This window comes from Triticum aestivum, chromosome 6B (genome assembly GCF_018294505.1).
Source record: "Triticum aestivum cultivar Chinese Spring chromosome 6B, IWGSC CS RefSeq v2.1, whole genome shotgun sequence".
Lineage (NCBI taxonomy): Eukaryota > Viridiplantae > Streptophyta > Magnoliopsida > Poales > Poaceae > Triticum > Triticum aestivum.
The window spans coordinates 522,837,229-522,909,317 of record NC_057810.1 but is presented as its reverse complement, the minus strand read 5'-3'; the positions used below and the strand labels follow the sequence as shown (position 1 = coordinate 522,909,317).

The window sequence follows — 72,089 nt, the reverse complement described above, 5'->3', positions numbered from 1 at the left end:
AGCGTATCTGGGGTCGGCTCGGTGGTTGCCTCCATCTTCTTGGAGCTCTCTGTCTCATAGGGATCAACCTCCCGCATCTGCTCCAATATCGGCAGATCTTTGCCTGGTTCTCCTTGGTCCATCATGAAATTGAAGAATGCTAGGAGACCACTGAAAGGAAAACACAATCGCAATGACAATGAAACAAAAAAGAGAGTGAGGATCGGTTACTGCTTTGCGAAAGTTCTTTTTTTTCTCTGGACGAAAATATACCAACATTACGGATCCGCTTACCTTCCCTTCGTTGGGAGAGAAGAAAAGTGGCAGATGCGAGTGTTGCCTTTCTTGAAGACGGTGAGGGAGAAGGGGACTCCGCGAAGAGTGAAATGATGGTTGCTTCGTTCGTCAAACTTAGACTGTGGGGAGGTGGGGTTTTGTGATACGACGGCTCGTTACTGCCGTGCTACGACCGGGGTGACTCTCTGCCTGCATACTGCCTTCTAATTTGGTGGATGGCATTTGGGCCCGCGCGCTGCATGGCCCGCATGTCGGTGAACAAAAGTATAACGGCATTCAGTAGAGGGAGACATTTCAATGACCTAGGAGGAGCCAGAAGCGGTAGAGTGTCTCCACTGTACTAGTAGTAATGGTTTTTCTGGGTAGCTGTAGATTGTCTCCACTGTACTAGTAGTAATTGTTTCTCTGGGCCCAAGACAAAACAGCCAATCCACACTAGTAAATAGTAAAATCAATTCAAAAGGCGCTACCCACACCAAGCACACCACCCCCCCCCCCCAAAAAAACCTTGGGTGCTCTTCTTCCTCCTCGCTCCCACCCACCTCACGTTAGCTCGCTCCACTCGTACCCCCAAATTCCTCACCTCACTCTTACAGAAAACCCCAGCTCCCCTTCTTCCTCACTCCTACAGAAAACCCCTAGCTCCCCTTCTTCTTCGCTCGCACTACAACTAGGCTCTTCATTCGTTACTCTGCTCAAATCCGTGTGCGCGACGCGACGCCCTCGAGGAAAATAGAGTCGGCTGACCCCAGTGCCAAGAAGATGAGGCTCCCGCCAGCGGCGACACCTATTGTAGATCCCACACCCGGCAGTGCAGGGAGAAGCAGCGACGCCGCCCCACCGGATCCTAGGAACCCGTAGAATCTCGGGTGGACCGCATCAGCGATCTCCCGGACACCGTCCTTGGGGAGATCATCTCGCTTCTCCCCACCAAGGATTGTTGCCGCACCCAAGTCCTCTCAATTCGGTGGTGCCCTCTATGGCGCGCCGTGCACCTTAATCTCGACTATCGTCAGCTATCTCTCTTCAATGATTTTGAAATCCCCAGAGCCATCATCTCCTCCCACCAGGGCTCCATTCAAAGCCTCTGCATCCTGTCATGCTACCTGAGCAAGCATACCATGCCCTGCATGGTGGACGCCTGGCTCCCCTGAATTCACAGAACTACAGCTGCTTGAGTTCTACTATTCCCCTGGAAATCACATACCACATACCGAACGCCATGAACTTGTGCCCTCAGCACCGATGTCCATCTCGCGGTTTTCCTCCTCTCTCCACACCGCCACCTTTGCGTTGTGCTACCTACCAGACAATCTGGTACTAAACCTTCGACTCCCATTTCTCAAGAAACTTTCACTTGTGCAGGTTCGTATCGGAGGCCTCATTGCACAACATCATCCACTCTAGTTGCCCTGCGCTGGAGTGCTTGGTGCTTGTTTTCACAGTTACAATCGGTTGTCTCAAAATAAAGTCGCCTATGTTGGGAACGTAGCAGAAATTCAAAATTTTCCTATGAGTCACCAAGATCTATCTATGGAGAAACTAGCAACGAGAGAGAGGAGAGTGCATCTACATACCCTTGTAGATCACTAAGCGGAAGAGTTCAAGAGAACGGGGTTGAAGGAGTCGTACTCGTCGTGATCCAAATCACCGGAGATCCTAGTGCCGAACGGACGGCACCTCCGCGTTCAACACACGTACAGCCCGGTGACGTCTCTCATGCCTTGATCCAGCAAGGAGAGAGGGAGAGGTTGAGGAAGACTCCATCCAGTAGCAGCACAACGGCCTGGTGGTGATGGAGGAGCGTGGTAATCCAGCAGGGCTTCGCCAAGCACCGCGGGAGAGGAGAAGGACTTGGGAGAGGGGGAGGGCTGCGCTGGAACTTGGGGTGCGGCTGCCCTCCCACCCCTCCACTATTTATAGGTGGGAGAGAGGGGGTCCGGCCCCCTTAGATCCCATCTAGGGTTGGGGGCGGCGGCCAAGGGGGGGAGGAGTGCCTCCCAAGTCAAGTGGAGGCCCTCCCCTTTAGGGTTTCCCCTCTCCCATGCGCATGGACCTTGGGGGGCTGGTGCCCCTGGCCCATTAAGGCTAGGGCGCCCCCTTACATCCCATGCTGCTGTATTGGACGTGGTGGAACATTTTCCGAACCTCCGGACCCCTCCGGAATCCTCCGGAACCTTCTGGAAGCTTCCCGGTACAATACCGAAAAAAACCAAACTTTTCCCGGAACCCGAACAACAACTTTCCATATATAAATCTTTACCTCCGGACCATTCCGAAACTTCTTGTGACGTCCGGGATCTCATCCGGGACTCCGAACAACATTCGATAACCACGTATATCTATTCCCTATAACCCTAGCGTCATCGAACCTTAAGTGTGTAGACCCTACGGGTTCGGGAACCATGCAGACATGACCGAGACGTTCTCTGGTCAATAACCAACAGCGGGATCTGGATACCCATGTTGGCTCCCACATGTTCCACGATGATCTCATCAGATGAACCATGATGTCGAGGAATCAATCAATCACGTATACAATTCCCTTTGTCTAGCGGTATTGTACTTGACCGAGATTCAATCATCGGTATCCCGATACCTTGTTCAATCTCATTACCGGCAAGTCTCTTTACTCGTTCTGTATCACATCATCCAGTGATTAAACCCTTGGTCACATTGTGCACATTATGATGATGTCCTACCGAGTGGGCCCATAGATACCTCTCCGTCAACCGGAGTGACAAATCTCAGTCTCGATTCGTGCCAACCCAACAGACACTTTCGGAGATACCTGTAGTGCACCTTTATAGCCACCCAGTTACGTTGTGACGTTTGGTACACCCAAAGCATTCCTACGGTATCCGGGAGTTGCACAATCTCATGGTCCAAGGAAATGATACTTGACATTAGAAAAGCTCTAGCATACGAACTACACGATCTTTGTGCTAGGCTTAGGATTGGGTCTTGTCCATCACATCATTCTCCTAATGATGTGATCCCGTTATCAACGACATCCAATGTCCATGGTCAGGAAACCGTAACATCTATTGATCAACGAGCTAGTCAACTAGAGGCTTACTGGGGACATGGTGTTGTCTATGTACCCACACATGTATCTGAGTTTCCTATCAATACAATTATAGCATGGATAATAAACGATTATCATGAACAAGGAAATATAATAATAATAACTAATTTATTATTGCCTCTAGGGCATATTTCCAACAGTCTCCCACTTGCACTAGAGTCAATAATCTAGTTCACATTGCCATATGATTAACACTGATAGGTCACATCGCCATGTGACCAACATCCAAAGAGTTTACTAGTGTCACTAAACTAGTTCACATCACCATGTGATTAAGACTCAATGAGTTCTGGGGTTTGATCATGTTTTTCTTGTGAGAGAGGTTTTAGTCAACGGGTCTGCAACATTCTGATCTGTATGTATTTTGCAAATCTCTAGGTCATATTGTAAATGTTGCTTCCATGCTCCACTTGGAGCTATTCCAAATGGTTGCTCCACTATACGTATCCGGTTTGCTACTCAGAGTCATTCGGATAGGTGTTAAAGCTTGCATCGACGTAACCATTTACGTCGAACTCTTTATCACCTCCATAATCGAGAAACATGTCCTTATTTACTCCAAGGACAATTTTGACCGATGTCCAATGATCCATTCCGGGATCATTCTTGTACCCCTTGACTGACTCATGGCAAGGCACACTTCCGGTGCGGTACACAGCATAGCATATTATAGAGCCTACGTCTGAAGCATAGGGGACGACCTTCGTCCTTTCTCTCTCTTCTGCCGTGGTCGAGCTTTAACTCTTAACTTCACACCTTACAACTCGGGCAAGAACTCCTTCTTTGACTAATCCATCTTGAACACCTTCAAGATCATGTCAAGGTATCTGCTCATTTGAAAATACCATTTAGCGGTTTTTGTTCTATCCTCATAGATCTTGATGCTCAATGTTCAAGCAGCTTAATCCAGGTTTTCTATTGAAAAACACCTTTCAAACAACCCTATATGCTTTCCAGAAATTCTACATCATTTCCGATCAACAATATGTCAACAACATATACTCATCAGAAATTCTATAGTGCTCCCACTCACTTCTTTGGAAATACAAGTTTCTCATAAACTTTGTATAAACCCAAAATCTTTGATTATCTCATCAAAGCGTACATTCCAACTCCGATATGCTTACTCCAGTCCTTAGAAGGATTGCTGGAGCTTTGCATACTTGTTAGCGTCTTTCAGGATTGACAAAACCTTCCGATTGTATTACATACAACCTTTCCTCAAGGATATTGTCGAGGAAACAATGTTTTGACATCCTATCTGCAAGATTTCATAAATCATGCAGTAATTGCTAATATAATTCCAACAGACTCTTAGCATCGCTACGAGTGAGAAAGTCTCATCGTTGTCAACTCCTTGAACTTGTCGGAAAACATCTTAACGAGAAGTCGAGCTTTCTTAATGGTGATACTTACCATCATTGTCTGTCTTACTCTTAAAATCCATCTGTACCCAACAGGCTTACGACCATCAAGTACTTCTTCCAAAGTCATGGATCCTCTCTCAAATTTTATGGCCTCGAGACATTCGTCGGAATACGGGCACACCATCGCTTCTCCATAGCCCGTAGGTTCATTATTGTCTAGCAACATGACCTCTAAGACAGGATTGCGTACCACTCTTAAGTAGTATGCGTCCTTGTCGACCTACGAGGTTCGGTAGTGACTTGATCTGAAGCATCATGATCACTATCATCAGCTTCCACTTCAATTGGTGTAGGTGCCACATGAACAACTTCCTGTGCCCTACTACACACTGGTTGAAGTGATGGTTCAATAACCTCATCAAGTCTCCATCATCCTCCCACTCAATTCTTTCGAGAGAAACTTTTCCTCGAGAAAGGACCCGTTTCTAGAAACAATTACTTTTGCTTCCGGATCTGAGATAGGAGGTATACCCAACTGTTTTTGGGTATCCTATGAAGATGCTTTTTATCCGCTTTGGGTTCGAGCTTATCAACCTGAAACTTTTTCACATAAGAGTCGCAGCCCCAAACTTTTAAGAAACGACAACTTAGGTTTCTCCAAACCATAGTTCAAACGGTGTCGTCTCAACGGAATTACGTGGTGCCCTATTAAAGTGAGTGCGGTTGTCTCTAATGCCTAACCCATGAACGATAGTGGTAATTCGATAAGAGACATCATGGTACGCACCATATCCAATAGGGTGCAACTATGATGTTCGGACACACCATCACACTATGGTGTTCCAGGCGGTATTAATTGTGAAACAATTTCCACAACATCTTAATTGCGTGCCAAAGCTCGTAACTCAGATACTCATCTCTATGATCATAACATAGACATTTTATCCTCTTGTCACAATGATCTTCAACTTCACTCTGAAATTACTTGAACCATTCAATAATTCAGACTTGTGTTTCATCAAGTAAATATACTCAACATCTACTCGAATCATCTGTGAAGTAAGAACATAACGATATTCACCGCATGCCTCAGTATTCATTGGACTGCACACATCAAAATGTGTTACTTCCAACAAGTTGCTACCTTGTTCCATCTTACTGAAAACGAGGCTTTTCAGTCATCTTGCCCAAGTGGTATGATTTGCATATCTCAAGTGATTCAAAATCAAGTGAGTCCAAATGACCCATCTGCATGGAGTTTCTTCATGCGTATACACCAATAGACATGGTTCACATGTCTCAAACTTTTCAAAAACGAGTGACTCCAAAGATCCATCAACATGGAGCTTCTTCATGCGTTTTACACCAATATGACTTACATGGCAGTGCCACAAGTAAGTGGTACTATCATTACTATCATCTTTTGGCATGAAAATGTGCATCACTACGATCGAGATTTAATAAACCATTCTTTTTAGGTGCAAGACCATTGAAGGTATTATTCAAATAAATAGAGTAACCATTATTCTCCTTAAATGAATAACCGTACTGTGATAGACATAATCCAATCATGTCTATGCTCAACGCTAACACCAAATCTCGATGGTAGAGGGAGTGTGCGATGCTTGATCACATCAACCTTGGAAACACTTCCAACACATATCGTCAGCTCACCTTTAGCTAGTCTCCGTTTATTCCGTAGCTTTTATTTCGAGTTACTAACACTTAGCAACCGAACCGGTATCTAATACCCTGGTGCTACTAGGAGTACTAGTAAAGTACACATTAACATAATGTATATCTAATATACTTCTATCGACCTTGCCAGCCTTCTCATCTACCAAGTATCTAGGGTAATTCTGCTCTAGTGGATGTTCCCCTTATTACAGAAGCACTTAGTATCGGGTTTGGGTTCAACCTTGGGTTTCTTCACTAGAGCAGCAGCTGATTTGCCGTTTCATGAAGTATCCCTTCTTGCCCTTGCCCTTCTTGAAACTAGTGGTCTCACTAACCATCAACAATTGATGCTCCTTCTTGATTTCTACTTTCGCGGTGTCGAACATCGCGAATAGCTCAAGGATCATCATATCTATCCCTGTTAAGTTATAGTTCATCACGAAGCTCTAGTAGCTTGGTGGCAATGTCTTTGGAGAAACATCACTATCTCATCTGGAAGATTAACTCCCACTCGATTCAAGTGATTGTCGTACCCAGACAATCTGAGTACAAGCTCAACGATTGAGATCTTCTCCCTCAGCTTGTAGGCTAGAAAACTCGTCGGAGGTCTCATACCTCTTGACGTGGGCACGAGCCTGAAATCCCAATTTCAGCTCTTGGAACATCTCATATGTTCTGCGACATTTCAAAAATGTCTTCGGTGCCTCAATTCTAAACCATTTAACATTACCGAACTATCATGTAGTCATCAAAACGTGTATGTCAGATGTTCGCAACATCCATAGACCACGTTCGAGGTCCAGCACACCGAGCGGTGCATTTAAGGACATAAGCCTTCTATTGTCCGCATAATTGCTACTGTCAACTTTCAACTATATTTTCTCTAGGAACATATCTAAAATAGTAGAACTAAAGCGTGAGCAATGACATAATTTGCAAAAAACCTTTTGACTATGTTCAGGATAATTAAGTTCATCTTATGAACTCCCACTTAGATAGACATCCCTCTAGTCATCTAAGTGATTACATGATCCGAGTCAACTAGGCCGTGTCCAATCATCACGTGAGACGGACTAGTCACCATCGGTGAACATCTTCATGTGGATCATATCTACTATATGACTCATGCTCGACCTTTTGGTTTCCTGTGTTCCGAGGCCATGTCTGTACATGCTAGGCTCGTCAAGTTAACCTAAGTGTTTTGCGTGTGTAAATCTGGCTTACACCCGTTGTATGTGAACGTTAGAATCTATCACACCCGATCATCACGTGGTGCTTCGAAACAACGAACTTTCGCAACGGTGCATAGTTAGGGGGAACAGTTTCTTGAAATTTTAATGAGGGATCATCTTATTTACTACCGTCATTCTAAGCAAATAAGATGCATAAACATGATAAACATCACATGCAATCAAAATAGTGACATGATATGGCCAATATCATTTTGCTCCTTTTGATCTCCATCTTCGGGGCTCCATGATCATCATCGTCACCGGCATGACACCATCATCTCCATCATCATGATCTCCATCATCGTGTCTCCATGAAGTTGTCTCGCCAACTCATTACTTCTACTACTATGGCTACCGGTTAGCAATAAAGTAAAGTAATTACATGGAGTTGTTCAATGACACGCAGGTCATACAATAAATAAAGACAACTCCTATGGCTCCTACCGGTTGTCATACTCATCGACATGCAAGTCGTGATTCCTATTACAAGAACATGATAAATCTCATACATCACATATCATTCATCACATTCTTTTTGGCCATATCACATCACATAGCATACCCTGCAAAAACAAGTTAGACGTCCTCTAATTGTTGTTAGCATGTTTTACGTGGCTGCTATGGGTTTCTAGCAAGAACGTTTCTTACCTATGCAAAAACCACAACATGATATGTCAATTGCTATTTACCCTTCATAAGGACCCTTTTCATCGAATCCAATCCGACTGAAGTGGGAGAGACTGGCACCCGCTAGCCACCTTATGCAACAAGTGCATGTCAGTCGGTGGAACATGTCTCACGTAAGTGTACGTGTAAGGTCGGCTCGGGCCGCTTCATCCCACAATGCCGCCGAATCAAGATTGGGCTAGTAACGGTAAGCATATTGAACAAAATCAACGCCCACAACTACTTTGTGTTCTACTCGTGCAAGAATCTACGCAATAGACCTAGCTCATGATGCCACTGTTGGGGAACGTAGCAGAAATTCAAAATTTTCCTACGAGTCACCAAGATCTATCTATGGAGAAACTAGCAATGAGAGAGAGGGTAGTGCATCTACATACCCTTGTAGATCTCTAAGCGGAAGCGTTCAAGAGAACGGGGTTGAAGGAGTCGTACTCGTCGTGATCCAAATCACCGGAGATCCTAGTGCCGAACGGACGGCACCTCTGCGTTCAACACACGTACAGCCCGGTGACGTCTCCCATGCCTTGATCCAGCAAGGAGAGAGGGAGAGGTTGACGAAGACTCCATCCAGAAGCAGCACAACAGCCTGGTGGTGATGGAGGAGTGTGGTAATCCAGCAGGGCTTCGCCAAGCACCGCGGGAGAGGAGAAGGACTTGGGAGAGGGGGAGGGCTGCGCCAGAACTTGGGGTGCGGCTGCCCTCCCACCCCTCCACTATTTATAGGTGGGAGAGGGGGGTCGGCCCCCTTAGATCCCATCTAGGGTTGGGGGCGGCGGTCAAGGGGGGAGGAGTGCCTTCCAAGTCAAGTGGAGGCCCTCCCCTTTAGGGTTTCCCCTCTCCCATGCGCATGGGCCTTGGGGGGCTGGTGCCCCTGGCCCATTAAGGCTAGGGCGCCCCCTTACAGCCCATGCTGCTGTATTGGACGTGGTGGAACATTTTCCAGACCTCTGGAATCCTCCGGAACCTTCTGGAAGCTTCCCGGTACAATACCGAAAAAAAACCAAACTTTTCCCGGAACCCGAACAACAACTTTCCATATATAAATCTTTACCTCCGGACCATTTTGGAACTTCTTGTGACGTCCGGGATCTCATCCGGGACTCCAAACAACATTCGTTAACCATGTATATCTATTCCCTATAACCCTAGCGTCATCGAACCTTAAGTGTGTAGACCCTACGGGTTCGGGAACCATGCAGACATGACCGAGACGTTCTCCGGTCAATAACCAACAGCGGGATCTGGATACCCATGTTGTCTTCCACATGTTCCACGATGATCTCATCAGATGAACCACGATGTCGAGGAATCAATCAATCACGTATACAATTCCCTTTGTCTAGCGGTATTGTACTTGCCCGTGTTTCGATCGTCGGTATCCCGATACCTTGTTCAATCTCGTTACCGGCAAGTCTCTTTACTCGTTCCGTAACACATCATCCCGTGATCAACCCCTTGGTCACATTGTGCACATTATGATGATGTCCTACCGAGTGGGCCCAGAGATACCTCTCCGTCAACCGCAGTGACAAATCCCAGTCTCGATTCGTGCCAACCCAACAGACACTTTCGGAGATACCTGTAGTGCACCTTTATAGCCACCCAGTTACGTTGTGACATTTGGTACACCCAAAGCATTCCTACGGTATCCGGGAGTTGCACAATCTCATGGTCCAAGGAAATGATACTTGACATTAGAAAAGCTCTAGCATACGAACTACACGATCTTTGTGCTAGGCTTAGGATTGGGTCTTGTCCATCACATCATTCTCCTAATGATGTGATCCCGTTATCAACGACATCCAATGTCCATGGTCAGGAAATCGTAACCATCTATTGATCAACGAGCTAGTCAACTAGAGTCTTACTAGGGACATGGTGTTGTCTATGTACCCACACATGTATCTGAGTTTCCTATCAATACAATTATAGCATGGATAATAAACGATTATCATGAACAAGGAAATAATAATAATAACTAATTTATTATTGCCTCTAGGGCATATTTCCAACAGCCAAACCTTGTAAGAATTGGAATTTCTTTTGACGGAAGGCAGCTCATCATCCAAGATGCCCCTTCACTTCAAAGGTTGATCCTTGATTCTAGTTATTCACCTTTGCAAATAACCGTCCTCTCTGCGCCTAAACTGGAGACCTTGGGTGTAATACATGATCTCTGTGCTCATTTCAATATGGTGTTTGGCTCCACAGTTCTTCAGGTACTTTATATTATCATCTACACTTGTAACCATAAGCTGCATTTTAAATTTCTGCGCATAATTTATATATCATCTTGGAGTACACATTTTGTACTAATATTATGTTCTATGCTCAATGAAGAGTTTCTCCACGAATGGCCTATCAATGGTGCTGGATTCTGTCAAGATCTTATATATCCAAATGAAGAGTTTTGATCTGAACAAGATTATTGGCTTGCTCCAATGCTTTCCATGTCTGGAGAAGTTGTATATAAAGGTGATAATTTCACACACATTGGAAGCCCGCATATAGTGTACTAGAATTAACCGTTCAGCTGTTGCTCTTTCAACACTCTTCTTTTAGACCTTAACTATTTTCAATCTTCATATCTATTTAGGCAACAGGATGGGGTAAGAAAGTTATAACCAATCGGTGGATTCGTGAGCATCAGGATTTTCTCACTTCTCATAAGATTCGATTGAAGAAAATAACGCTAGAACAATATGTAGCCAACCGTGCAAACACAAGATTTGTCACATTCTTCCTACTGAATGCGAGGTTACTATTGTCCATCAGGCTTAAGTTTATTAGCAGCATGGTTTTGACAGATGGGTATGTCGAAGAGCAAAAAAAGGAGTTTCAGGTGGGCAAAAGAGCTTCTGAATGTGCCGGTCTTCTATTTACAACATATTGTGGTCATAATCCAGTAAATTTTACGACCCAGGATGTTCATTCTATGGACCTGACCGATCCATTTAACTGTGACTGCCAAAAACAGTGCTGGAGTTAGATGTTGTTGCCCTTTTCAATCTGGGTTTTTTTGTAAACCTGATGAACAATTAACCCTCGTGTTTTTGTACAGTTTGTAAGCTGGAGTTAGATGTTCCTGCCCTTTTCAACTCGGCTATGACTGTCATATTTTCTTTGAAACAAGGTAAATGGCTTGCCATTTGTTTAATTTAGAGCGAAATATTGTAACAAATCCCAACCAAGGGGAATAACATCACTCTCGCCGGCTGCTTGAGCTCACTGTGCATTACAAAAGCCAAGTGATTAGCCCCCACCAGCACCCACAAACTTATTTCAAACTAGCACATCAAATGGGCTGTAATTTTCATAGGAAAGGTTGCATGATCGTGACAGATTTGGATTCTGAAATTTGGGACCGCGAGGAAATAGCCTATCCAAGGTGGTATCGACTTACTAGCCAGTCAACAAACGATTCTGCCTACCAGCCGTTGGATTGACATCCAACATCTGTCGTGTATCTTCTATCTCTTGTCTTCTTCTTCCTCCAGCCGCCCAAACCAAACCACCCCGTCGGCTCCGCCTGCTCCCGCCTCCCATGGCTGGCTATGCCTCCGCCATCCTACCGTATGTACCCTCCAACGTTGGCCAGCCCCTCCCTCTATTCCCCCACACGTCATGTTATTCTCTGGCGACGTTAGCCCCAACACGCACCCGCGCCCGAACCAGTCAACCCTTGTACTCCCCTCCGCCTGCGACTAGACCGGCGCATCTTCAACGGCTCCTGTTCGTTCCGTCCAAGGCATCGCCGTCGTCCTCCGCCTTGTGGCCTTGGTTCGCTCGCCATGCGCGGTGTGCCGCCCTCTTGTGTTGTCAACATCGTCAACAACCGAGAGGAACAAGGAGATGACTATACATGGAGAGGATGACTGTAGGGACCCACCAGCGTCATGGTAGTACGCAAGCAAGTGCCTCTATAGTACAAGCCCAAAAATATGGTTCCTCCTAATGGTTGGACATCTGGGGCTCACGCCATTGTCAACATAGTCAATAAACGAGAGAATTACACTACGAGCGGCTGACACCAGGGACCCAGCAAGTTGCGCAATTTTTTTTGAGGAACAAGCAGTTGTTATTTATACTAGTTTTAGCGACGGATCAGGGTAACGACGGGGCTGTGCGGGGGCTGTGGCCCGTCTAGCCAGGGTTTTATTTATGTTTACCACATCATGAGCCCAGTTGTGTTTTTTTCTTGCTGAAAATGGCTAGCCCAGTTCTAATTTTTTTAAAGAAATACCCAAACAAGGCCTACTTGCTTTATTGGCCCTGCTGGGCTGCAAATCTTTCAAGACGAGGAGTGTTTCATTCGGTTTGCCCAGAAATGGGTTGTACATTTTTAAAACACATCAAACCGGGAATTAGTTTCAATTTTTTTTCATTAGAAGATCTTAAATTCTATTGATTTTTATGCGTGGACAATTATTTGGATTGTATATTTATATAAATTATTTTTCAAAATAGTTTGGATGTGAATCGATATTTCTGGATTAAAAACAGTTGACTGCGCCGAAATATGCAAAATTTTGTATACTTTTTAACCGTGGCCACAATATGGGGTGTAATGCTAACAAAAAGAAGATGGGCTCCAGAAAAATTCTTAAGAATTAGCAAATGGGATGTACATTATTAGAAATAATGGCAGATGGGTTGTATGATGTTTTCCACATTTTTGAGGCTGACTTGTGCGCCTACTACAGGTTGACGCGTATGCTTTCATAAAAAAAGGTTGACGCACACGCAACGCCCTGTCAACTTAGTCAACACACGAGAGCAGTGACTGTTGGATGTCCATCCAACGACTGTCGTGCTTCTTCAATCTCTGCTCTTCATGCTCTAGCCGTTCAAACAAGCGCCAGTGGGACTGCCTGCTCCCTCCTCCCACGGCCGGCTATGCTGTCGCGCAGGCCTCACGGCCCCACCGTACTCCCATCGCTGGCCTAGCCATCCCTCTACTCACCCACACATGTTGTTATTCTCCGGCGACGGCAGACGAACCAGTAAACCCTCGCACTCCTCCGCGTGGGAAACAACTGCCGGCTATTCCCTGGCTCCGTGTCGTTCCCTTCCTAGGCCTCGCCGTCGTCCACCGCCCTGGTGCTCTCGGCGCGGCCTGGTCAACGTGGTCAATGAACGACATCCATCGGAAGTGGACTGTACGTGGAGAGGCTGACAACTGGGTCCACGGCCGCACGCAAGGAAATGCCTCCTTATTACGCGCAAAATAATGATTCCTCCACCTGACAGCTAGGACCCACAGGAAGGGCCTCTGTATTTTGCAAAAAAAAACGTTCCCCCCGCTGACAGGTCGGACCCACCAGCTATATCTTCGCATGCAAGGAAGTGCCTCCTTATTACGCCCAAAAAAATGAATACCCCCTGCTAGCTGGGACCCACCATATTGTTGGGCTGACTTGTGGGCCTACTAAGTTGACGGGGACGGAGGGCTTTGTCAACTTAGTCAATACTCCAGTGACCATATGATGTCCATCCAACGGCCATAGTGCTTCTTCAACCTCTGGTCTTCTTGCTCCAGCCGCCCAAAGCAGGGCCGGTCGTGCCGCTTGCTCCTGCCTCCCATGGCCCGGCTCCACGTCGTCCCCTTCCTAGGCCTCACTGTCGTCCACCGCCGTGGTGCTCTCGGCGCGGCATGGTCAATGTGGTCAATGACCGACTTCCATCGGAAGAGTACTGTACGTGGAGAGGCTGACAGCTGGGTCCACGTCAGCCGCAAGGAAGTGCCTCCTTATTACATGGAAAATAATTATTCCTCCACCTAACAGCGGGGACCCACTGGACGGGCCACCAGTATTTTGCAAAAAAAATCGTTTCCCCCTGACTATTGGGACCCACTGGACGGGCCACCGTATTTCGCAAAAAAAATGTTCCCCCCGCTGTCAGCTCGGACCCACCGGAAGTGCCTCCTTATTACGCACAAAAAAAGGAATACTCCCCCGGCTATCTGGGACCCACCTTGGTGGGAGGCTGACTTGTGGGCCTACTAAGTTGACGGGGACGAAGGCCTTTGTCAACTTAGTGAATATGAACGATTCTAGCTCTAGTGACCGTACGATGTCCATCCAACGGCCGTAGTGCTTCTTCAACCTCTGGTCTTCTCGCTCTAGCCGCCCAAAGCAGCGCCGGTTGTGCCGCATGCTCCTGCCTCCCGTGGCCGGCTATGCTGCCGCAGAGGCCTCACCGCCCCCCACTATTCCCACCGCTTGCCAGGCCCTACGGCGACGGCAGCCTCACATCGCAGCCGAACCAGTGAACCCTCGTAGTCCTCTCCGCGCGGGCTTCCACTGTCGTGTCGTCCCCTTCCTAGGCCTCGCCATCGTCCACCGCCGTGGTGCTCTCCGCGCGGTGTGGTCAACGTGGTCAAGGAACAACTTCCATCGGAAGAGTACTGTACGTGGAGAGGCTGACAACTGGGTCCACGGCCACAGCCCAGTTTTTTTGTCAGGCCTGTTGGGATGCAAATCATTCAAGACGAGGAGAGCTTTCATTCGGCTGGCCGAGAAAATGGCCCATCGGTAATGAGAAATGGGTTGTACATTTTTAAAACACATCAAACTGGCAATTAGTTTCAAATATATTTTTTCATTTCAAGATTTTAAATTACATTAATTTTTATGCATGGAGAATTTGTTGGATTTTATATTGATATACATTTATTTTTTAAATCAGTTTGAATGTGAGTCGAAATTTCGGGATTAAAAACTGTTCGGACCGCACCGAAATATGCAAAATTTCGTATAATTTTTTAACCGTGGCCACAATGTGCGCTGTAATGCTAACAAAAAAAATATGGGCTCCAAAAAAACCTTAAGAATTAGCAAATGGGCTGTAAATTATTAGAAATAATGGTAGATGGGCTATATGCTATTTTCCACAGATTTGAGGCTTTCCTAAAAAAAAGGTTGACGCACAAGCAGTGATTGTTGGATGTCCATCCAACGGCCATCGTGCTTCTTCAATCTGTGCTCTTCCTGCTCCAGCCGCTCAAACAAGCGCCGGGGGGACTACCTGCTCCCGCCTCCCCGCAGCCGGCTGTGCTGCCGCGCAGGCCTCACCGCCCCACTGTACTCCCATCGCTGGCCTAGCCATCTCTCTACTCACCCACACCTACTGTTATTCTTCGGCGACGGCAGACGAACCAGTAAACCCTCGTATAGTCGTACTCCCCTCCACGTGGGAAACAACTGCCGAGTCTTCCCTGCCTCCGTGTCGTCCCCTTCCTAGGCCCCGCCATCGTCCACCACCGTGGTGCTCTCGGCGCAGCGTGGTCAATGTGGTCAACGACCAACTTCCATCGGAAGAGTACTGTGCGTGGAGACGCTGACAGCTGGGTCCACGACCGCGGCAAGGAAGTGCCTCCTTATTACGCGCAAAATAATTATTCCTCCACTTGACAGCGGGGACCCACCGATGGGCCACCGAATTTCGCGAAAAAAATGTTCCCCCCCTGACTGCTGGGACCCACCAGCTACATCTTCGCACGCAAGGAAGTGCGTCCAGGCAAAAAAAAAACGATTCGTCCCCTGACTGCTGGGACCCACCAGCTACATCCTCACACGTAAGGAAGTGCGTCCGGGCAAAAAAAACGATTCGCCCCCTGACTACTGGGACCCACCAGCTACATCTTCGCAGGCAAGGAAGTGCCTGACATTCGGGACCCACCTGGTCGAAGCGTAAGTAGCGTTGTCATTCTGGTCGCGAACGTGTACGTACATACTGGTCGATGTAGAGGCGCGCACATGTCGTAGTAGAGGCGCGCACGTGTCGTAGTAGAGGCGCGCACGTAGCATGTACACGTACGTACAGCGGTGAGGGTGCAAGAAAGAAAATACGGCCACATACGTACATACGGGCAGGGTCTCGAACGCCTACTCGCGCATATGTACATGGCTGGGTCGGAACGGAGAAACAACATCGTCGTCGTGTTCATTGGGAACCAACCGGCTGGGTCGGAACAGAATGCGTGGTTGTGTTCATCGGGAGGGCTTGGACGGAACAGGCGATGGAAACAAGGCCTGGCGTACCGCACAATGGAGGAAACAGACCTCCTACGTTCGGAACGGGGTCCTGTTGATCGGGAGGGGTGTGGCGTACCGCAAAACGGAGGAAATGGACCTCCTACAGTCGAAATGGGGGGTCCTGTTGATCGGGAGGGGTGTGGCGTATCGCAAAACGGAAGAAATGGACCTCCTACGGTCGAAACAGGGCTCCTGTTGATCGGGAGGGATGTGGCATACCGCAAAACGGACGAAACGGACTTGTGTTGGAGCGCTACGGTCGAAACGGGGGTCCTGTTCATCGGGAGGGGTGTGGCGTATCGCAAAGCGGGACTCCACAGGATATTGTTCATCTCCACCGTCGACCTCCTCCAGCCTCCACGGGCTACCGTCGACCTCCTCGAGCCTCCACGGGCTCCTGTTCATCCAGCCTCCACCGCGTGCTACTCCACCGGCTACTGTTCAACCACCCCTCCATCGTCTACTGTTCATCCAGCCCTCCACCGTCTACTGTTCATCCAGCCCTCCACACCACGGGGTCCTGTTCAACCACCCCTCCACGGGCACCCCTCCACCGTCTACTTTTCATCTAGCCCTCCACACCACGGGGTCCTGTTCATCCAGAGGCAACGCCACCACTCACTGTTCATCCAACCCCCCCCCCCCCCGCGCGCGCGCAACGCTCACTGTTCATCCAATCGATCGGCTTCAGTTAGTAGCAGTAGCGAAGGAATCGCTCGATCGGGTTCAGTTAACAGCCATCGATCGATCGCTCGGGTTCAGTAACGCGTAGCCTGCAGTGCAATCGCTCGGGTTCAGTTAGAGCCCAACGCCTCGCTCGGGTTCAGTTAGAGCCAACGCCTCGCACACACGCGCGTATGTGTATGAGAGAAACGCGCATCGCTCGGCCCCCGACCTCCCACCGTAACCGGCAACTCCCTGAAATTTTCCTCCCCCTTGCTTCTACCATAGTTTTTTCCATCATGGACGGCCCAAAGAATGTCATGCAGCTGCGTCTCCGGCCCGCCCAGGATGAAAAGCCCATTTTCTGTCATGATTTTTGTCATAGAAGTAGGAGCCCGCCACATCTATGATGATATCGGGTTTTGTCACAATTATCGTCATAGAAGTGTCATATGTATGACAGAAAAAAAATCGTTCGGCCCAAGATGTCACGGATGTGTCTTTTTTTTGTAGTGCTACCTTCCATTGCATTGCTTCTAATTTGGTGAAATGTCTTCTGCTTAGTTTACACATCATAGTTTTGGTTATCTCTTCCTTCCTGTTTTTCGTACATATTACATCCTCCTATCATGTGGTTGTCTAACATCAAAGTTTAGTTCGTCTGCATCACGCATCAATTTGTTCTGAAGAACTAAATTGTTATTCGTTTTTCTTGTCGGCTTGACTTAACATGGCACAGAGAAAGATGAAGAAACACATAATGACAGGGAATGAGAAGCGGATGAATCATGCAGATTCTGCTGGTACTGATGGTGCAATAGAAGGTCAAAGTCCAGCGGAAAATTCTACAAACACGGCATCCCATGCTACATGAGCTGCAAAAAAAGCCAAACAGAAACAAATAGCTGCCACCAAACAAGCAGAGACAACCCTAGTTCTTGCAACACCTACCATAGTACTGCCAGCTGCACGAGTTACTCGTGCGTCAACTGAGCTAGCAGCACGTTCCCAAGCTCCCTTGCCACCTGACACTACTTCCCAAGCACTCTTGACACAAGACGAGTTGGCAAGATCAGATGAACCTTGTGAGCTTCAACAACAGGAAGGTAGTTGCTGGAGTCAAGTTACAGTTGCATGCTTCTTTATATGTAATCTCACAGTTTGATGTACACTAACACTTCCTATGTTCGTTGTTGTACTAACACCTAGGCGCAGGAGGAAACAAGCATCAGGGATAATGCTTGATAGGTTAACTAAATCTAGAGGAGGAAGAATGGAGATCTGTTTTGAGGCAGGTTTAAAAAGGCCACGTGATGCTACAGAGTCAGCCAAGTTAGTATCAGAGGCAGCGGTTGCCGTTAGGTGTCATGTACGTATCCTCCCAACATGGATTCAGTACAGGAATGACAAAGACGAAACCCAGTTCAACACCTTCCTCGACCATTTATCTTTAAGTATGGTTATGTATGGAAACTAGTAATATCGTCTTGCTCTGTCCCATACTTTCTAGGTTGCTGATAATGAGACTCCCATAATTTTCAACAGATAAGGTTCAAGTTGGATAGCCAAGATGATGCAACCAGACAAGCTTGCACCCATGTTTTCAAGTCTGCTCTGCGACAGTATCAGTATAACTTGAGAAAAACTCACTTTGAAGGCAAGGGTAACAGTGAACTTTCCCAAACATCTCAAGTGGAAGATATATCGGATGAAGACTGGAGGGGCCTCGTTAAACACTGGTCTGATCCGAAGTATCAGGTACATTATATATATATGTGATCATATCACATGTTGAAGTCCTATTTACGCATGTGCCACACGAATCTATCTTCTTGTAGGTGAACTGTTCAAAGAACAAGGCCAACCGTATGAAAGTGAAACTATAACAGATGACAGGATCTCATAGCTATATTGCACACTGCGAGGCTCTTGTAATTAGCTGTTGTTTCACTCTTTTTGCTGTACCATGTTATCAGATCTATATTGACTTGCTTCAAATGTAGAGGAAAGCCCGCAAGGACCAAAAAGTACCTGAACCAAATGCTGTGGAAATCTTCAAGGACTGTCACACCAGCAAGAAGAAGGGCATGACTACACCAGTCAAAGCCGCTATTGTAAGTCCTTAATCCTCGTGCCTTTTAACTACTACTTACTCTGACTTATGCCTTGAACTGCATGGTTTGCAGCCAATGTCTATTACTCTTTTCAATTTTATACACAATTGTCTTAGCGTATCATTGCACCTTACAAGGTTTAAAAGAGAGGAGTGATGTTCCTTTGATCTTGACCCATAATCTAGTTCCGTGTTGGACTTGCCCACACAACGTTACAATTGCCTGTTTGTCTATTCTCAGTTGTTTTGTGATATGAATGATGTCATACTATGCTCACCATATTATAAACTTCGACTCTTTATCCTTAGCCCTCAATACAATGTGAAGAAATAGACAATACATTAGCGATGGTACATGGTCATATGTTTGGAACCTGGTTTTATTATGTACTTTGCAATAAAATACAACTAATATTTTACATGGGTTCACCAGAATAAGTTCTGTATATAGACCAAAGCTATTTTTTTTGGTTTTGATGCCTCCTTAATATCATCTGTTCTGGTACTACTAATGTAAAAACTCAACTTTTCAGCGAGCTATGGAAAAATGGTGGAACCGCCACCTTCAGAAGGTGGTGAGGCAACTATAACCACAATGTCAGCTCTTGCTGCAGTGGGTCAGTACCTGTCCACTAACAGTGCCAAAAGCACATTCCTGCGTAATACTGGGTTGGTTGTTAAGGTAATCTTGTCCAAACTGCCTCATGATCAAGATATGCAAGCTCAAAGCAATGTTGTATCTGCGCTCCAGACACAAGTCTATTCCCTAACAGAGACCCCTTGTGAAACAAGGAGAGACATTGTTCGATGTCGTCAAGATATGCATGGTTTTGAAACCAGACTATCAGACATTTGCTATGTTGTTCAGGAGCCGAGAAGAAATGAAGGCAAGGGTTAGGGTGCTCCATCAGACAATACAACATGAAAACATAACAGTCAGGTCAAATGAACTGAGCTTCTGAACTTCTGGTGGTGCATTTATCTGCTAGACTGTTAAGTTTTATGCCAACCTTCCTTTTGTTATATAGTTGTAATGTGTTTTGGTGTGATTCAAAATTTAGTCTTAACGTGCAGCCACCGGTTGAAGAAAACAACAAGCCATTTTTGTATAGTGTAGGGTGTTCCCTATATCTGCACTGGTGGCGATCTTTGATGCCGAGTGGATGTAATCTGTGCAATCGCCTTAATAGACTAGTGTTAGGTTCGGCCTTATTTATTTCCTAGTCTTCTTTTTCCCTGATTTGCTAGTGGCCGCAACAACCATGGGCCATATACGGGCCGTAGGATCCATGGGTCTCCTACGGGACATCGATAAATGGGCCTCCAACTGGGTCGTAGAATCGGTGGGCCTCGGGCCGTCGGATAAATGGGTCTACATGGGCCATAAACAGGCGTAATTGGTATCAACCCAGCACGGTAACGGGCCGTTAACAGGCCGGAGGACAGCAAAGGCTTAATTCTGTCACTGGCATAACGGGTCGTTAATGGGCCAGAATATAGGACGGGCTGGAAATGGCGCAACGGGTTAACAGGCTAGAAACGGGCCGACTCTTGCCATGGGCCGAATTTGGCCCATTAGGGGAACAGGCTAGTAACGGGCCGGAAGTAATCGAGGGCAGGAAAGGAGCCCAAGAACGTATGGGCCGTCAATAGGACGAAAGCTACATGGGCTGGAAACGGCCCATGTGAATCACGGGCCGTTAACGGTTACAAAGAACATTACTGTTCATTATGGGCTAGAGTCACCGTGGGCCTCTAAAGGGCCTAAAGATATGAAGGCCTCATATGGGTCGAAAGACGTCATGGGCCATACATGGGCCGAAAGTGAAATGGGTTGGTGTTATATTTGACGGCCCACATGACGTTGTTGGGCCGATTTCCTTTAGGGCCTAACGGTCCGTGAGTTACCGGGGCATAAAATGGGCTATTTGCGAAGAGACCGTTAACAGGCTTTTCATGGGCCAGCCCGTTAACTTTTGACCAAGTCAAACGGGCCGGCTTTGAAAGCTAAATGGGCCAGTGGTGGGTTGTGGCACGTGTCGACATATCATAGGCGCCTATCTGACCCACTGACGAGCTGATACATGTTTCGTCCGGCCAATAAGAATTTTACACGTGGAAATTTCCTATTGGTCAGGGCTGTTAACGGGTTATTGGATCCAAAACCTGACCCGATAGCTTAACGGCGTTCCGTTATGGTGGATGCCATGTGTCGGTCACCCTTGACGAAAGCACTTCTGTGACGCGCGATTTATCGTCATGGAAGTGGACACTTCCGTGATGATAATTTTGGTAATGTCATGGAACACTTCTACGACAGCACGTGTATGACTATCTTGATTCTGTCATAAAATCGTCATGGATGTACATGTATGACAAAAAACGCGACCTACTATGACAAACATGTATCATCACGGAAGTTTATTTTTTTGTAGTGCCCCAAGATAGGATCTCGCAGGTACAGAAGGTTGCGGCGGTGGAAAAGTGGTTTCGTGGCTCCCCCTGATGTTTCTAGGGTATAAGAGTATATATAGGCAAAAGAAGTACGTCGATTAGGCATGACTCTAATATCACTATCTTCATATCTCAAAACAATCACAAAAAATCAAACTTCTCATAGTATTCAATGCACTTTATATGAAAGTTTTTATTATACCCATCTTGGATGCCCATCATATTAGGACTAATTTTATAACCAAAGAAAATTACCATAATGTTCTAAAAGACTCTCAAAATAATATAAGTGAAGCATGAGAGATCAACAATTTCTAGAAAATAAAACCACCGCTGTGCTCTAAAAAGATATAAGTGAAGTACTAGAGCAAAATTGTCTAGCTCAAAAGATATAAGTGAAGCACATAGAGTATTCTACTAAATCACGATTCATGTGTGTGTGTCTCCCAAAAGGTGTGTACAGCAAAGATTATTGTGGTAAACTAAAAAAAAGACTCAAATCATACAAGACGCATCAAACAAAACACATATCATGTGGTGAATAAAAATATAGCCTCAAGTAAAGTTACCGATAGATGAAGATGAAAGAGGGGATGCCTTCCACGGCATCCCCAAGCTTAGGCTTTTTGTTGTAATTAAATTTTACCTTGGGGTGCCTTGGGCATCCCCAAGCTTAGGCTATTGCCACTCCTTATTCCAAAATCCATCAAATCCTTACACAAAAATTGAAAACTTCAGAACACAAAACTTCAACAGAAAACCTCATGAGCTCCGTTAGTATAAGAAAATAAATCTCTACTCTAAGGTACTTTAATTAACTCATTCTTTGTTTATATTGGTGTAAAAACCTACTGTATTCCAACTTCTCTATGGTTCATACCCCCCGATACTACTCATAGATTCATCAAAATAAGCACACAACACATGAAAACCAGAATCTATCAAAAACAGAACAGTCTGCTGTAATATGTAACTTTCGAATGCTTCTGTAACTCCAAAAATTCTGAAATAAATTGGTGGACGTGAGGAATTTTTCTATTAATCTTCTGCAAAAATAATCAACCCAAAAGCACTCTTTTGTAAAAAATGACAGCTATTCTCGTGAGTGCAAAAGTTTCTATTTTTTACAGCAAGATCGCATTGACTTCACCCAAGTCTTCCCAAAGGTTCTACTTGGCACAAACACTAATTAAAACATAAAACCACATCTAACCAGAGGCTAGATGAGTTATTTATTACTAAACAAGAGGAAAAGGTAAAGAACAAAAATAAAATTGGGTTGCCTCCCAACAAGCGCTATCGTTTAACGCCCCTAGCTAGGCATAAAAACACGATCTAGGTATTGCCATCTTTGGTATGAAATCCATAAGTGGCTCTCATAATAGATTCATAAGGTAATTTATATTTCTTCCTAGGAAAGTGTTCCATGCCCTTCCTTAACGGAAATTGGAATGTAATGTTTCCTTCTTTCATATCAATAATTGCACCAATCGTTCTAAGGAAAGGTCTACCAAGAATAATAGGACATGTAGGATTGCAATCTATATCAAGAACAATGAAATCTACGGGCACATAATTCCTATTTGCAACAATAAGAACATCATTAATCCTTCCCATAGGTTTCTTAGTGGTGGAATCCGCAAGATGCAAATTTAAAGAACAATCATCAAATTCACGGAAACCTAGCACATCACACAAAATTTTTGGGATCATGGAAAAAATAGCATCAAACAAAGCATAACATTCATAATCTTTAATCTTAATCTTAATAGTAGGTTCCCACTCATCATAAAGTTTTGTAGGGATTGCAACTTCTAGTTCAAGCTTTTCTTCAAAAGATTGCATCATAGCATCAATGATATGTTTAGTACAAGCTTTGTTTTGATTACAAGCATGAGGAAAATTTAACACGGATTGCAACAAGGAAATACAATCTATCAAAGAGCAATTATCATAATTAAATTCCTTGAAATCCAAAATAGTGGGTTCATTGCTACTTAAAGTTTTGACCTCTTCAATCCCACTTTTATCAATTTTTGCATCTAGATCTAAAAACTCCGAATCATTGGGACGTCTTTTAAGTAAAGGATACTCATCTTCAGTCCCATCTTTATCAAGATTCATATTGGAAAACAAAGATTTAATAGGAGTTACATCAATCACTTTTAGATCTTCATTATTATTATGTAGAGCCTCCGGTTTACCGGCCATCTTATTAACTAAGGTGGCTTGTTTATCAGAAATTTGGCCTACTAGATTTTCAAGATGAGAAAACTAAAATTTCAAACCATAAAATTCCTTAGACATATCATCGAGCTCTTTATTCATGTATTCCATAAAAATCTTTTGTTCTTTAAGCTAGTTTCTAAAGAAGTTATTATGCTCGAATTGCAAAGACATAAAACTTCTAACGTTGTTTTCAATTTCTTCCAACCTCCTAAGGTGAGGATCAATGCTTTTGGCAGAGCCATCAAACCAAACAGGCACACCAACACACAAGCACACAAGAAGCAAGCAAAAAGAGACGAACGGAAGAGGGGCGAAGAAAAGGCAAAGGTTTTCTAAAATCGTTTAAGAAGTGGGTGAGAGGAAAACGAGAGGCGAATGGTGAATAATATAATGTAAGGGAGAAGAGTTTATGATGGGTACTTGGTATGGCTCGAGTTGGCGTAGATCTCCCCGACAACGGCGCCAGAAATCCTTCTTGCTACCTCTTGAGCTTGCGTTGATTTTTCCTTGAAGAGGAAAGGGTGATGCAGCAAAGTAGCATAAGTATTTCCCTCAATTTTGAGAACCAAGGTATCAATCCAGTAGGAGACGACATACAAGTCACCGAATACCTGCACAAACAATCAAGAACTTGCAACCAACGCGATAAAGGGGTTGTCAATCCCTTCATGGTCACTCACAAAAGTGAGATCTGATAGAGATAGATAAACGGTAAAGTAAATATTTTTGGTATTGTTGGTTGTATATATTGGAAAGTAAAGATTGCAAAATAATAGATCGGAAACTAGCAAGATGTAAACGAGATTAAATAATATGGAAAGAGACCCGGGGGCCATAGGTTTCACTAGTGGCTTCTCTCGAGATAGCATGTATTATTACAGTGGGTGAACAAATTACTGCCGAGCAATTGATAGAAAAGTGCATAATTATGATGGCATCTAAGGCAATGACCATGAACATAGGCATCACGTCCGTGTCAAGTAGACCGACTTCTGCCTGCATCTACTACTATTACTCCACACATCGACCGATATACAGCATGCATCTAGAATATTAAGTTCATAAAGAACGGAGTAACGCATTAAGCAAGATGACATGATGTTGAGGAATTAACTCAAGCAATATGATGAAAATCCCATCTTGTTATCCTCGATGGCAACAATACAATACGTGCCTTGCTGCCCCTACTATCACTGGGAAAGGACACCGCAAGATTGAACACAAAGCTAAGCACTTCTCCCATGGCAAGAAAGATCAATCTAGTAAGCCAAACTAAACCGATAATTCAAAGAGACTTGCAAAGATATCAAATCATGCATATAAGAATTCAGAGAAGAACCAAATAATATTCATAGATAATCTTGATCATAAATCCACAATTCATCGGATCTCGGCAAACACACCGCAAAAGAGTATTACATCAAATAGATCTCCAAGAACATCGAGAAGAACTTTGTATTGAGAATCAAAGAAAGAGAAGAAGCCATCTAGCTAATAACTATGGACCCGAAGGTCTGTGGTAAACTACTCACGCTTAATCGGATAGGTAATGGTGTTGATGTAGAAGCCCTCCGTGATCGAATCCCCCTCCGGCAGATCGCCGGAAAGGCCCCAAGATGGGATCTCACGGGTACAGAAGGTTGCAGGGGTGGAAAAGTGGTTTCGTGGCTCCCCGAATATTTTCAGGGTATAAGAGTATATATAGGCGAAGGAACTAGGTCAGGGGAGCTACGAGGGGCCCATGAGGGTGGGGGCACGCCTACCCCCCCGGGCGCGCCCTCCTACCTCGTGGCCGCCTCGTTGCCTCTCCGACTTCATCTCCAAGTCTTCTGGTTTGCTTTTGGTCCAAGAAAGATCATCGCGAATGTTTTATTCCGTTTGGATTCCGTTTGGTATTCCTTTTCTGCAAAACTCTAAAATAGGCAAAAATAACAGAAACTGGCACTAGGCCCTTGGTTAATAGGTTAGTCCCAAAAATAATATAAAATAGCTTATTAAAGCCCATTAAACATCCAAAATAGATAGTATAATAGCATGGAACAATCAAAAATTATAGATATGTTGGAGACGTATCAATCTCCCCACATGGAAGATGGAAGTTGTGCGTCTCTGGCCGCCACCGGTTGATCAAAGTCGTGAGAGCTGAGTGGACGAGCATCGGCGGCTTACGCTTGAACTGCAGGATGAAACCCAATAGTCGGGCTCTGCTGTAGAACGGTGTGTACTGCTCGTCATAGTCCATCTTAACGCTCGTCTTGTGAGCCCTCATCGCAGTGACGGGAGCATCTGTGAAAATCAAGAACCAAAGCATAATTAGCATAGACATAATAGTTAGCAATTTGCTTTCATCAATTCGAAAGATTTGGTCTAAGAATGGTAATTACCACTCCATTCTCAATGAAACGGGCATGATGACCCTTGTCGAACTTAGTGTCAAGCATGGCGTACTTAATGCCGATGTCGTCCGCAAGAGGTGGCCTCCTAAAAAAGTTGCATAAACATAAGCATAAGCATATTAAAAGAATTTTTAACATGAACTAGGATTCATCATGAACTAGGAAACATATAGATGCATTACAAAGGTTCATCACATCCAAAAAAACCTATGAGTTCAATCTTTGAATAAGCATATCAAGATGCAATCACCAAAGTTTAAAAAATAAATAAAATACATATATCAAGATGCAATCACCAAGGTTCAAATGCATAATATCATATCATATTTCTCCAACAACATCAAACATGCATCATATCATATTTTTTTTCAAAAACAAAAACCATGAAGTAAGGTTCATGTTGAGGGGTTAACCATTTTTACTCCAATAAAATCCACTACTCGCATCATATAACATCCACATGCATCCTATGTCAAAACAAATAGCTCCAATATTCATCATATCATAAGTTTTTTTAACACAAAAAATTATGAACTAAAGGTTCATCTTGAGGGTTCAACATTTTTTTTCCAACTACATCCACTACTTGCATCATAGCATATCAACATGTATCATCATATCACGACAAATTCCTCCAACGTGCATCATATACAAACAATCCTCCACAAAAAATATGAACTAGGGTTCATCTTCACACAACCATACCAACTAGTCACTAGAGTTCATATCTAACACAATATAACATCTAGAATCAACCTTAATCAATCTTAAGGTTCAAAAAAATCAAATCTATTTCAAAAAGGGGAGTAATTTGAATCAAATAATGCGATGAATCGGAAGCTATTTGACTAAAACTAATTAGAGGGATCGAATGAGCTTATTTTTCTCTTTTGGGGGTCATCTCGATCTGCAAAAACGATGAAGAAACGAAAAAAAATCAGAGGGGGAGGTGGAGGAGATGAGAGAGGAGCGAGAGAGGCAGTTCCTCTCTGTTCTTCGGGGTTGGGGCGGGTGGGTGTGAGGGAGAGAAGAGGGTGGGCCGGCGGCCGCACCAAATAACTGTTCGCACCATGCCGTCAGGGTTCGTGGCACCCTACCGCCAGGACCAACGGCGGTAGGGTGGCAACGGAGGGGGACGACGGTCATTTTACGCTGCTGACATGGACTAGTTTTCTACCGCCAGGCCCGTGGCGGTAGGCTAAGCCTACCGCCGCGCCCTCCGGCGATAGAAAAAGTCAGATTTCACAAAAAAGAAATCAAACAGGAATCAGATCCCGAATTTAGACCATAAAAGAGTCGAAACACAAAATTTTGCCTACACTGGCTTCGTCAGACTTTGCGGCAGCGAATACCAAAAACATATTGTCCTGTCGGCGGAGGAGAAGTTGAGAGCCCTGGTGCTTGGCGCCAAATACTCCAATGGCACTGCTCCCAACGGGACGACTGCGACGCCCAACGCACCCCAATCAGACCGGCTCCACCGCGACCACCCGCCGAACGCCGATGCCACCTGCCGCGCCAAAACCCAACCAAACCTCTACACAATGGTCGCAAAGCAGCCCCACCGCTAGTAATATTCTCGCAGCAGCGCCCTACGGAGCCTACAACACTCTATCACTCCGTCTTCCTCTGCTTTACCGCTTTTCTATTCTTGTCTCGTATCCACTCTAGCGCCGGAAGGAATCCGTCGAGCCAGAGCAGAGCTGCCTTGTCAGTTTGTCACTGACGACGAGCCTGCTCTGCTCGGACGCCAAAAATTGCAGGCCTACAGCCAACGACATTGCAATTCATGAACGGATGCGCAAGAATCCGACGGATGAATCTAATGATGCAACGCAAGTTTAACATGAGATGAGAACGCAAGAGGGATGATTGCGAATTATGGTCCGAGCTGACGGCTGTAGTCGATTTGCATTGTCAGACGCCATCAAAGAGTAGTACTACAAGCACTCGATTACAAATCACGCGACGACAGAGCTGAGCTCCGGCAAGCTCCCCCACCGTGATGCACTTGATGTCGCTTCTTGTCGGCGGTACAGACAGAGTGACGATGGATCCATGACCGACCCAGCGCCGGAGGTGACAGCGGCCTGGTTTGGCTAGGGCTCTCCGGCCCGCGACAGCCGGGACGGCGCGCGGCAGGTGGGGCAGGACGCGCGCGCCGCGAGCCACCCGTCCACGCAGGCCCCGTGGAAGCCGTGGCCGCACGCCGGGAGCACGCGGACGCGCTCGCCGTCCGCCAGCTCCGACAGGCAGATGGCGCATTCCGCGTCGCCCCATCCGCCGGCCAACTGAACGCCCGCCCCTGGGCCGGCCTCCACAGAGAATTCGGCGGCCGCGGCGTCGGACGGAGGCTTCGGCGGCTGTGGCTGCCCCTGCGCCTGCGCCCGCGCACGAGCGGCGCGGCGGCGGGCGAGGCGGCGGAGGAGGAAGCGGGCGGCGGCGTGGAGGGAGAAAGCGAGGAGGGAGACGCAGGCGAGGATGATGAGGATGGTGGCCACGTTGGAGAAGAATGCCCGGGAGCTGGAGTAGGGGCCCCAGGCGTCGCCGGTGGCGTGGGGCAGGGGCGGAGATGAGATGACCATGGTCGCCGCCGTGGCGTTCATGGGGGGCGAGGCGGTGTGGTTGGCCCGGCGTGCCATGGCCTCGGTCTCTGGAGAGTGCTGTCGACGGCTTGGAGTGGGAGTCGACAGTGAATGAGTGAAGGAGGGCGAGCCTGCAAGGAGACGTCGTTGTCTGGGTTTGGCAATGGCCTTGGCTTTTTGTATGGTTTCTTTCTTTTCTTTCCTCGGAGCTGACGGGCTGCTACTCAGAGTGAGAGTGGAGTAGTACTAGTAGGCCTGAATGACCATGCATGATCAAGCATGCGTGCACGAAGATGCCTTGCGCCATACCTCACCTCATGCAGGCTCGCTTGTTTAGAAAACGGACTCTGAATGCATGTTCCATCAGAATTCAGATTCAGAGTATAGAGTACATGCCCTACTTCCTAGACCAACTGATGGATGCCGTTACTTAGAGCTACGTTTTAGTCCCATGACTAAAAGTAGTGGGACTAAAACTTGCTAGTCTCACCCATGCTTGGATCCAAATACTAAAAAGACTAAAATCTAGTTATTGAGCATTTATTATCCTCCAAACCCTTCAATCCAGAACTAAGGAGAGGAATTAAATGAGGAGAGAGAGAGCTAATACATATTTTAGTAGGTTTCTCATGACTAAAAGATTTTAGCCTCAAGACTAGTCCTAGCCTCTCTTTAGTCAGGGGTGCTTGGAACTTTAGCCTCTAAAAAAGACTATTTTTAGTCAGACTAAAAATAGTCCCTTGTATCCAAGCACCCTTTTACTTAACTCTGGTCGATGTTCTTCCCCTGGTAGTACCAAGAAGGTTAATGCTCGCTTTTAAAGTTTCTTGCCCCTCGTCACCTCATCGAGCGTATCAAAAAGACGAGCAGGCGTTGTCTTGGCGCAATCCCCAAGAGCCGCAAAGCCCCAGGTGTTCAATCCTCTGTGTGAGTCTGTTTGATGTTTTACTCTACTTAAGGTGCAGCAGTAATTTGTTTTAACCTCTAGGATTTTCTCCCTCCCCGGCAAAAATCGGAGACCATTAGCATGGTTATTATGTATACAGTATACTACAGTAATTTTCACGTATCACATTAGGACATTTTCACTTGCTCGTAAAGTTTGCCACATAAGCATGATTAGGACATTTTCATGATTTGTAGCACCCAAAATCCCGCCGAGCGTCTGCGTATTTCTCACTCTGTCCCGTCCACTGGCTCTGTATCCGCCCGGAGCCCATATACGGGAATCGAATTAGCCCAACCTGACTCTGACTGTAGATGCCGTGACAAAAAATGGTTGGTCACAGCTCCAACGTTGTGACGTTTACATGTCGTTGCCTTTGACTGCGCAAAAAAAGTCCCTGATGTGCAAGAAAGTCATATAAAAGTACGCCATCACCTATTTTAACTGACTGCAAGTCTGCAGCATGCATGCAGAGCAGCCAGAAGGTAGGGAAAATCGATGAGCGACATCATCACTTGGGGGTTAAGAGCAACTCCAATGGACCGACCCAAATAAACATGCATTTCGCCTGTTTTTTGTCCCTTTGAATCGGTCGAACGGACGTCCGCGTTCAATTTTTAATTTGGGTCTGCATGTACGCTCAACGGGTGGCTTGACGCATTTTCGCCATGTTCACCCTGACATTTTTGTCGAACAAGTAGCAGGCACCGGGATTGGCAGCGGCTAGACGGCCTGAACGAGGGTCGCCTGCGGAGACGAGCACCAAAGGGGAGAGGGACGAGCTCCCGTGGCCCCGCTCACTCGCTCGCGCTCCCGCTCACGCCCGTCGTCCCCCGCAGCTCGCCGCGGTGCCGCGTCTGCTCGTGCGCCTCGCCGTGCCCCCGCTCTACAGCGACCCGCGCATCCCCGCGTTGGCCGCGGTCGCGCTCCTCGTCCTGCTCGACGCCACGCTGCTGGCCCTCTCGGGCCTCTTCCTGCTGCCCGGGGATGCGGAGCTCCATTTCGCCGGCGGTTACATCCAAGCAGGCACCGCCGGGCGCGCGACCAGGAGCAGCTGGGCGAGCGCGGCGCGGGGCACTGTGGTGCTTCGGCTCGAGCAGCTGCGACGGTCGGGCGCGGGGGAGGGGAGGCGAGGCGAGGCCGGCTGCCGGCGTGCGTGTACAGGGCCTCCTGGGATGGGCAGAGAAAAAGGAGGAGAGGTGGGAGGTGGTGAGTCTGCCAGGTGGGCCAGCCTCGCATGCAGCGGATGAGGAGGACGCAAAGAGCGCCCGCTTTGTGTCAGCCTTGGACCTAAATGCAACCCAAATTTGCGTCTGAAATGGGTCCGCGCGGACATAAAGCGGACAGAAAATAAAAATGGGTCAGCGCGTTGGGTAGTGTTTTTTGTCCGCGCAGACTCAAATAAACATGCGCAGATGAAATGGGTTCGCCCGTTGAAGTTGCTCTACCGTTGGAGTTGCTCTAACTTCAACGCATGGACGCAAACGAACTGTCGTTTTGTTTGATTTGTATCCGTTTGGGTCGATAAAACAGTAAGTTGTGTCTGGTTTTTGTCGTCCGGCCGTCGGTGTGGCCAACCAGCCATCTTAAAATATTGTCTGCATTTAGACTTTAAAATTTTGACCAAAAAATACATTGCAAGTAATTTAAATTTATATATATTAAAACTTAAACCTCTACAAAGTCTCATGACCGCACATTCAAACTAAACTTAAAATTAAAAAAGCAGAAAAACTAGATGGCCGTCGTCGCCATGGCCGTATTCGTATCTAGTCGCCGTTGTTCTCATCTTCGTCACCATGGGGAGGTCAACGCAGGAAGGGGCGCCTTCACTACTTCTAGCCCTAGGGGGGCGGTGACCATGTGTCCGCGCCCACCCACACGTGCGACACAGATACATACTTTGGTGTGCAGGGCATCGTGTCCGTCCACGACCAGGACCGCGCCACCAAGGGCAGGTTCCCGGGAGGGCTCCTACAACAACTCCTCCTTCACCTCCTCCTTGACCTGCAGCTTGGGGATGGCAACGTTGCCAGGCCGGCAGTGCCAGCATCTCGTGAAGGCCCTCCCACTGGGCGCAGGCGTGCTCCCGGACGGAGTCCTCGAGCACCCTTCTCACCAGCTCCTCCTCCTCCTTGGCAAACATGATGGGAGGTGGTGGGGGGGTGAGGAAGAGGGTGTGGAGTGCCTGTGCAAAGTTGTGCACGAGCGCGCGACTAGGACGGGCTTGGAGCACGCGCGACTGGCAAAGCATGCATGTGGCTGGCTGGAGCACGACCGACAAAATAGGTTTGCCGCCGTAGGCCGTGCTCGTGCCAGAGCCATGTGTCCCGGAGCGGGGAATCGACGGTGTACCTGGCGCTGTTGAGGAGGTCCGGCGGAAGGCGGACGCGGCAGCGATTGATCTCCAACATGCAGGCGCGGCTGCTCACTGGGGTTGGCGGCACTGGCACCAGATCTGGGCTCAGGTGTCAGTTGTTCGAAAGATGGACGTCGCTCCACGGCGGCGACGTGCTTGTCTCCTAGCCACGTTGGCAGATGTCGACCTTCACATAAGGCCTGGCGCGAGGCGGGGCCGCCAGCGGGAGATGGTGAAGGCGGGCGGCAAGGTGGAGTGGGCGGCAGCGCTCCGCGCGGACGATGCCCTCCCTCTCCTCGTGATCGTGCTCCAGTCGTGCTTCCCCTTCTTGCCGGGGATCCAATTCCACATTCCCATGGTAGGAGGCGGCCGACGGGAGGTGTTCGAGCGACGGTCGGAGCTTTGGTTTGGGTGTCGGGGTTCGAGGAGGCAGATAGCGATAAAAGTGAAGGTGTGTGGACTGGCCGGTCCATGACTTACATTAAAAAAGGCAGACAACCGATTTGCAGACCTCGTCGGGCGGGCGCATCTAATGGGACGGTGGGAAGGCCGACAGACGGGCCCAGAGCGGGCGACGACATGACGCGTACGTCCAGCCAGTGTTTGTCTCGGCGCAAATCAGGTCCAAATTTGCGCCAGATTTTTATCCCAACAATAGACGAACGTTTTTTACGGTCATGGTCCCGTGTGTGTAGTTTATGTCCATTTTGATTCAAACGAACGTGGCCAGACCAAATAGGGTCGGCAGTTGGAGTTGGCGTGAGAGCTGTGACCGTCGGACTGTAACGCAGGCACGTCGAGACGGAGGATCTCATGGCCGACCATCCAGCTCGAAGCTCCCGCCAGCGCCGCTCGTCCCGTCCACAGCGAACAGATTCGTTGCCTGTGAGGACAGATTCGTGACCTGTGAGCATGAACACACTATTTATTACGCGCGGTCTCATGACAATCCGGACGGAGAACTGTAATGTGTAGCTTTAACTTTGGACGCCAGCGAAAGCATGAACACATTATTACCCGCGGTCTCATGACTCCCAGGCCGAGGCCCACGCAAGAAACAACTTGGCTGCACCCCCACAGAAAATAAGGGATCATCGAGTACTACGGGAGCGGGGCAACGGGGAGCGGCGTGCTCCTCCCGGCCTTCCTCGGTCTCTTCATTGCCGTCGACGCTCTCCCGCAAGGGGCCGGCCGAGGTCCGACGGTCTCTCTGTATAATTTATTTATATTTATATTATACTACTATTAAACAAGAAAACATTTTCTTTTCTATAACCACCCCGCTTAGTGTACACGATTAATTATCACCGTCTGATTGTCCAAATGAATAAAATCTAACAGACCAGATTAATCTAATGACATCCCATGGGTGCACTTAGCGATTCCAATAGGCGGACGAAAACTCTGTGCGATCACACCTCAAGATCCAATCGCCCCATACTAGAAAAAAAAGATCCAATCGCCCCACATAACTCACCCGCACGTCGCATCCCCGCAATCGCCGGCGCCCGCACTGCCACCGTCCCCGGTGCCCGCAACGCCTACCTTCACCAGCCGGCGACCGCAACAGCTCCCTGCTGTTTTCCCCAGGCGACAGCCCACCAATGCCTCTAACCCCCACACACGCCGGCAACCCGCGCCCCACAAGGTCCTCGGCGACCCACAGGCCACAGCCACCTTCCTCGCACGTCCCTGCCCCTATCTCCGGCCCTGCCGCTCATCTTCTGACGGACGCGAGAGCAGGCTGCAGTCCCTGCCGCTCCTCCTCTACTTCCACGAATCCATGAATACTCCTCACCTGTCGCAAGCCAATCCTCCTCTGGTTGCCATGGCGGTGGGGGTGAGGGGTGTGTGCGATAGCGGGAGTTGAGGGAGGAGGAGGTAGATGTGGTGCGGTGGAGAGAGACCTCCGGCAGAAGTGTGGGAGGAGGCGGCCGTCCGGTGTGGAGTACCACCATGTTGATTGTTGAGTACGAGCAGAGCTTGTTCAGGTATGCCCGTGTGACTTTGATGGGTCAGTAGTAGATCGTAGGTTGTATGAATTTACCAATTCAAGCGATGCGGTGGTGCTGATGGTTGTTTTGGAGCTGAAGGAACAAGTAGATACGGAGCTCACTTATATGTTCTCTTACTGTTCCACTTGCAGATTGGCAAGATAGACTCTAGGATTATGTGAATCTCAAGCTTAATCTGCTGCTTTCATTGACAATCGGTCAATTCTTCTCTCCCTCCTGAAATCCATCTTGCGAGTCTGTATGCTGACTTTGTGGTATTGTTTATTTCTTAACTACAGTTTGTGCCTTTGTGGCGTGGTGATCTAGAGCTATTTCGAAGAGCTAATGGACAAGGATGCTAGAGAGAGACTTGATGCAGCAAGAGAGACGTCTTTGTGGCTGAACTTGCTTTAGATGCTGAGAAGAATGCAAACACAAGGGGTGAGAAAAAACCATCCCATGAGAAAACAGAGGATTCTCAGAGATCTAAGGACGACAAGGATGTTCATACTCCCTCCGTTCCAAAATATAGCGCGTCCTCGGTTTCCGTGCTTCAACTTTGACCATTAATTTAATCAACAAGACCGACTGCGGCGGGCGAAAAAATTATACCAATGAATTCGTATTCAAAAAAAGTTTTTAATTATATAATTTTTGATCCCGCCGCAGTCGGTCTCGTGGGTTAAATTTATGATCAAAGTTGAACCTCGAAAAGCGTGGGCGCGCTATATTTTGGAACGGAGGGAGTATTATATATATTCTCTGCTCCTGTACACTGTTGAATTTAGTTTCTCTCTTTATATTTTTCTAGGATTTGAGCTGGAGTGATCAATGCATTGTTTGCCAGGACAGTACAGACGAGGAAACATTAGAGCAAGTAAGTAATGCTTGTTCCCTCAATGTTCTGATATGTCCAAGATTCTTCACTGACAAAGGACTCATTCCAAGGGATACCTTTACACAATTATTTATTTTCTTAATCAAGTACAATGTACATGCTCTTTTGTTCGGTGAAATGCTAGGTGATGTGTTTTTTGTCAATATTTGTAGTCACTCTCGCCGGCGTCACGAGATCTTCCACAAGCTGCTGTTCAGACCTCTGCCTACCACAACGCTCATACATACCTTTATGATCGATACTTCGGCGTAAGTTTTCTATGGCAGGGGCAAAGGGAAATATTTCTACGGTGATGTAACTTTTGAATGAAATTCCATCGATGGAAAAAGTAATAAATGGAATGATTTGCTGACCATGTACATTTTGATAATTTTGTTTGATCCTGTTTGTTGTTGATGTACATACAAAATAACAAAGGTAGAGAGGATATCTTTCTAAAAAAAAATCTTGGTAATGAAATGGGGATACCTTCTATGATTTTGCTACGTTGAGATAGCTTAAGCATATTGAGAAATGTTGAGATAGTTAGTGTGTCTTTAAATGTACGCCGCTAAATTATATCATTTCTTGAAATAAATTTAAATTATAGTTGATTTGTAATATACTTTTAGTGCTATTAGAATAACTTTTTAAAGTATGTGAATTCTCGCATCTGGTTGTAATATTAGACGTGCATTGCACGTGCACACTTACTAGTACGGTTAAAATCACTATTCTGACCTTCGATCGAAATCAATTGACAAACTGAATTGTTGACAAAAAAAATCGCTCCACTGATCCTTTTATGTAGCGTCTGACAGCAAGCGCCACACTACACATGCGCTGCACGTTCGACCATCGTCGCATACCGGACTGTTCAAAATTTATTAATTCAATGTGCAACGCCTGAGAGCTAGCAGTGTGACGTTGGTCAGACGTGTAGCACCTGTTAGTCAGACGTTGCACACTGGCTTAGCAATTTTTAGGCATCTCGGGGTGTGACATTGGTCAGACGTGTAGCGTCAGTCAGACACTGCACAGTGTAGTGTGGCGCCTGGATGTCCGGTGCTACATAAGAGAGTCAGCGGAACGAAAAAAATTCACCAACAGTTCAGTTTGTGAATTAATTTCGACCACAAGTCATATTTGTCGTTTTTGCCGTATAATACTTTCGCAGAGTGAGCTCGCTTCCCATCTATGCTAACTGATGTCTGTGTGAAATGCAGACAGAGTTGGACTCTCCAGACCTGCTTTATGCACGCCAAAGTATGGGCGCCGTCCTTTCTTTCTTTTCTTTTATTTTGAGGAAGGGCGCCGTCCTTTCTTAGGTCAGAAATTGGGAAAAGGTCGCCTCGGCTCACTAATTTAGTGTTCCCTTGAGGGTGTGTCTAAATCTTAGTCGATTGAGATTTAATTAAGTTTCTGTTAAATGACGTAACATGCAAGAGTGAAAAAAAACTGAAAATAAAATTTTGCACGGATCATAATGTACTCTTCGAGAGGTGTCTGATCAACTGGGGCGAAAGCCTTGCTTCATCCGGAGCCGGCGTCGCTAACCTTCTTAGAGGCGTCGTTGTCATGTCGTTTAATCCTCCTCGTCGGCACCCCGGGGGAAACCCTAGTCCAGGTCTTCCTGGTACGGATGATGGCGGCGTAACCGGCGTCGTGGCCCTTCTTGAAGGCTTCATTTTTGGGGTTGCATGGTTGATCAGTGTTTCTTGCTCACTGCGGTGATGGTGGTTGTGCGGCCGTTGATTGTTCGGTGCTGTTCTTTGGGGTTCGGCGGCGGTGCTTTTGGCTTCGCGGGGCAGCTATCTGTTTTCCCCTCGTGAAGGTGTCTCACCCTGGTGTTGTGCTCAAGACCCTCCCATGGGTGCCGATGTGTTGCGGCAAGCTTCGTGCTCTTGGTGATGTCTCACTTCATCTTTGCCCTTTGATGGCGCAAGATGCCTCCCCAGCTTGCTAATCATTCTAATTTTCCGTGGCAGAGCTCCTAGTCAAGGTTCGTGTTTAGTGCACTCGTTGATTGTGGATGCTCCTGAGTTGTGTCGTGGGGCTCGGCACGCACGCTGGTGCGTTAGGCTTCTTGCAAATTCCCGGTATTGTGATCCCTCGATGACACCACACATATACTTCTGTCTTTCGTGGTGATGGTCATTCTGTGTGTTAGCTAGGCGTGCCTTGTCTTGGGCGTCCTTTTTCTTTCTTCTTCCTTTACACTTCTTATACCTGTACAATTTTCGGTCCGGTTTTCCTCATAAACGGGACCAACTTATTCAGGTTTTCGATCATGTTTCCCTTTAAACTGGATCAGCCAAAGCTTAAGGGACGACTCTTGGCTTCGACAACTTTTTGAGCAATATATTCAGGTGGGGAGCGATCCCTCCCCCCTTGACCGTTCAAAAAAATGTAAAATCAAACGAATATAGCATTGACCGAGACTTAACGAATTCTTAATCAACTAAGACTTAGCAAGACTATTCCTTGCCTGTTGTATGGTGAAAGCATGGCTTGTCAATTATTGATAGGTTTCTAATAGCAAGCCAAGCCTGGACGCATACAAAACAAAGTCACCCCAGGCTAGCCTCACCAGGCATGACTCCTTGATCATTTCAGGCGCATGACAGGCACGAAGGCCAAGAGTATCAAACCAAAAAAAATGAATGTTGACAGGAGAACTGCCAAATTCATTGATTAGAAGGTGTTACAAGAGTCCTCGGAGGAGGAAAGCACCGCGAAGGCAGTGCAAAAAGAAAAGAAAGAAATAAGGACCCGTCGGCAGCACCACAAACCCAAGCTCTACCATCAATCGTGAACACCGTCGAAACCCATCGGCGAGATCTCCAAGGTGATGCCTCCAAGGAAGAAAAACGATGTTGAGGACACCGCTGGCACTGCCCTTCAATCCCTGGTAATGCGCGGCCCGGATTATCAGGAGCGCGCAGCCAGGCTCATCTTCTCCATACAAAAGTTAATATTAGAGCTTGTTCTGGGGCATGTGAAAGGGAGATTTGTTTAGGGAAAAGGACACTGAATGTATACCCAAGCCTCTATTCCACGCAATGTTTTTGCCCTGAGATTCAACCACTTGGATGAAAATGATCCATGGGTAAGTTTGAACATGCCACGTGCTATTTTTTTGGTATATGGCCGTGTACAGTCGTCTGGTGTCCCTACGTTTTCGTTTAAAATTTTCTCAACGTGTGTAGCTCTTTCATTGGTCCGTCTAGCGTTTTAGGTTGTATGTGGGCCAGCCAGTTTGGTTGACTTCGCAGCCCAAGATTTTGTCTATGGTCCGGTGCTTCTGCGGGTTTCCATTGGCTTCTGCTAAGCGTATGTGTCTTTATTGGCTTGATCGGTTGTCTGTCTACGCGGTGCCGTCCTATTCCCAGCAACTGCCGTGTCGTTTCGGTCGTCCTGTCTAGAGCTTACTGTTGGGTTCCATCGCTTCCGCTTTTATGGTCGATTCAAGAGCCTGCCATTCTTCCTTCTCGGTGCCACTATTGTAGCGTGTTCTAGAATACTTGCCGTCTATTGCTGTCGTCCTTCCCATGTTAGACTTCTACGTACCATGCTACAACGCGGGGCTATAAATAGGTTGCCTTCCTTGCCATATTGTTGCGTCAGGTCTTCATCGGTGTCTGATACATTAATTCCATGGTCGCCTCTTCGTCCGGTCGTAATCGATCGCGTCGTCCCGGTCGGCCTCCTCGCTAGCGGTGGGCTTTAGTTGGCCGGCGCGGTGGTTCTGGCCGTGCTGCTGCTTCCGGTGTTTTGCCGGACCAGCGTGTACCTTCGGAAGGTGTTCCGGTCTCACATTCTTGCCTGTCTTCTCGGGGAGGCCTTCGGAGCGGAGGCCTTTGCGAGGTGAGTTTCACCAGCGAGGCCTTCTTCCCTTCTTTCTATTGTGTGCGTCTTCTTCTCTGCCTGGGCGTCGATCTGGGGCAGGAGGCACGTCGCTAGCTGCAGGCGCAACAACGAATGGAGGTTGCAGTTGCAGGAGGCCTCCGGCCTATGTGGTCTGAAGTGGTGGCGCTGGCGGACAGCGGTTAGTGAGCTCCCGGGGGCGCGGCGTGGCATCAGAGCTCGCGCTCCCCAGCTAGGGCGACGGCCAGCGCGGGGCACGGCCGCTCGGGCGACACTGTGGCGGGAGCACGAGGCCATGGAGGGGCTCACATAGTGTGTCGCAGCGGTGCACGTGGCCCGTTCTGGTGGGCATCGGCACAACTCACATGTGATTGCGGCGCTGCGCGGCCTAGCGGAGTTCGCGGTGTGTCGCCTGCGATTGGGCTGTTTGTGCCTGTGTGTGATGTTCGTGCTTCGGTTCATGCAGTCGAAGGATCCTACTATCTGTGGCCTTCCATGGCGACTCGAAGAACGGCGGCGGCAGCACGACGGGTGTGTACGATTGTCGGTCGCTGACACCGCCAGAGCACATGCGGAGGTGCGGCGACATGGACCACCGACTGGACTGGACGAGATTGTGCTGCAGCGCCGCGATCTTACATGCGCTTGGCTAAACGCAGATGCGGTAGCGCAACTGCCGGAGTCGATGGTGGCGCTCTGCTTCGATGACGGTGACGCCTCGCACGAGAGCGTACGCAAGTACGAGGATGCCGGCCATCGCCGCCGCGCCCTCGACTTCGACGTCTAACTTCTGTTCGCAGATCGCAGGTATTTGTATTTCTTTTGCGACTGTCTTGATATCGTGAAGCTAATCGGTGCTCCGATCACAACTTTGTCGTTCTACAGACGTGCTTGGCGCGTCGACGAGGCTGGGCCGGGTGATGTATCTGACGGAAGACGTTGCATCTCAGACCGGACTTTCCTTCACTGCATGTCAGGGCCGGAGCTGGAGCACATGCGCGCTGATGCAGGGGCTATGAGGGGGACATCTCTCCCTTGTTTCTTTTGTCGAGGCGATGCCTCACAAGTCCAGTAAGGAGAGCAGGCATTCATGGAGGGACAATCTCTCGACCCTCTCTCTTCCTACACTCCTCCTCCTCTCCCAGATTGAGCGTTCCGCTGGAGCATCACGGTTCTACGCGTCGAGGGGCGCCGTGCGGTTGCTGCCTGCTCTGTCTCACCGTGCAGTTCGGCCGTCGCCATCTGGTAGAGACATAGAGGGGTGGATCAGGTTGCACCCGGAGGCCGAGGGCGAGGCAGAGGAGTGCGCTCCTCGCACTATCAGTTCCGGTGGAAGCTCCGCTTCTTGTGGCCATGTGTGTCTGTGTTGCCGTCCGGTATTTCTTTGTTTCTTCAGTTACATATTTTTAATCTAGCTATGTTTTTTTTCTTTGGTTCCATTGTATGTGCGAATATTCTGTAGCCTGTTCCAGCTAAGTTCATATAGATTGTGGCTAGACAGCAAAATAGAATGTTCTAAACTTTGGGCATGTATTGCATGTCCTGATTTCATGTAGATCGGAGAAGGGTGTTGCATGATGGGCTGTGTACGGGTCTAAATAGGTAGCTGTCAGAATTTGATCGGATGTAGTGAAGTCAAATCAAATTTGTCTTTTCCGTCAAAAGAAAAATCAGTTTTGTCTTCTCAGGGTTGGTCGGATGTACTAAAATTAAATCTGATTTATCTGGTTGGGGAATATTGTATGCTCAGTTGTTGAAGTTACCCCGAGCAGTACATGCTTGTGTGTGTGCATGGCCCATGCACGTTGGCGACGTTTTTGCCCGATGTGTTTTCGTTTAATTGTTAGGGGTACTGTACGCGATTGCGCGAGTGCATCGGACATGCACGTGGACGATGTGATTTTGTTTCTGCATTTAGCTGTTAGGGTCACGTCAAGTTGTACACGGCTTTTTGCATGCATGTGCCATGCACGTGGACGACGTGATCGCATGTGTTCTTGTGTGCAAAATTTATAAAAATGTACATCTACTATATTTAGGATGACGTGATCGCATGTGTTTTGTGTGTGCAAAATTTATAAAAATGTACATCTACTATATTTACAGTCAGATACCGAGTCAACAATTTCATTAGCAGTTCAAAGTTCTTTCTATGTGTGTCCTACAGATAGCAAGATACAAATGATAGCAATAGCATGTCAGAGAGTTTCTTCTTCTCTTCTTCATGATGTTTTGCTGACAATTAAAGGGTGATACTTTTGTAACAATGAGAATAGCAACATCCAACATGCATGACAATAAGTTCACCTTTTCCTACTTATTTTCCTAAGTCCACAATTTTACGTAATGATATGCTATCTTAAATTGATAACATTAGTTATTAAGGACAGTAAAACTGAGCCTAAAGGAAGCCTTCTCACGACTTGAGTGTTTATGGACGTCCATTCGCGTGATCTGGTCGATCTGAGCCGTTAGATCTGCTGCCAATGTCGAGCTCTACCGCAGTTTCTTTTTCCTGGCCCAACTGTCCTAAAGGGCCTCTACTCCGGAAGAAAAAACGGAGATATGTGGTGCACTGGGCTTTTGTGCCGGCCCATTTGTCTAACCCGCACGCTCTAGGGCCAGATCGTCGACCTGAGCGCCGAATCCCTAGCCTCCCGAAGAAAAATCGTTCGGTCCCTGCCAGAGGGAAGGTCAACAGGACAGATGCTTGATGCGGGTGACGCGGGCGATTGATCTCCGAGGGGATCCATCCCTTGCGCGCGATGCAGGGTACGCGGGGGCGGCTCGGTCCAGAGGACAGGCCGATGCTTCATCTGATCGAAACTGCTCCGCTGAAACTTGAAAGAGGCAATAATACTTCAGTTTCTATTCACACATTCATGGTGGCTGATGTGCCGATCTTTTCCACTGCCGAAGGGTGCAGGTACGTGTATATATGCCCCCTCCCCTATAACTTTTTACTCACCCTTTCCGTCGCTACACCTCCCAAAGAAGCTTCGATCTGATCTAGCGCTGTACCAGAGACGACTGGAAGCGAGGAAATTCAGAGCGGCGCAGTGTGATGCTAGGTGACTTGGGGAGATGCAGTGGCAAGCGGCCGAGATAGGTGACATGGGGCCTTGCCAATCGATGTGAAGAAGGTCTCACCGACTGATGCAGGGAAGTTCATCCGTCGTTTTTCAAAAGAGGAGTCAAGCAAGCAGACGTCTGTATGTTTCGTATAGCAATTAATGGCACTCGAGGGAACGGTGCCGGCGGATGGTCGAGGTGCGATACAATTTTGCACTCCTATGATATGAGTACGTCCCGTCCCTTTATACCTTTCCCCCTTCTTCCTCCGGAAATACCATGTCCACCGGCCATGCCTCTCCTGTTCTCCACCAAGGCTGTTGTATCTGCATATTTTTCCTCCCTGTCACCCTTCTTCATTTGGTCAATTCAAGTCGTCCTAAATCTGTTTTTTCTTTTTCTTTTTCTTTTTCTGCTGCAGGTTAGTTAGCATGGAATGCTAAGTGAAGACTATTGAAGTATGGTTCTGGAAAATTTTCGGAAAAATATTCACGAGTTGATTATTTGCAATGGCAATCAGGTTAGTTAGCATGGAATGCTAAGTGAAGATGGGTTTCTTGTCCACTGTATACTGTAGTCTGTACTCTGCTATGTAGGAGAGTGGCAAGGAAGATACATACTTTAAGCTATTATAGGCCCGAGCTACATCTCAATCCTATAAAGACTTTTTTCTTTTCTTTGGGAAGGTCTTTTACCAGGCCAAAAAGTGCGGGAGCTCACAACGTGCTGTAACTCTGGTCCTGAGCATGTACGCTGACCTTACTATATATCTCACCGACTAGATCGTATCACACGACAAGTTTCATCTATCCTTCACATACATTCAGACAACAAAGGTACATAAGATCCTATATCATTTTTCTCTAATCTAATTCATTTAATCTAAACAGTTTAGAAGGTCACTGATGGAGAACATTTCCCATTTCATACTGAATCATAACCATTCAGATTTATATTTATTGATTTGTGCTACTGCTGTTCAATTTTTGCACCTTTTAAATTTATGCAGACAAGTTGTTTGATGTATGCCCAACTAAGCTGCAGATCATTGTTACTGAATTGATGCATAAATTACTTTCTTTTCATATTTTGTAATTTTGTAGTTGAAGCAATTCGTCAAGAACAGACTAATTCGTATTTGTCTCATTCATAGATCTAGCATAGTTTATTTCTATCATTGGCATGCATAGAACATTTTGTGTTTGCAACGCCATATAAGATAACAAGGGATTATTATTTTGCGGATCAAGAAAATTATTTGGAGATAACGTCATGGGAAGGAGTATCATTGGAATATTTCTGTTCTCCCTCTGAAAGTTTTAACAAACTATTAAATACCCCATTGAAATGAATCTCACCTATTCAAATTTCATAGGTGAAGCATTATTATTATTATTATTATTATTATTATTATTATTATTATTATTATTATTATTATTATATTTTTTTATCATACCACTTCTGATGCTTGAAACTCTATAACATTTCAACGATCTCCTAACTTTGTCTTTAAACATCTCCTTCCACCGATCTCCACTAGCCGGTGCGCTGGCCCCCTCTTCCTTCGGCCGCTGCTCCGACAGCGGGAGGGAGGGGGGACCCCGTTCCTATGCTCTGTAGTTAGGTTTTGGATTTGTAGGTCGTGGTGCGTCGTTGGGGTGGTGGGAGCGGCGCACAAACGAATAAATCTGCCTCAGCTTCACTAGAGGGCCAGATCGTCGACCTGAGCGCCGAATCCCTAGCCTCCCGAAGAAAAATCGTTCGGTCCCTGCCAGAGGGAAGGTCAACAGGACAGATGCGTGATGCGGGTGACGCGGGCGATTGATCTCCGAGGGGATCCATCCCTTGCGCGCGATGCGGGGTACGCGGGGGCGGCTCGGTCCAGAGGACAGGCCGACGCTTCATCTGATCGAAACTGCTCCGCTGAAACTTGAAAGAGGCAATAATACTTCAGTTTCTATTCACACATTCATGGTGGCTGATGTGCCGATCTTTTCCACTGCCGAAGGGTGCAGGTACGTGTATATATGCCTCCTCCCCTATCACTTTTTTCTCACCCTTTCCGTCGCTACACCTCCCAAAGAAGCTTCAATCTGATCTAGCGCTGTACCAGAGACGACTGGAAGCGAGGAAATTCATAGGTGAAGCATTATTATTATTATTATTATTATTATTATTATATCTTTTTTTATCATACCACTTCTGATGCTTGAAACTCTATAACATTTGAACGATGTCCTGACTCTGTTTTTAAACATCTCCTTCCACCGATCTCCACTAGCCTGTGCGCTGGCCCCCTCTCCCTCCGGCCGCTGCTCCGGCGGCAGGAGGGAGGGGGTACCCCGTTCCTATGCTCTGTAGTTAGGTTTTGGATTTGTAGGTCGTGGTGCGTCGTTGGGGTGGTGGAAGCGGCGCACAGACGAATAAATCTGCCTCAGCTTCACTCCCATACCGGCGGTGCCCTTCACGGCGGCGTCTCGGAGTTGATGGCATCGTGTCTCTGCCGATCCTTCAGATCAGCAGCGTTAGGGTTCATGGATGGTGTTGGCGAGGCGGTGGCGACGACTCCATCAGGTGTGTCTCTCCTTCTGCTCTGTCCCCGTTGCTATGGCGTTGTCTCCGATATCATGGTGGAGCAGGGAGGTTTTGTCGTTCAGGAGTACGCGCAGACGGTTGTCTACGCAAGTGACAGCTGAAAGATGGAGAATCTTGTGCTGGGTCTGTGGTTGAAGGCTGACAGTTCTGGTTTCCTCCTCCGACGTCGTCGTCATGTGGGGGTGTCAGTTCTGAAGTTCGATGGCATGTCCGGGGACATGTTGCCCCGGTCTGATTCTTTCAACGGCTATGGTTTTGCTTCTGGCAAACTACTTTGGAGATCCCCAAAGCTGCTGATCAACGATGGAGCCGCGTCGAGTTTGGGTGAAGAGGTGATCTGTCTTCTTACCCTTTGGTGGCCGCTTCGGTGGTGTCGAAGGAGAGGGACAGACGTTGGTATTTTGCATAGGATTTTCCTATCTCTTTAGTCTTGTATAGTCGGTGCTTACGTGCCTTGTAACTTGATCTTTATTCTATATAAATGAGACACGTATTACCATGCAAATAAAACATTGGCCGGGCTTAAATTCCTACTTTGTTTTCTTAGGGCAATGAAGTGGGTTTGAGACATGACCTCTCATAAAGTTTCTACCATTCACTTCAAGTGCCTTGATATTGTGAGCATATGAAGTCTTGCTATTGCACCCAGCATTGATATCTAGCTTCAAAGCTTTTGCGCTTTTGCTTCAAACATTGGAAATGATTTATAAAGCTCATATCAAGCTCCAATATGGTTTCACTACTGTAATTTTTTGAGCCAACACATAGAAATAGATGGACGCAGCAATGCGCGTCATCGATGATCTAGTAAATAATAAACACAATCCATACGACCACAACGTATCAATGGGCGCGGCGTGCCGCCGCGCGGGCTATGCTAGTATGAACTATCACGTCCACTGGGTTAGACTTTGAATACTCGCACTGATCTATTAGTGATCTAAACGATCTTATATTTCTTCACATAGAGAGTACTCGCACTTTTCTTCACATAGAGAGTACTCGCACTGATCTGTATGTGGTAGTCCATTTGAAATCTGTAAAAGGACAAATATTTAGAAACGGAGGGAGTAGTTTATAGTAGAGCATTCAGGTTTTGGCTGAAAAGGATCACACTGAGCTTTTTCGTTTGATTGAAGAACAAGACCACTGTCCGCTTGAGAAGAACAGAAAACAGTATTCACAGTGTTCTAGGACATGTGAAAGGGAGATTTGTTTAGAGAAAAGGGCACTGAATGTATATGAACTATCACGACATCCACTGGCCTGGACTTTTGAGTATTCGCATTGATCTATCAGTGACCTAAATGCTCTTATATTTCTTTACAGAGAAAGTAGATGATAATAGTAGCATTCAGGTCTTGGCTGAAAAGGATCACACTGCTTTTTTGTTTGATTGAAGAACAAGACCACCGTCCGCTTGAGAAGAACAGAAAACAGTACACTTGCAGAAACAACACGCACACAACACATACAAAACCCTGTCAGAAAAACCATACAAAGCACACTTGCAGATCAAACAGCACGCTTCCAACAAGGGTCGACTCGCTGTGGTGGCTGCAACGGACGACACGTGTTCGATTTTCTACAAGCTCTTGGTACACATCGAAACAACCATTTCTGACAGACGAGTGGTGCAAACCGTGGGAATTGCAACAACAACACGTTAACACAAGAGCGTGCGTCTGGATACGCAGTGACACGTTAATAATGTTAGCAATCAGACCGGCGGCGCTTGCTCAGAAACCGCGCACCAAACCCGTCTACCTACACGCAAAGGGCATACACCAAGATCAAAACCCCCGCATGCGCGTGTCCTGATATGATACCCTATGGAAAATCAGAACAGGCAACGCCCCAAGATACAAAACCACCAGAGAGAAAAAAGATCTTTTGGTCAGCCGCATCATCCTGCCATCTTCTTGCCTCGTGTCGTCATGGACCCAATCATCAACCAATCAGCCAAAACGAGGGGATCCCAATCATGAATCAATCAGCCAAAGGAGGGGATCCCGTATCTCCAGCCGTTGGAGGACCGCCGGGCGGGGGGCTGCTGCGGCGCGAAGCTGAGCCCGAACATCTCCCTCAGGACCTGCCCGGGCTCCTGGAGCCCGATCAGCTTGGCCACCAGGGACGCGCTCTCCCTCACGTGCTCCAGGTCTCTGCTCTCCGTCCACAGCCGGCGAGCCACCTGCAGCTTCCTCTTCTTGGAGTCCAGCGACACGCTCCACTTGGTGTACATGTGGTTCCTCTCCTCCAAGGACAGCCGCTTCTGCATCTGCCTCGCCAGCATCTCCCTCTCGCGCTGCAGCTTCTTGGCGCTGCATAATAGATCGGACGTTCTCGGTCAGGTGTGTGTTCGTCCTTTCTCTCATCTTATCTAGGTCATAAAAAAGGGGAATATAGATAATTGGTGTATCAATGATTGCCGCGTACCTCGCGACGGGGGAAGAGCTGAGGCTGCCTACGGTCACATTGCTGGGGGTGCTTCCCCTAGAGTAGGTGTCTCTGAGGAACGACAGCCTTCGAAGCTCCACTTCCATGTAAATCGAATCGGCTGATTCTCCTTTGAACAGCAAGAAGAAGTAAGTCCTGTGGACCAACGAAATGCTGCAAGCGTGCCAGAGCTCAATGATCTCCTGCTGTTTCTTCTCGAATTCCAATGGCCATCGCGAAGGTGATTGCAAACCATCCATGATTGGGTCTAATCCGATGCTCTTTCCATTCCCACTCTACAATGTGGAATACAAATACCAATTAATTATTCAGTTATTAGTGCAACCAAAATAAAGCATTTCAGCAGATCTACTCCATCCGTCCCAAAATAAGTGTCGCTGATTTAATACAATTTTGGGACAGATGTAGTATGTATGTATAAGGACCTGCTCATGATAGATCTCAAGGAGTCATCAAACAATGCTTAAAACCATTTCCAAATTTTCATCACCTTTCTTAGAAAATAAACTGCAGCAAACACATTTCTTAGCATAATTACGACTCCCATTTTCTTTCAGGTAAAATAAATGAGCTGCAGGGGCAAGAGCATAAAATCATGCCTAAACGATAATCCCGTACCTGGTCACCTAACTGTTTCTGATAATGAACCTGAGCCATCTCCTTAAGTTCAGCAACAAATTCACCTATACCGGTAAATTCTGCATCACCTGTCTTGCTAGCTCCCTTTGAAGTGCTAATTTCAGATCCTGCCCTTGAAAGAGTCTCACTGCCTGCATCGTAGTTCAATGCAGATCCTCTTCTCTGGTACTCTTCAGGTCTTCCTGGGAAGATTACCAAACTTCTGTTTACTGGTGTGCAATCCTCCATCTCCATCTCATCAAGTAAAGTAGACCCTGTTAGTGATCTACAGCTCCTGCTTCTACCAATTACTCTACAACTTGATGGGTTGCGTGTTGAAGACCCTAGATCTTTAGTGATAAAAGGCCTTCTGATGTTCTCCAAATGTTGCTCCAAGGTAATAGGAGGTTCACCAAGACGCCTTGAATTCACTGAAGCTGTTGAATCATTACCACGCATGCTAGAATTCCTATTTGAAGCTTGTGGGCTGGTACTTTCTCCAGCTGACAAAGACAAACGTTCATTTCCTCCCGTTTCATTTGGCTCAATACATCGCACTTCCTTGTAATGATCTGAATCATCATGAGAGATCTGAGAACTGTCATCTCTGCTAGCGCTTGGGGGCATTCCAACAGAAGGAGGACTTCTGATTGAACGCTTTCCTGAGACCTAAACATACAAAGAAAACAAATCAGTGTTGGAGTAACAAGGCCAAAAGGTAATAACTAGAAGTCACACAAGTAAAAATACCTGGTGCTTTGGGTCACGATCACCAACAACTTGCAGCAAATCCTGCAACCTGGACTGAGCCAAATCACGTTGCGACTTCAGTTCTTTTATTTCTTTCTCCATCTGCGGAAGACATGCAATGTCATGAATGGATAGAAAGAAAAATGAGTTTATCTGTGTGTATTCCAAGGGAAATACAGAGGTAAGCAATATCAATCTCCATTATTCAGGAACGAAAGAAAACAGACTAGAGTTTTCCATGCACTGTACCTTTCTGATTTGGTTGTCCTTTTCCTTCACCTGTGCTTCCAGACTAGAGTTTGAAACTGGCTGCCGCAACTCACTCTCCAGTCTAGCAACTTCCTTCTGCAAATGCTTAACTAGTGTTTTATCGGACATGACCACATTAACCTGGGCATTTGTAACTACATCCTTTGCACAACTCCCGAAAAAGAGTGTATTCCTTGATTGCTCAATGTGACTTGTTGCAGGGCTGAGTGTACAAATAATTGCAGTTCTTGCATTGCCTCCCAAAGAAGGTTGTAATATGCGTGTAAGCTTGGAGTCTCTATACGGTACGTGTGCATTACTCCCCATGCTGAATAATGAAAGAAAGCTTGAAATGTCAGCAACTAACAATCCCATGACTACACAAGTAATTACTCCTATAATGTGAAGAATCAAAGCAAAGTAAAAATGTGAGCTGAATTTGCAACCTTAGCTTCCTAATGACAGTGCCAAGGGAAAGCAAACTTTTATTGATGTGGCAACCTTCTTTCAGCCTTGTGCCAGCTGACATAGCCTGAGATGCACGCTCACTTCCTGCCAAATCAACAAAGTTCTGCATGGGAAATATAATTGCCGCTTACACTCTTTCTCCAGATTGTATAAACTTAACAAACTGTGGCGTCTTTCTTACCACACTAGCCACAAGGGTAGTTGACTTGTCCTTTCCTAAGAATTCACGAGCAGAACTTTCAACAGTCTGAATTGGTAGATGAACATTAAACGGTCAGCAAACATGCACACATCTATGACGAATGGGACACATATACATCAAAGTATTTCGTAAATATAATCAAGTTAAGGACAAACCAATTTAAGTATTTGATGTGATCTGGAGCTTTTTTCATTTAAGAAGGTCTCCCCCGTTCTCCTTTGAGCTATTACAATCACGTAAAGCACAAATGAGAACATACAATAACCATTAGTTACACAATATGCAAGCTGCTATTAGTAAGCAATATTGAACCTTCGCAAACGGAAATAAGCCCCTTGAGGTGGTTCCAGTCCCTTAATATAACCTCCGTAAGATTCTCCACGTAGGTGCCTTTCTGTAGAATAAACATCACTAAACCGGTTAGCAAACATGAGCATAACATACTCAAGGTTAACAATGCTGAAAAAGAACATATTATTACCTCTGCATCATCCCAAAGTCTAAGAGGAGTATTTTCTGCACTCAGAAGATCCCTAACAACTTCATTATATATTTCAATTGCTGAGAACTTCAACACGAATGCTCTCTCCTCATGCTGAAAAGGAAACACTGGTTTGAGGACTTTGTAACAACCGAGACCAAAACTTGGCCATGGAAGCTATGGTTGGCTGGGAGTTGATCACCTTGTTAATATAATCATATATATCTGCTACTGTGCATTCTGTCACTCCAGTCATAGTGTATGTCTTTCCACTACTTGTTTGCCCGTACGCAAAAACACTTGCTGAGAGAGAAGACACACTCTGATTTAGTTCAAATGCTATTATGTTTCACAATTTTCGACTCACAAGCTTTTGTTTAGTTTGCACTCACAGTTAATGCCACCAACTACAGAGAGGGCAACTTCCTTGACCCCTTCCTGGTAGACTTCTTTCGTACTGCACTCAGAATGAAATACCCTGTCTGCAAATACAAGAGATTTATGTTTAAAAACGATACACGTTAGGAAAATGGAACCAAACTATACTAGTATTACCAACTAATGACCACAACTTACCTGAGATACTTACATAGCAATTGAACACATTGGAATGATTTAAACAGTAAGTTAACAATAGATAAAGCCATAATCACTATGCAGTGATATAAACGTCAAGTATACATGAAATTGTGTAGGGAAATATGATGTTTGAGTGTTGCTTCTAAGAGCAGTTGTAGTACTCTACATCAGGTGTTATGAAAAATGTTCCCAAAAAGCAGTAGTACAAACTAATTAACCATATTGAAGAACCAGAGCAATGAAAAAACACAAAAGATGTAAGCATGAAAAGAGCAGAACACAGCTCACTAACCAAATGTGTATGCGGTTGGAGCCGTGGGTCGATCCGGGAAGGTACTCCGGAACATGATGGTGGTGTCATTGATGCACTCCCACTCGGCAGGCTCACCCCTTGCAATCTCCTTGTCACTCAGCGGCCTCACCCTCACTAACACCTGTATCCTATCCAGGCTTCCTGCGCCACTCCCACCGCCATTCACCACCTCCGCCCCATTCATCTTGTCCCACTGCACGGACTCGTTGCCTCCAATCGCCCCCATTCGCTCTCCCACTTACCTGCCCCGTCCAGCACCTCTCCCTACACCATCTGCCAGAAATGCGCCATTATAAGACCACAGCCAAGAAGCAAGGCACATATGATACGTACACGAATAAAGAAGAAGCAGACAAGAAGCCAACACGGCAGGGGATGCACGAATCTGTCCTGTCCCAGTGGATTTGAGTGCCGGGCAAGGCTGTTGACGAGCTTGCTGCTGCTGCTGCGGGTGGAGGAGAAGGCAAGCATTTTTATGTGGACCCTTGGCTACCAGTAATTACGCGCATCATCAGGGTTCAGGACAGTGGTTAGCATGTCCGATGGCCGGATACAACCGGAGAACCACCGATAATGCCAAATCTATGGCGCCCCTGTCACGCTAACCATCCTCCTTCCCGAGGAATTCGCAGTTATTAGCAGATCTGCACGAAGCAATCGCCTGACCTAAGCACTCCCTAACAACCGGAACAGTAGCCCCAGCAGGCTCACATCGACGTCGCCACCAACCAGCCGCAACAGCAGCTCTCCTCTCCTCTCCTCTCCTCCCCTCTGGTGACCAGTAATGCTCAAGCAATAGCATAATAAAGGAAAAGCGGGTGAGTTATTAATAACATACCGAGGCTTGGCGAAGACGGGCGGCTCCGGCAGGCGAGGAAGCGACGTTTCTCCGGACGGCGGCGGCCATGGCTCGGGCGATTTCTGGCGGGGGATTCGCAGGGGAGTGGGGGGTTTTGGAGTCGTGAGGTGGGGGGGGGGGGTCTGGGAGTGGCGCCGACCTCACCGCGTGCGACTGCTCCCCACGACGATCGATTTGGGGGAGAGAAGGGTCAGGAGTGTGGGAGACGGTGGCTCGATCTTTTTTTCCTTTTTTTTTTCTTTTTCTTTCTGCCAACCCCAGGAGACCGTTGCTTGGATTCCTCTGTCCCCTCTCTCCCGGGGATCGTTTTCAATGATCTTGCTTAGTGGGCGCTTTTGCACGCAGGCCCTTTATGTTTTATATATGTTGTTTCAGTTAAGTGCTTTCCACTGCACGTATTCGCAAACGCTGTACGCCCGTATACTGCGCCGTATTGTACGTACGAGCAAGCAGCTACTGGTAGCGAAATCGATCCAAGAGTAATGAATCACTCGGATGGTATGCTTGCCGAAATCTCAGCGCACGCAGAACCGGATACGTACGAGGGACGGGACAAGGGATGCCGGGGGAGTAAAGAAGGGAACATCCATGATACGTGCCGTGTATTTATCTCGGCAAGTTAATGCGGCGTGGAAATTTCGTGCGGGGGACAGACGGACAGTGCGGCGAGCAAATTCAAATGCTTGGCCGTTCTGACTATAGTGAGCGGTGGACCGCGTCTGAAGGTGGCCGGTGAACATCGGAGAATTGCTCACCACTAAGGGCATCTCCAGCCGTTTGGCCCCCCAGGGCGCCTAAATAGAGCGGCCTGAGGCGTGCCGGCGCTAGTTCGGTCCCTGGGGGCGACCTAGGTCCCAGTCACGTCCCCCACGCGCCGGCCCCAGGATGCGGGAAATTCAAACTTGGTCGTTCCCGTTCTCAAAAGACGCCGCAAATCCGGCGGTCGGACGTAGTCTGGCGTTACAAAAAACAGAGGGGCGCCGTGCGCAACGAATCACTCGGCTTGGTCGGCTCCAGGCGTTGGCGGAGTCGGCGTGCGCGGGCTCGTCGGTGCCGGACCTGCTCCGTCGCAGGGCTGCGTCGGCGCGGCTTCGGCACTGCTGGGCGGCGATGTAGAGGCGCCGTCCGGGCTTGGCGCCGTGTGATCGTGGGCGTCATCGGCGTCGTCGGCGTTGCCGTCGGCAGCTCGTTCAGGATGAGGCCGCGCTGCACCAGGTACCACGCCTTGAGCTTCTCGTCGTTGCTCTGGAGCATGTCCGCCCCGCTCATCAGAAAAGCCATGTCGGTGTTCCTCTTCTTCGCGGCGACGTTCGTCCGGAGCAAGTCGAGCTTGATGGCGTTGTTCTTCATAAGCGACGACCACCGCGCCTTGGTCTTCTATTCGCGTAGGACGGTCCGAGCCTGGGCGTCGGCGAGGCAATGCTCGATGGACTCCTGCACTCGCGTGGTTGCCGCGTCGGCGCTTTTCCCCTTCTTTGCCAACTTGTGGCCGTCCGGCCGTCCCTCTGACGCGCCCGGAGTCGACGCGTCTGGCTTGTATGTCTCCTTGGCCTTATCGAGGGCACGCCGGACTTCCGCCCACTTCTCGCACTTGTCAATGCGCTTGTAGACGTGGAGGTGCTTGAAGTCGGCGTCTTGGTTGTCGCCCCGATACATGGCGAACATACGCAGCAGCTGCGCGGAGAGACAAACAGTTGGCGGGCGGCGGGCGTAGGGGACGAAGATATGCGGGCGAACGGCGTGCGTACCTGATCCTCAATGCTGGCGCCGCTCTCCGGGCGAGCCGCGACCTCCTCGACGATTCCATGCCATTTGTTGCACGCCAACTGGATACGCCCCCAATGGTTCGCCATCGCCTTGGAGCCGCGCTGCATGTACACGCCTTTGAAGTAGGGGTCGACGAGCTTTTGCTCGTCGAACTCGGCCTTGATGCGGTCCCAGTACGTGTCCAAACTCTGGTTCGCGTCGGTGGTCGGGTCGAGGCAGACGACTTTCCATGCTTCGGCGAGGCATTCCTCCTCCTTGGACGTCCACTTGATGCGCGGTTCGCCTGACCTAGCCGCCCGCTTCTTCTTCTTCTGGCGCCCCTTCGTCGGAACAGGAGCCGGTTCCTCCTCCTCCTCCTCCTCGTCCTCCTCCTCCTCGGGTTCCTGCGCGTCGTCGCCGTAGACGTGGCCGAGCTCGGCCTCCATGTCGCCGTTGAGGTCCACTACCTCGTCCTGGGTGGCGAACCCGGGAGACTCGGCGGCCGCGGTCGATCCTGTCGCGATGATGTCGTCCATGTCGGCTCCTGTGTCGTCGGTGTCACCGAGGTGCGAGAAGGGTAGTGGTCCGCGGTAGAGATGGGGCGTCAGTGTGGACGCATAGGAGGCGGGCAGCGAGTAGTTGTATGGAGGGTACTGCACGCCGACGAAGGCGGGCGATGGCGTGCGCGTAGCGGGGTGACCATGAGGGAAGGTCGCGTTTGGGTTGAACCCGCCATGCGCGTCGCCGTCGGCGTAGCCGGGCGATGATGAACCCCATGGAGATCCGGCGCCTTGCTGCCCCCAGGGCGCGTACTGGGCCTGGCCGACGACGGGTGGATTCTTCCCCGCCTGGTCGACCGATGAGGAAGACGCCACCGCGCGTGCCGCGGGCCTTCTTGGCTATGGCCATGTTCCGCTTGTCGGCGGTGACCGCTTCGCGCCACTGAACTTCCACCCTTCACTCGGCGTTCGACGGGCCCGGTGGCTTCGATGGCGGGCCACGGTTGCCGCCGCGCGCGGCATGGCGTACTTCTTCGGCGGCATGGCGTGCTTCTTCGCGGCGAGCGGGAGGGGGTTTGGCGGGAGAAAGGCGAGTGAGCGGGAGAAAGGGATAGAATGGCGGGAGGAAGGCGAGCGAGCGGGAGAGATGCGAGGGAAAAGCGTCAAGAAACGGCGGGAAAAGACCCTCGGGTCGCTTCCAGGGCGGGCCCATGCGTCCTTTTCGCTTGCGCCGGCTCCCCAAGCGCCCCCCAGGGCGCCGGGTTCGGCCTAGGTCTGTCGGCACCAGTTTTGGCCCGAGCCGGTGAAAAACGGGTTTCTGGGGGCGCGACTGGGGCCTTTTTTTTGTTGCTGGCGACAAAATCGTCTGGGGAAGGCCTGTTGGGGGCGCGGCTGGAGATGCCCTAACGTACGAGTATGATTGAGGGTGTGCAGCTCTAGCTTCAGCCGACACCACCTTAACAACGGCTATAATTTGGCCTCTTGTTATTTTATATAAACGCGAACGGTTTATTCTAGACAATCGGCTAATGTATCATATGGTGCCTTCTTTTTATTGCGGAATATCTGAAGTCAACTTTATCCGTATGTTAAGTTTAGTCCAAAATTAGTTGTTTTTTTCTTGGAAGTTTCTTCAGGCGATAAAATAAAATGGAAAACCGTGTCCGCAATGCATAATTTCTGGAGTCAACTTATCCATTTGTTAAGATATAAGTTCGAAAATTAGTTATTTTCACGGTGCAAAAAAGGTCTTCAATCCTACTATACCGCACTTTCGGCATCTTCAACGCCGACCCGCAAACCTCCGCATGCGTTCGAAACGTGTTGCCCGGGCAGCGGAGGTCATCCAACGTGGGCCTGTATCGGTTCACGGCGTGATCCGGACGCGATTTCTCCCGCAAATTGGAGACAAACGTGAGGAGATTTGCAGGAGTCCGGACCGATCCCACGCCCACTTCTGACCGACCTGCCCTACCAAAAAACCCTCACCCGCCCGCCCCGTGCTTTCCTTCCTATGCAAGTGTCGCTTACCGCGCTGCATTCATGCCGGTCCAAAGCATGTGGAAGCTGACATTGATGCCGCGATGTGACCGGAGTGAGGGCGGGCAGCGCTGACCGACACGACATCTCGGCAGCCGCCGCTTCAATGCGGACGCAGGTTCTCAAGGAACCAACTCCGGCCTCTGCGCCGCATTGAAGCGGCTGACCGGCCCTTCGCATGGCTTGATCGTGGCTATATAAGCCGCGCTCTAGTGCCGTCCATGTGGCATCCGCCTCCTCCTCCTCCTCCTTCCCTCTCCCGGCCCATCTCCCTCCGCATCTCCGGCGACGGGCAAGTCCTGGGCGTCGGTGCCGGTAGGCGGTTCCGGGGTGGGATCTGGCGGATCGTGGCGACGCCGCCCTCAAACTCCAGGGCCGTCGTCCTCATCGGCGGGCGGCTCGTCGATGAAGGCGAAGATTGTCATCTCGTCCCGCGATGAGGAGGACCGGCAGCCGCCGCATTAGCAGTCCGCGTCGGTGATGACGGCCCAGGTTTATGCCGCCACCGAAGCGGAGTTCGAGGAGCAGATGGAACTGATGCTCCGTCGCTCCATCGTCCACATCAATGGCCCAGCTCCGCCACGAGGGACGCTCCTTCCCGTGAAGCCGGAGCCGACATCCCCTCCACGCGAGGCCTCCAAGTCGGACACCGCGTGAAGGAAGAGCGGCTCTCGTCGCCGCCCCAACGTGTTGTCAAGGAGGAGCGTCGTGCGCCGCAGCCCCTGCCCAAGGTGCACAGTCACATTCTCCACTACCTCGACATCGGTGGGGTCGGCGGCAGCTATTCGTCGTCCCGGAGCGCCATGATGGTGCAGGAGTACGCCGACCAGGAGCAGCGTCGATGAGACAACCGCAATGTCGTGCCCCGATCCAAGTTCACGGACTCGGACGTCCTGCCGCCACACATCACGGCGGACCCGAACCTAGCGTACGCCTGGCCCCTAGACCGCTCCATGACGATGTCATAGACGGGCAAGCGCCTTCTCCGCCGCTTCGACGGGGGGATGGCTGGGTACGGTGAGGAATGGTCCCTCGCCAAGATCGTCGCCGCCAACAACGCCTCCTCCAACGACCGCCTCCCTCTCCCCCAGTCCACGTCATCAGTGGCCGCGGCAGCACTGTGCATGATGCAGGAGGAAGCAGAGAGGATCATCGGCGAGCATCAGGCTACCACCGGAAAGCCTTGCTGCGACGCCGCCCGAAGCCCGACGACAACGACTCCGAAGCCGGATCAGTAGCCGGAGGAGTAGCCGCCGGCCAGCCCGCATGGCCTACGAGGTTACTGTGAAGTACATGATAGTGTAGGGTTTTATTTAAAGGTTTTTAGTTCACCAAACGAAATATCGTCCGGTTTTATGTACAAATTATCCTAGTTTCGATGAAATCCGTCGTGTTTATATCAAAATTCGTCCGGTTTGATCGAATTTCGTCAGGTAGATTAAAAATGTTGTCAAAATGATGCGGCTAGAGTTGGATGGTGGCCTCCTGCATCAGTGTCCGCGGACTGCTTCATCCCGTCCACGGACGGATGCGGGAGGAAATTTACGGGTTGCCGTTGGATATGCCCTTATATAAGCCGGAGCGCGCTCTAGTACCGGGGTGAACCATTGTTGACGATATCTTCCTCTCTTTTTTGCAAGAACAACTTATGATCTACTACCTCCGTCCTGGTTTATTGGTCTCCTTTATAATTTGTGCCTAATTTTAACAAAATATTTAACTAATAAAATGTTAAGGCATGTCAACAAAAATTATATGGTTGGATTCATATTTGTACCTAGTTTTCAATGATATGATTTTTTGTGACGTGCATGAATATTTTGTTAGTTAAATTTATAGTCAAAATTTGGCACTAAATACAATAAAGACTAATAAACCAGGATTGAGGTAGTGTTCATCAATGGTAAGGTAGTACAAAAAACACCAGATAAAAGCACCTATCTTTTCATATGAAAGACACGCAACCGGGCAACTTGATATTATCGTATATAAACCTGGCTTCCCTCACTGTAGACCATCTAGTAATGACTACAAGTATCAGAGTGAGCCGATGACGCACCTTGTTGCTGTAGGCAGTCGGGAAATCATCGTGCTAAGGCCCTACAAGACTAGCACAAACAGCACAACGACCGCCACCGATGAAGAGAAACGTAGATTGGAAGGATTTAACGCGTAGACACATGAACGAAGACTGGATCCACGTGGATCCACCGAAGACAAATACCGACCGGATCCCACGAGATTCTCCGAAGATAATCCTCCACATGTCCTCTTACAACGCTAGAAGCACCGTTGGGACAGGGGTTAGATGGGAAGAACCTTATTCCATCTTTAAAGAGGCGCCGCTGTCTCGCCTTGAGCAGGACACAAACCCTAACAAAACTAAAAAAAATAAATAAAAATATAGTCCTCCCACCGACAAGGGTTGGGATCCATGATGCCTTTATAGCCCTATGGGTACAAGGGATGAGGGTGCCTGCGCCAGTGGGAGGCACGAGGAACCCTAGCGGCAGGGCGTCCTTGTGTACCAGCCAAGGGGTAGTTCCTCTATGTACTCCTTACATTTCTTTTTAGTTTGTATATAAAATTTGGTCAAAGTCTTTGTAAAGTTTGACTAACTTTGTAGAAAAAAAATATCAACATCTACAATACTAAAGCTATATGGTATAAAAATTATTTTCATGATAGATATTGATTTCATATTGTTGATATTTTTTTCTATAAACTTAGTCAAAGTTAATAAAATTTGAATTTGATCAAATTTTATATACAAACTAAAAAAATAGAGGGAGTACGAGTGAATACTCAGCTATATCTGAAACCGTTGACAGCATCTCCATCAGAACAAAACATGCTTAGGGCATGTATAATGGTTGATAAAATAGTCTTATCTTAAGTCTTGCATGTAAATTAGAGATGACAAAAAAACATGCCTACAATGAGTCGTTTCTTAGCCTTATCTTCAATAATTAGCTGTTTCTAAAAACATGGTGAGATAAATTGTGCTAAGAGATCATCTCTTGTCTTCTTTTAAATAAGAAAAGACAAGCCTTATCTTTCAATTTTTCTCTCCTCCACCCCATCATTTATCCTACGTGACACTGTTAAGATAAAATCATTGTACGTGCCCTTATGGAATTGCCGTTCTCCCTCTATTTTTTTACTGCAACATCGGGTCGTTCGTCGTCCGCGTCGAGGAAGCGAAATTGCCGTGTTGTTTACTGCTTGGAGCTAGCCGCACGCGGTCCAGTTAAATTAGCGGTGAGGCGACCTAGGCCGCTAGGCGCACGTCTTGTCGGTAACCGTGGATGCAAAGCATCATGGACGTGCCAAACAAACTTGAGCAGAAACAAATACTTGTTCCCGTTGGGGAGCAGCTGTGAGATTGTCACGGGTGCAATCTGTCCGCCGTCGAGTAGATTATGTGATATGTGTAGAAGAGAAGATCGCATTTTTTTTTGAGACAATCCTCGCTAAGCTTTATTCATATCTCAGAATGTTTACAGGAAGAAAATGGATATCTTTCGGTTGGCCCAACCACATATGGCGGCCAAATCCAAGAGTCAAAATGTGCTTAGCGAGATTGTGAGCCTCAAAGTTCGAGCTCTCATTCTCATGAACGAAATTACACGCAGAAAAATATTTAGATCGTTCTAAAATTTCATGCACAATGGCACCATACTCCGCTGCAGATTTCTGATTGATGCCGTCCCCGTCCACCACTATCTTGCAATCCGAGGCAATCTGGATCACCACGCATTATTGTACTCCAGATCACGGGAAGGGCTTTAAATGGCTTTGTGGAGGGAAATTTCCTTTTATGACACACGGCACAGTATGTAGTAGTACTCGGTAGACAAAAATAGCCTATGTTGCACGCTGAATTCTTAGCCTGACCTGGTTAGCGCGGTCCATCGCGCAGGGCCCGGGCCTGCCTCTAAACATAGTTTTTTGATCCGTGGAACTTGGGCCGCATTTCTCTGGTCTGTCTAGCAAGCCGGCATACTAGCGAGCTGCTGTCGGAGATAAAATGGACTGGGGCTATGTATTGAGTTCAGCCGAAAGAAATTAGGATTTTAGTTTCGCAAACAAAAAAATTGGTTTCTAAAAATGAGAAACGAGACTAAAATTAGAAACAAGTTCACATATTTTGAAAAAGATTACAAAACTAAAAAAACTTAACGAATTTTTTAAAAAGTATCATGAAAACATGTGTACTTTAAAAAAGCGTTCAAACATTCAAAATATGCCAGTATTTTTTTGAAATAGTTATGATTTTACCAAATATGCTTGAATTGAAAATTGTTTGCAAAAAAGAAAAAAATGTTCAGGATAATAAAAATGTAAATGGATTTGTTAAAATTATTCATGAATTTTAAATGATCATGAAAATCAAAGATACCCAAAAATAAATAATAAATAAATAGAAGAAATAAATGAGTAGGAAAAATGACCCCTCGACCCGCAAATGGTTGGTCCAATAGTGCAGTGCAAAACTATCACTTTAGAATAGGATTGCCTTGACTGTTTGGCAGTTGATATTTTCGTTTCACTAAGGGTAGTAGTACCAGACTTTTTTTTGCATAAAGGGTAGAATTCTTTCCTTTTCTTTAATTGTATACTAGGCTCAGACAACATGCAGTTATATGAGTAAACGATGAAATATTGTATACACCATGAGCATAACTTAGAGAGGATAGTTGAACTTCATGCATTTAAATGAACAACATTGCTTTAGGGCACATGACCATCACATGTAAATGCTTCTTCCGAAAGTCCCAACGTATTGGTTTGTCATTTCCAATCGCTCCGCCCAATTTCCCTCCACGGTACCAACTGAGGTACGAAAGCCATTGTTCTTCATGTTAAAACAAGTATGATAAGGATTTTATAGCCAACATAAATAGTACTACCTCTCAGTGATCTAAAACGTCTTATATTAGTTTACAGAGGAACCATTTTATAATCATATGCAGGCTGAATTATTAGTCATGCTCTTACGTGAGCTATGATTGGATGCCCCATGTCTTGAAAAGTAATTTTGTAATTGAGTCATTCGGTTACTTCTACAAACCGAGGTACCTATTATAGGATACATGTCCATATAAAATTTCAAAAATACTAGTCGCAATGATAACACAACTAGATCACAACTCTGTCAACTCTTATATGAGGACCATGCTAGGAGGACATCATGGCCTAGACATAGTGCACACGTGTATTCATTTCTTCTGTGTGGGGAGAGAGAGGACCATGATGTTCGAAAGCGCCGGTCGGGGGGGGGGGGCACAGATAGTGATGTGGGCTTCCTCCTACTTCGTCTTCTCGCCCTCTTTTCTTTGGCCCTTGGTTGGATCTTAGAGTAGGCTATATGTCGATAATCCACTTATGAGCCTAGGATCAGTTGCACCCGCGCTGATGAAAATTTTTTCAAAACATATAAGAAAAAATTCAAAGATTCTATTTTTTTGTGTGGCAGATAATTTGATGTGTGAGGTCTGCTCCAATTTTCAAATCATTTGGACATCTGGGCAGCTCTCAGCAAAAAAGACAAAATCGGGATTTCTAAAAAGAATTACTATTCATGCACTGTTCTGACCCGATTTGTTTTTTTGCTGAGAGCTACTTAGATGTCCAAATGATCCGAAAATTGAAGTGGACCTCACGTTATAAATTTTCTACCATGCACACAAAATATATTTTTTGATTTCTTTGAATATCTTTAAAAGTTTTATGTTTTTTTCTGACCAGATACAAATGAGCCTGGGCACCGAAACGCCACACTCGCTATATGGTGGCTAGAAAGAAGCAAAATGCCCGTTCTATGAAGCAATGCATGCAAATTCATTGGGCTTAACTCCACAGTACTCAACACTACTGCCATAAAATATACAAACTCCAAAATCAATACTATAATTAAACAATTTTTTATTTTAATATCTTTTTCAAATCTCCAATCCATAAGGGGTAGATCTATTGGACATACACGAATACATACTTCAGAAGCAATACATTATCAAATTCAAAGTGGATTCGTCCTTGAAGACACTCTGGTGTAATTGATTTTCCATAAGGTAGTGAATTGTTATAGGTAAAAGATTTGTGTGGGATACGGTAGTTATGAAACTTTGACATATATAGCACGTAAGACGCAAACCGAGCCGAACGGAGCCGAACTCTATTAATCAATTGCCGCCGATCACCTGCGAGACGTAAACTACTCAAACAGTCAGACTCAGTGCATGCATTGACCCCATGCAAGTTTTAATCAGATTCATTGCATGCATTTGACCCCATGCAAGTTTAGAGCGATGCATTGTTTGCAGAAGAGCAATGGACGTAATTTACGGCATCATAAAGATATGCGTTAATCCCATTGGCCTTATTTTTCACAGCAAAACGGTCTCGATCGACGACGATCGTGACCGTACCACATGGTAGCATCATCCGCTAGAGGCTAGAGTAGAATCGTGCGAAGACCCGGCCGTCGGCATCTGCTCGGGGACTTGCCATCGTCCACGGGCGCGGCCGCAGCAGCGCGCACAGAAACGTACCCCGCACCCTAGCTAGATCACGTATACGGCGGGCACGCGAGGCGCGTGCATTAACAAACTCGGATCCGGCTTGCCTGCTTTCTCCCCGTGCTTTCATTCGTGCTTCCACTTCATCCTACGTTTTTTTTCTTTTTCCTTTCTAATTTAATCATCTTTCCCATGATTTTAAGGGGATGGGACCGGGCTTTATTTTGTTCCAATTAAATATTGTCATATATGCGAGAGCACGGATGGACATACACGCGAAAAGCAGGCAACAAACCCGTGGCTAGGTGTTTCAAATTTCGAATGCTTCCGAAACCGGCAGGTACGCACGAACCGATGCGCGTGCGTCAGGGGCGTCTCCTCCCGCTCACCCGCTGCGTGGCACGGGCCCATGCTGGACGTGGACGCGGCGCGGTGGCGGTATCCCATCCGCCATCGTTTTCAAACACGGCCATGGCTTCACACGCCGACTCACTCGCATGGGTCACACCGTCCGACCGGTCAAGAGAAACGAACTGGCGTACTATCCGCGAGCTGTCCCGCTACGTGTCCGGCCGCGCCGATCATCGAGCGGCGGAGCCGGCCGGCCCGGGCCCTGCACGTTGGGCCGCTGGGCGATGGCGTTTACCGGGCAATGACCGACGACTTCGTGGTAAACTAAGAAGCGAGACTGCCCTCGAGAAGTCCACGACTCCCGGTTTTGCCCCCTTCCTTCCTAGGGGCGATCCTGGGCCCGCAGACGCGCAGAGGCAGAGCAAAGCCGCGGTGGTGGCCACCCCGCCTTGCCGCGCTTGAATTTTCCCGATGGTGTTTTGGTAGTTTCGCCGCTGGGACCAGTCAGGTCAGGATCGGCGACTCCACTGGTGAACCACCCGCTCCCTCCAGACCCACTGCAGCGTCAACGCGTGGAGTGGTGTTTGTCTTGGCGTTTAATATTTCTGGGGTTTTCTTATTACAAGATTTCGAGTTTCTTCGTCATTCCTGTCAACCATGTGGATGTGATACTTCTTGATTGATAGCCGTCGGGGGAAGAAAGAGGTGAAAGCTGGATGAGCGAAATGGGTCAGGATAATTTCCAATCTTTGCTGTCTACTTCACCATTGTTTTCGCAGGTGGTAATCTAGTCCTCTCCAAGGAAAAACATCTCCAGCTGCGGAGTAATTCTACAATGGTAGCACAATAAGTGACTTTTGACATTTGCCAACTTTTATATCCACCAAAGAATAGAAACATTTCCAAGTTCATTCCACACTTAGTCACTCCTGCCTCTCCTAGGAAGTCAGAAGTTTTATCGGACTGAAATCCAATGCATCATTTTATCTTTTTTAAAAGACGACAACTTTTTTTAGTAATCCGTAAGCATCATCCTAATTTTAGACTACGAAGAAGAGTCATGTTGTTGACTTAACCGTCTTTAGACTATCCTATATTTAGCGGACGACTTTCATAACAATATTGCTAATGTAATTCTTTTTCATGATTCAAGATGGGCGTCACTAGCGAGCAGATGCCCTTATCGGGTACCCGACACGCTCGTCAGGGTACACGAGCCCAACGATTAACCCTGATGTTGAAACGATCACTACCCTCGACCTCCCGCGCGATCTACCCGCCCGCACCCGCCTCCCTCTCCCCACCTTCTTCATTGGCAAGAACAACCTCCAAATTTGGCAAAACTGCCAACCAAAAGAACTCAACTCATTCATTCCTAATTTTTTTTAGCATTAAGAGCAACTCCAACGCGGCGACTCATTCTGTTCGCGCGCGTCCGTTTGGGTTGGCGCGGACAAAAAAGTCGGCCCAACGCGCCGACCCAAGAGAACACGCGTCCGCTTTTTGTCCGCTTGCCGACCCAATCCCAACCCATTTTGGAGCCGGATTTGCGTCGGCGCGGACACGAGACGGACGCGTGCGCGCCCGCCTACTCCTCCCCCCTGGCCCGCTGGTCGGTGGCACATTGGCCATCCTCTCCCATTCCAACTACAAACCCTCGCCCGCCTCCTTCATCGTCGCCGCCGTCGCCCATTTTTCCGGTGACTTTGCCAGTTGCTGGCGCCGCAACATCCCCTCTGCAATGCCTCCACCTCCCACATCGCCCGCCTCCGCCGTCTTGCCGCCGGGGAACCGAAAAGCTTCCCACCCCCGCTCCCCCGACACAGCCGCGACCGCGACCAAGAAGCCGCCTCACCGCCCCTGCCAGATCCTCACCGGCACGCTCGTCGGACGCCGCCAAGGCAGCTAGTTGGTCCGAGGGCGACGCGACTCCCTTCGCCGGCCGTCTCCTTCATCGACGCCCGCAAGCTGTTCGACAGTTTGCAAAGGTACAAAATGGACTCTGCCGACGAGTTCTTTTTTCACAATTTCCTTTGCGACTCCGACGATTCCTCGTCCGATGACGAGGAGGAGATCTTGGCTGCCGTGTTGGTCCATCACCACCTCAATAGCAAGCTCCCGTCGTTCCATGGCTCCATTCCGGGGCACCTTCCGGCGTTGCATCGCAATCGAGAGAGCGGGCATTTCCTTCTTTGGAAGGACTACTTTGGTACAACACACCCGTTGTTCAAACATCAGAAATTCCGCCGCCATTTCCGTATAAGTAGGCATCTTCTCAACCGTATTAGAAAGGGGGTGGTCGGCTATAATGACTATTTCGAGTGCAAAGAGGATGCCGTTGGAAAGATTGGTTTCTCCTCTTATCAGGAATGCATTGTTGCCATCTGAATGCTTGCATACGGAGTGCCCGGTGATCTCATTGATGAGTACGTCCGTATGAGCGAGTATACATGCCTAGACTCCCTGTATAAGTTCTGCAAGGCTGTTATTGCTGTGTTTGGCCCTGAGTACTTGAGAGAGATGACTCCTGAAGATACCTTCCGTTTGTTGGCGATGAATGCCAGCAAGGGCTTCCCAGGGATGCTTGGCACCATAGACTGCATGCACTGGGAGTGGAAGAACTGCCCTTCTGCTTGGCAAGGGTATTATAAGGGCCATGTTAGGGCTTGCACTGTCATACTTGAGGTCGTGGCGTCTCAAGATCTCTGGATCTGGCACTCTTTCTTTGGAATGGCCGGATCACACAATGATATCAACATGCTTCAACGCTTGCTGGTGTTTGCTAGGCTTGCCGAAGGCAACAACCCACCGGTGAACTTTACTATCAAAGGCCACAACTACGACAAAAGATACTACCTGGGTGACGGTATCTATCCTCAGTGGACCACTATTGTGAAGACAATCCCCAACCCTGTCAGAGAGAAGAGGAAACGATTTGCCCAAGAGCAAGAGAGTGCTAGGAAGGACGTCGAGCGTGCCTTTGGTGCTTTGCTACATCGATGGGGCATCGTTTGGTATCCTGCTAATACTTATAGCACGTAGAAACTGTGGGAGATGATGACTGCTTGTGTGATCATGCACAATATGATTGTAAAAGATGAGCGTCCGGAACGTCTCTACGATCAAGGGTTTCAGTTTCAGGGTGAGAATGCTGTGTCTGAGTATGGAGGAGCGATAACGTTTGAACAGTTCACCCAATTTCATCATGACTTGCGTGATTGGGAAACTCACATGCAACTGCAAAATGATTTGGTTGAGCATATGTGGGCTCATGTTGGCAACCAATAGATATATCTTTTTTATTTGATTTGCAAAACTAGGTGAGACATTTTTACTTTTATTCGGCTTGTAAAACTATGCTATTTATTCGGTTGAAACTATGCTATTTATTTGGTTATGGACTATATGTTTGCTTGTGAAATAATGCAAAATTTGTGCTATTGTTGAAAAAGGGCGCCCAGCCGACCACGCCGGCACATATGGGTCAGCGCGTTGGGCGCACTGCCGACTCAAATCTCAAACAGGGCAGACGCCGGGCGGGCGGCCGACCCAAACAGACAAAAGCACCGTCGGTTTGGGTCGGCGCGTTGGAGTTGCTCTAACCCCACCCTCAACCCCCCTCTCACCTCTCACGATGCTTATTTTTTTAGAATAAAAGGAAACAACAAGCTCCTTCCTCCCTTGCATTGTGCCTCCATGGATCCAAGGACTAGTTTGATTCAAGATATCCTAGAAAACTGATTCAAGACAAATGAAAATTGTGTATGTACGAAAACACCAACGAAATGCCTATAATTAGAATAAGACAGTTTCGCATGTTCATATACTCAATAACTATCACATGTAAAGAATATGTAATTTACACAAAATTTGGGTATATATTGCTATGTTTTAATTTAACCTTTACTATAGCTTTCGACCCAAAAATGCACACCAAGTCAGTGGCGTCAAATATGTGGGTGATGCACTACTTTTTTTACTATAGCTTTCCACCCAAAACTGCACATCAAGTCAGTGGCGTCATATATGTTGGCGATGCACTCATTCAATCTATTTACTTGTATATATTTCTTTGTTCTATTTTGTACGGCTGGTCAGACTTAGTACTCCCTCCATTCCACAATGTAGTGCTTCCTCTATCCCCGTGCTTCAATTTTGACCGTAAATTTAATTACCAAGACCGATTGCGGCGGGAGCAAAAATTATATTAGTGAATTCGTATTCGAAAGAAGTTTTTAATTATGTAATTTTTTCTCCCGCTGCAATCGGTCTTGTTCGTTAAATTTGTGGTCAAAGTTCGACCTCGGGAAGCACGGGCGCACTATATTTTGGAATGGAGGGAGTAGTACTGAAGCACCCTATCAGCACATGTACCGCTGCCAGAGTCTACTTTGTTGAAATGATTTGCGCTGCTTCGAGGGATCAGAGGACTGTGTACTCTGGTCTCTGGTAACTTAGTTAGCTCCAACTTGCTGAAATAGACATGTAGTGGGATGGTTCTAAAAAGTCCCAGATAGGTTTGACCCTATGCTAATTCATGGATGCCTTTGGAACGACTCAGATGGCACCCGGAGCTATTGTAGCTGCGAATCCAAACACTGTAGGCCGTTGGATCGAGGCCAATGAACGGCCAGATATGTATTTCAATGCCTGATTCAAACCGATACACTATCTAGTAGTATAGATGTGTGTGTGTGTCCGTGCGTGAGTTTGTGTGTAGTAATTTTGCCCATTCTATATGCAATTTCCATGGTATGTATGAATTTATTGCCATGGTATACACAAATAATTTGGCGTGGTCCAGTATTGTACCAAAAGAACATGCATATTAAAAATGTATGCAGTGTGATAAAAAAGATGCCATGTTCTATGGTCATGACACCTCCTCCCAAATGTTAGCACTATCAAACATAGTTGTCATCCTTTTGATGATAAATTTGTGATAATATACATATAATAAAACTATCACTAATCTATCAAACTCATTTTTGGAAATATGCCTTAAAGACAATAATAATAATTGTATTATTTATTTGTAAATTTATAATTAAATGTTTATACTCTATGCTATAGCTGCGGTTCTTGAGAATATGATTCGAAGGAAAATTCAAGCATGTGTAGAGTTACAAACAGTAAAATCTGATGTCTAGTCTTGCCTCTAGGACTAGTTCGAGTGTTGCATGATGGTTATGTTTTCCTGATCATGGGCATAAGTTAAATGTAACAAGGATGCTGGCAACTTTGACAATATGATGTTGCAAGAACAACCATATTGAATTGACCCAACTTGTTTTTTTAATCAAAACACCACCCACTTTATTAATTAGATAAAATAGATACATCGATTGTGAGGAAAGTTATAATTTCATTCAGCGGTTCCTCAAACCAATTATAAGTCGCGGAAAATCTTGCTAACCTAGCTAGTTCGTGAGCTACCTTATTTGCTTCTCTATTACAATGTTCAAACCTAGGAATAGAAAAATCACAAGCGAGATGATAACAATTATCGAAAATCCCCGCCGCTGCGCTCGCATGACATCCTCCACTGTTCATTATCACGATGACATCCAGATTGTCTGAATTGATAACTAGACGATTGCACTGCATTCTTTGCGCTAGGGATAACCCATATCGGAGTGCCAAATCTTCAGCCACCAGGACATCTGCGCACCAGTCTATTTTTCCATTTCCCCCTGCAATGAATTTACCTTTGTCATCCCTGAGTACCGCCCCGATGATGTCTACTACACAACTTGGTCTTGTACACTTGTGTTGGGCCTCCAAGCGTAGAGTGTTGTAGGACAACAACAAATTTCCCTCAAGTGGATGACCTAAGGTTTATCAATCTGTGGGATACGTAGAATGAAGATGGTCTCTTTCAAACAACCCTGCAATCAAATAACAGAAATCTCTTGTGTCCCCAACACACCCAATGCAATGGTAAATTGTATAGGTGCTCTAGTTCGGCCAAGAGATGATGATACAAGCGTAGTATGGATAGTAGATATAGGTTTTCGTAATCTGAAAATATAAAAACAACAAGGTAACAAGTGATAAAACGGAGCACAAACGGTATTGCAATGCTTGAAAACAAGGCCTAGGGTTCATACTTTAACTAGTGCAATCTCTCAGCAGTGCTAATGTAATCGAATTATATAACAATCCCTCAACATGCGACAAAGAATCACTCCAAAGTTCTTATCCAACGAAGGACATAAGATGAAATTGTAGTAGGGTATGAAACCCTCTCAAAGTTATCTTTTCCGATCAATCTATCAAGATCGTGCCGGATCAATAACACAAGAGTGAGAGAGAGAGAGAGAGAGAGATCAAACACATATCTACTGGTACATACCCTCAGCCCCGAGGGTGAACTACTCCCTCCTCGTCATGGAGACCACCGGAATGATCAAGATGGCCTCCGGTGATCATTTCCCCCTCCTGCAGGGTGCCGAAACCGGGCTCCAAACCGAGGCAATGTAACTCCTTTGGTACAGAGGCTTGCGTCGGCGGAGTCAAAGTTCTAGGGTTATTTTTGGGGGTTTCCCTATTTATAAGAATTTTCAGAGTTGGAATCACGCGAAAGGAGTTACGAGGGGCCCACGAGGCACTTGGGCATGACTGATACGTCCGTTTTGCATCATGTTTACCTACCGTTATTTATATTATTTTTATGTATAATAATGCTTTGTGGAGTATTTCTAATGCCTTTTCTCTCATAATATGCAAGGTACACACAAAGAGGGAGAATTCCGGCAGCTGGAAATCTGGACCTGAAAAAGCTACTTCAGGCTACCTATTTCGCACTACTCCAAATGAGCTAAAACTTTACGAAGATTTCTTATGGATTATATAAGAAATATTGGAGCCAATAAGTACCGAAGGGGGCCCACCAGGTGGGCGCAACCCACTTGGGCGCGCCTTGGTGGATTGTGCCCTCCTCGGCCCACCTCGGGTGCCCCTCTTCTAGTATATAAGTCATTTTGACCTAGAAAAAAAATAAGGAGAGGACTTTCGGGATGAAGTGCCATTGTCTCGAGGCGGAACTTGGGCAGGAGCACTTTTGCCCTCTGGCGGAGCAATTTCACCGGGGGAACTTCCCTCCCGAAGGGGGAAATCATCATCATCATCATCACCAACAACTCTCCCATCTTGGGGAGGGCAATCTCCATCAACATCTTCAACAACACCATCTCCTCTGAAACCCTAGTTCATCTCTTGTGTTCAATCTTTGTACCGGAACTATAGATTGGTACTTGTGGGTGACTAGTAGTGTTGATTACATCTTGTAGTTGATTACTGTATGGTTTATTTGGTGGAAGATTGTATGTTCAGATCCAACATGCTATTTAATACCCCTCTGATCTTGAGCATGATTATCATTTGTGGGTAATTACTTTTGTTCTTGAGGTCATGGGAGAAATCTTGTTGCAAGTAATCATGTGAATTTTATATGTGTTTGATATTTTTATAGTATGTGTGTTGTGATTCCCTTAGTGGTGTCATGTGAACATCGACTACATGGCACTTCACCATATTTGGGCCTAAGGGAATGCATTGTGGATTAGTTATTAGATGATGGGTTGCGAGAGTGACATAAGCTTAAACCCTAGTTTATGTGTTATTCCGTAAGGGACCGATTTGGATCCAAAAGTTTAATGCTATGGTTAGAATTTATTCTTAATACTTTTCTCGTAGTTGCGGATGCTTGTGAGGGTGTTAATCATAAGTAGGAGGTTTTTTCAAGTAAGAACAACACCTAAGCACCGGTCCACCCACATATCAAATTATCAAAGTAGTGAACACAGATCAAACCAATATGATGAAAGTGACTAGATGAAATTCCAGTGTACCCCCAAGAACGCTTTGCTTATCATAAGAGACCATTTTGGCCTGTCCTTTGCCTCAAAAGGATTGGGCTACCTTGCTGCACTTTTGTTACTATTACCGTCACTTGCTCGCAATAAATTAACTTGCTATCAAACTACTCGTTCTTATAATTTTAGTGCTTGCAGAGAATACCTTGCTGAAAACCACTTGTCATTTCCTTCTGCTCCTTGTTGGGTTCGACACTCTTACTTATGGAAAGGACTACAATTGATCCCATATACTTGTGGGTCATCAAGGCTCTTTTTTGGCGTCGTTTCTAGGGAGTGAAGTGCTCTTGGTAAGTGGAAATTGGTAAGGAAAAATTATTACTACGTGCTGAAATTTACTGTCACTATGGAAAACAATCCTTTGAGGGGTTTGTCCGGGGTATCTTCACCTCGTCTGGAACCACAATTAGTCGCCCCTCAACCTACTACACCTACTGAAAATATTGGTTATGAAATTTCTTCGTGATGAGCACATGGGTACATCATACATCACATTTCAAAAAAGTGCACAATTTAGTTAGAAATAATTACTAAGCTGAATCAAGCAAACACATGGCCAGGTGAACGTTAACTTAAGTTCATACCACAATCTTTAACACATGGCTGCACTTTCATTTCCATTATTGGTTGAACTTAGGTATCACATGGAAGAAATCCAACAACTTATGAGCTCTTGAAGCAACCGGTCTGGAGGAATAAGTTTGGAGAAACAAGTTTCAAATGAAGCTGATGCTGTCAGTTTTTACCTCTGATGTTTCATTGTGCCACACCCATGTGGTGGATATACAGGGCCATTGGGTACATAAACAGAAGCTACATAAAATTATCTTTCCAATGCAAAAAACCTCACATAATTTGGAGTTGTCAGTCAAAAGTTATATCCAATCTCGTGGAAGGTGTCCAGACTGTCAAGACTTCACGAATTTTTTAGGAGCTCTCCAACGAGTCCCAAAGTTGACAGCTTATTTCCCCCAAGGAAGCCATGCAAACCTGCTTACTTTTGAAACCATTTTCATAACTAGCTAAGGGGGTTGTCCCTCTATAAGACCCCATCTCCCCATCCTCTTAGAAACCTTTTGTCAAAACCATTTAGCTACAAGCTTATGCAGCAAGACTGCTAGAGAGATCCGAGAGATCTTGTTACCTTTGCTCTTGTGAGTTCATTCGGATTCGCGAGACGGAGCCTCTGGTTCCCCTAGTTCGTGCTCTATGGTTCCGGCCATTTTGTGTGGATTAGTCCCGATTTGTGGTTCTGCGATTGTTCGGACAACGGGTTGGATTTTCTGTATCTTCGATCAGCCATCCCCAACGTACGGGTTGCATCCAACCTTGACAGGTATAAATCTATAGTTATCTCGGCTGCTTGCAACTAGTTATCCCTCCCGATTCGATCCTACGACGTGAAGATCGGGCCACCCTCGGGCGTGAACTCGTTCACCGGGTTCCCACCTATCAATTGATATCAGAGCCTTTGTTGACACGGTAGGATCTTTCATCCAAGTTTATCTTGCTATCACCCCCTTAGATCGAGTGTTTTTCATGCTATATTTTCTGTCCTAGAAGCCCAAAGCCCCACCAAAAATAAATCCAAGCCTTGTTGGTGCTGAGATCTTGTTATTGCATACCTTGCATGTTCTTCATCTTTTAGATCTGCACCAAGTTCATCTTCGTAATTACTTTCAGATTTGGTTGTTGTGCTTTGGAAAAAGAGAGAAAAAAAGAGTGGCAAAAAAATTAAAGAGAGAAAGAAAAGAGTGGCAGAAAAAGTCAAGAGAGAGAAAAAAATAAAGTGTTGTGTAAGATCCAAAAGTTTTAGCTTGGTAGAAAAATTTCAAAAGCTTGTGTGTTGTTCAATCTTGGTGCAAAAGTGCAGTAGATCTATCCGCATATTTTCTTGGTTTGCATCAACTTGATTTCAGCACAAGCCCCTTTTTGTTTACCTCACCGGGGATCCACCAAAAACTAAAGCTAGTTCTTTGATCCCTGTCTTCCAATCACTTTAACACATCCGGGAGAAAGCACAATCTGATATGAACGCATAAGAACTTTGGTGAGCAAGAGGT

The 72,089-nt window shown here is 47.1% G+C and overlaps 2 protein-coding genes and 1 long non-coding RNA gene across 4 annotated transcripts; 1 reads left to right on the top strand and 2 right to left on the bottom strand.

Moving 5' to 3' along the window:
* Window positions 1-28,090: 28,090 nt before the first annotated feature.
* Window positions 28,091-29,064, bottom strand: LOC123134351 (RING-H2 finger protein ATL79-like). Its single transcript, XM_044553620.1, has one exon. The coding sequence runs from the start codon at window positions 28,861-28,863 to the stop codon at window positions 28,321-28,323; it is 543 nt and encodes a 180-aa protein (XP_044409555.1). The 5' UTR covers window positions 28,864-29,064; the 3' UTR covers window positions 28,091-28,320.
* A 4,449-nt stretch (window positions 29,065-33,513) lies between these two features.
* LOC123134350 (uncharacterized) lies at window positions 33,514-35,386 on the top strand. 2 transcript variants are annotated; one of them, XR_006465618.1, is made up of 4 exons: window positions 33,514-34,102; window positions 34,258-34,546; window positions 34,917-34,982; window positions 35,156-35,386. It is a non-coding gene; the product is annotated as an uncharacterized lncRNA (long non-coding RNA). The 2 variants fall into 2 exon arrangements; XR_006465617.1 differs by having other exon boundaries at window positions 33,518-34,102; window positions 34,405-34,546.
* Window positions 35,387-46,166: 10,780 nt separating this feature from the next.
* On the bottom strand, window positions 46,167-51,767 carry LOC123137784 (kinesin-like protein KIN-7C). The gene is made up of 14 exons (XM_044557629.1): window positions 51,472-51,767; window positions 50,613-50,906; window positions 50,134-50,223; window positions 49,944-50,044; window positions 49,742-49,855; window positions 49,573-49,654; window positions 49,416-49,483; window positions 49,240-49,305; window positions 49,037-49,161; window positions 48,591-48,918; window positions 48,342-48,443; window positions 47,592-48,260; window positions 46,953-47,248; window positions 46,167-46,837 (listed from the first exon to the last, which is right to left on the bottom strand). The coding sequence occupies exons 2-14, from the start codon at window positions 50,857-50,859 to the stop codon at window positions 46,510-46,512; spliced, it is 2,616 nt and encodes an 871-aa protein (XP_044413564.1). The 5' UTR covers window positions 50,860-50,906; window positions 51,472-51,767; the 3' UTR covers window positions 46,167-46,509.
* Between the last annotated feature and the right edge of the window lie 20,322 nt (window positions 51,768-72,089).

Bases quoted from the DNA above. Each gene is read 5' to 3' on its own strand.
- LOC123134351 (XM_044553620.1), bottom strand. From the start codon at position 28,863: ATGGCACGCCGGGCCAACCACACCGCCTCGCCCCCCATGAACGCCACG.
- LOC123137784 (XM_044557629.1), bottom strand. From the start codon at position 50,859: ATGGGGGCGATTGGAGGCAACGAGTCCGTGCAGTGGGACAAGATGAAT. The intron at 49,162-49,239 runs GTAAGAAAGACG...TTTCCCATGCAG, and splicing joins CTACCCTTGTGGCTAGTGTG to AACTTTGTTGATTTGGCAGG. The intron at 48,261-48,341 runs GTATTTTTACTT...TTGTATGTTTAG, and splicing joins ATCGTGACCCAAAGCACCAG to GTCTCAGGAAAGCGTTCAAT.